Source organism: Excalfactoria chinensis, chromosome 1 (genome assembly GCF_039878825.1).
Source record: "Excalfactoria chinensis isolate bCotChi1 chromosome 1, bCotChi1.hap2, whole genome shotgun sequence".
In the NCBI taxonomy this organism is placed as follows: Eukaryota; Metazoa; Chordata; class Aves; order Galliformes; family Phasianidae; genus Excalfactoria; species Excalfactoria chinensis.
The window spans coordinates 119,381,675-119,453,763 of record NC_092825.1 but is presented as its reverse complement, the minus strand read 5'-3'; the positions used below and the strand labels follow the sequence as shown (position 1 = coordinate 119,453,763).

At 34.9% G+C, this 72,089-nt stretch overlaps 1 protein-coding gene across 3 annotated transcripts; it reads right to left on the bottom strand.

Annotated features, from left to right (window-relative positions):
• Window positions 1–34,285: 34,285 nt before the first annotated feature.
• On the bottom strand, window positions 34,286–51,057 carry PNPLA4 (patatin like domain 4, phospholipase and triacylglycerol lipase). 3 transcript variants are annotated; one of them, XM_072348919.1, is made up of 9 exons: window positions 50,966–51,057; window positions 49,795–50,081; window positions 48,893–49,019; window positions 45,312–45,496; window positions 41,227–41,321; window positions 40,937–41,072; window positions 39,387–39,452; window positions 36,869–37,021; window positions 34,286–35,212 (listed from the first exon to the last, which is right to left on the bottom strand). In XM_072348919.1, the coding sequence occupies exons 2-9, from the start codon at window positions 49,951–49,953 to the stop codon at window positions 35,081–35,083; spliced, it is 1,053 nt and encodes a 350-aa protein (XP_072205020.1). In that variant the 5' UTR covers window positions 49,954–50,081; window positions 50,966–51,057; the 3' UTR covers window positions 34,286–35,080. The 3 variants fall into 3 exon arrangements, with proteins under 3 accessions (XP_072205020.1, XP_072205038.1, XP_072205029.1); XM_072348937.1 differs by having other exon boundaries at window positions 51,032–51,054; XM_072348928.1 differs by lacking the exon at window positions 50,966–51,057 and adding an exon at window positions 50,684–50,956.
• Between the last annotated feature and the right edge of the window lie 21,032 nt (window positions 51,058–72,089).

The window sequence follows — 72,089 nt, the reverse complement described above, 5'->3', positions numbered from 1 at the left end:
TGATATTTTATATTAGCTAGTACTAAGCATTATATCAATCCTATCATTATCTCAGTTTGAATGGTGATCAGCTATAAGTTGATGATTGAAAACATCATATTAAAACAGACTATAAAACTTTCTCATGCAGTAAGATTGAGATATTTTGGTTTTATTCCAAGTAATTCTTTCTGTTTATTTAATATATATACATATATGCATATATATAATTTTTTCCCTTAATTCTTATTGTCATAAGTGATACATAATGGCAAGGGAATAGTCAAAATCAATTTTGCATGTATGAAGATATTTAAGAAAAGAACAGTGCTGCTAGCTTTACACTTGAATTAATTTCTCATGTCCTTGGGATTAATTCATACTTTCAATGCAATTAGAATATATTAATGATTTTCAGTTGTATTTGAGTATGGGTAATGAGTTTCTCAGCTCTTTTAGGAGAGTTAGAGGAACAGATGAACATGCTAACAAAGTATGTAAATTTGTGTTAAAAAAGGAGTTGAATAAGAAACATGTTTCTCTGAGAGAATTTGTTTTCATCCTACTTAAACATAATGTATTTTCCCTTCTATTGTGAGGTTGTTCAGCATATTAAATCTTTCTAAAATTTAAAACTCTTTTCTTTTGTTTTTTTTTCCACATTTACAACTTTTTTTTAAAAAAGGCTACCCTTTTCAAAGACTCACAGAATTACAGGTGTTGTGAGGGACCTCATGAGATCACTGAGCCCAACCCCCCTGCTATACATACATATATGTACCATACAATAGGTCAACCACATAGGCATCCAGCTGGGCCTTGAATACCTTCATAGAAGGAGACTCCATAACCTCTCTGAGTAACCTGTTCTAATGCTCCATCAATCTTACCATAAAGAAGTTCTTCATCATGTTTGTTCTTCCCCATGTTTGTACATAACTTCCTACTTTCAAGTTTTAGGCCATTACTCCTTGTTCCATTGATATGTGCCATCAAGAAGAGACTGGTCTCATCCATTTGAGTCCCACCTCCTTTACATATTTTTTAGGAGAAAGTAAGTGAATGCTATGGCTGATGGGTAAATAGGAGACTGAGACCTATTCAGTTCAGTTCATTTATTACCTCTGCTTATTGGGTAATCAAATATTACCATCTTATCACTTTCTGCTGACTAGAACAAATTTTATGCTTAAAAAATGAAGATGGAAAAGATACTTGTTTATCTGAAAGAAAAATGACTGTAAATACATTCTGAACAAGCAGAACTGAGTCTGCTAAGTTTTTTTTCTTTGCAGTAAAATCTTTGAGCATTTTCAATATATTATCATTATATTCTGAAATATATTTTAACAGACACATCATTACAATTTACATATTAGATTATTACTGAAAAAAAAACTACTAAAATTTGTGTGCAATACATCTAATATATAGATAAATATAAATACACACCTTAATTCCTGTGCAGCTACCACTTGTTCTTTAATAAATCTTCTTCCAAATGACTCACATTCCAAAATATGTTAAAAATCAATTTTTTCATACTGAGTTCCTCCAGTTTAAATACTGAATTCCTTTAATTTTGATACTTCTTTAGGTGATATTTGGCTCAATGTTTATTGTAACCTTGAACAATATATACATAAGGAGTTGGTCTGTTAGAAGTAGTTTCTGTCGACACAAACCACAGAGGATCTGAGAATTCCTTCACCTTTGTACCACACAATACTGATGACAAATTGAAGGAAAATATAATAAATACTATACATCACCATAATCATGTCTCACCTCAAATACATTGCCATCCCACTTCCACATTTAGTCTGAGTCAAAAAGATTTCACAAGATCTATCCAATTTAGAAACTGAGGGCACATTCCAGCCAAACACAGAAGGGAAAATATATATCTTTTTGATGATAGAAATTATTTACTATCATAATAAGTATAGCTGACTTAAAGAAATTTTTCATCTACATTGGAGTAAAACAGATCTTATTTTTAATTTTAAAGAATGGAAAGATCATCTCCAGAATAGAGAAAATGATTTAGGTTCTAGAAGTTGAGTGCAGGCTGGTCATCAGAGCTAAGGACAGTCTTGGAACTAGAAGAAAAAGGTGTGTTCTCTTCTTCAAAGTGCTTTTTAGATGAGCATCTTCAAAAGATCTTCCCTCAGGAGCACTTTGAGAGAGGAATTCAACCAACTCTTTCTAATAATTACCTCTTGTTACATAATGCAAAAAAGCCAAGACCTAGGCTGCAGTTTGGTCTGAAAGAACATAAGTCAACTGACATATTACTTCTTTGCTGTATTCCAAGTTAGCATAGTTTATGTATATTTTTTTTCTTTCATTTCCTCATCTAAATCTTTCAAAGAAATTTGCATCTGTTTATGATTGCCACAGGTAAAGGATAGTTGGATCAGAGTTTTCTTCTGTGCAACTTTTTTTCCAGATGGAAATGTTAGCAACAAGAATTCAGTTGCAACTGCCTTCTTTCCCTCAGATTTTTTTTTGGTTTTTGGTTTTTGGTTTTTGGTTTTTGGTGTGTTTTTTTTTTTTTTTTTTTTTTTTTTTAACAGTTCTCACGTTTCATCTGGCAAAACTCAGGAAGTTAATGTGAACATTTCCTGTTCTTCATTCCATTTTCCTTTAAGAGTCAGACAAAGGCAATATGGATGAAGAAAGTGGCAATGGAACTTAAATTTCCTGTCAAAGTAAACTGATAGGGATCTAATCCAGAACACCAGTATGGATTAACAAAATTAAAGTAAGTAGTAATAAGAAACCTAGCTTTTTTCACTGCCCGTTTCTGACTCAAATTCAGATTCAGATGCCAAAAAGTCATAAAATAACCTTATAAACAATATTCACACCCTCTGTGCGTTCTTATTATGAACATCTGCTTTAATATCCCCAGACATCTGCTGAGAGGGATGTGGGAGTCCTGGTGGACGACAGGTTGGCCATGAGCCAGCAGTGTACCCTTGTAGCCAAAAAGGCCAATGGCATACTGGGGTGATTAAAAAGAGCCTCCCCCTCTACTCTGCCCTGGTGAGGCCTCATCTGAAACACTGTGTCCAGTTTGGGGCTCCCTAGTACAAAAAAGACAGGGATCTCTTAGAAAGAGTCCAGCAGAGAGCCACATAGATGGTGAAGGGCCTGGAGCATCTCTCCTATGAGGAGAGACTTAGGGAACTGTGTCTGTTTAGCCTTGAGAAAAGAAGGCTGAGAGAGGACTTGATCCAGGTTTATAAATACCTGAAGTGTGGGAGCCATAGTGGCGAGGCTGGTTTCTTTTCGGTAGTGCGTGGGGACAGGACTAGGCAAAATGGGCTGAAACTTCAGCATAGGAAGTTCCACACGAATGTGCGCAAGAACTTCTTTACAGTGAGGATGATGGAGCACTGGAACAGGCTGCCCAGGGAGGTGGTGGAGTCTCCTTCTCTGGAAATATTCAAGACCTGTGTGGATGCCTACCTGTGTGACATGATGTAGGGAACCTGCTTTGGCAGGGGGGTTGGACTCGATGATCTCTAGAGGTCCCTTCCAACCCCTACAATTCTGTGATTCTGTGATTCTGTGACACTGGAGTGCTGGCCCTGAAAAAAAACATCTCACAGTAAGAGATTTAACAATGGCATGACAGTACATAAAAATAAATGATTAAAAAATTGTTCATGCTGAATTGACTGCCAAAAATGCATATATGTGCCAAAAGTCTCATTAAATTCAGTTGTTTATCTTCACTTTCTTTTTCTTTTCTTTTCTTTTTGACAAAGATCTATGTGTATCTTAACAGATTTTTTTTCCTTACTAATCAGTCTGTACTTTCCAACTGATATTTTATATTAGCTAGTACTAAGCATTATATCAATCCTATCATTATCTCAGTTTGAATGGTGATCAGCTATAAGTTGATGATTGAAAACATCATATTAAAACAGACTATAAAACTTTCTCATGCAGTAAGATTGAGATATTTTGGTTTTATTCCAAGTAATTCTTTCTGTTTATTTAATATATATACATATATGCATATATATAATTTTTTCCCTTAATTCTTATTGTCATAAGTGATACATAATGGCAAGGGAATAGTCAAAATCAATTTTGCATGTATGAAGATATTTAAGAAAAGAACAGTGCTGCTAGCTTTACACTTGAATTAATTTCTCATGTCCTTGGGATTAATTCATACTTTCAATGCAATTAGAATATATTAATGATTTTCAGTTGTATTTGAGTATGGGTAATGAGTTTCTCAGCTCTTTTAGGAGAGTTAGAGGAACAGATGAACATGCTAACAAAGTATGTAAATTTGTGTTAAAAAAGGAGTTGAATAAGAAACATGTTTCTCTGAGAGAATTTGTTTTCATCCTACTTAAACATAATGTATTTTCCCTTCTATTGTGAGGTTGTTCAGCATATTAAATCTTTCTAAAATTTAAAACTCTTTTCTTTTGTTTTTTTTTCCACATTTACAACTTTTTTTTAAAAAAGGCTACCCTTTTCAAAGACTCACAGAATTACAGGTGTTGTGAGGGACCTCATGAGATCACTGAGCCCAACCCCCCTGCTATACATACATATATGTACCATACAATAGGTCAACCACATAGGCATCCAGCTGGGCCTTGAATACCTTCATAGAAGGAGACTCCATAACCTCTCTGAGTAACCTGTTCTAATGCTCCATCAATCTTACCATAAAGAAGTTCTTCATCATGTTTGTTCTTCCCCATGTTTGTACATAACTTCCTACTTTCAAGTTTTAGGCCATTACTCCTTGTTCCATTGATATGTGCCATCAAGAAGAGACTGGTCTCATCCATTTGAGTCCCACCTCCTTTACATATTTACAAACATCTATCTCCTCCCCCCCCCCCCCCCCCCCCCCCCCCTCCTCAGCCTTCTTTTCCACAGGATGAACAGATCTCATCCTTTCCTCATATGGAAGATGCTCCAGGCTCTTTTATCATCTTTAAGGCCCTCTGCTGGACTCCTTCTAGGATAACCCTGTTTTTTTTGAACTGAGGAGCCCAGAACTGGACTCAGTATTCTAAATGTGGACTCACAGTGGCAGAGGAGAGGGGAAGATAATTCTTGTTTCAGATCAAAATATTTAAGTCAAATAAATATCAGCAATAATTCTTAGGCTGTATAAAAAGGGGCTGAACTCCATGTCCAACCATGTGTTTATGCTTGAAATTATGTTTAATTGGGCCAGCATTCCTACATTTTTTATCAGAAAAACACTGAAAGCTGCAGTAGATATCTAACACAATAAAATATTGATATTGGTAAATAATAATATACTTCACTAGATCCTAACTAATTTGAACTGAGGTCATATAGCACCTGTGACTGGAACTGAGCTATGTAAGAACAAGAAAATACCTAGACAAATTTGAGTGAGACATGTTTTTTTCTCTTGGTTTAGAACAAGAATAACTTTCCACCATGTATTTTCTGAAACAATAAACAGACCAAGACCTGCTGTTGAGCATTTCTATGTGACAACTTCTTCCTTCTACCATCTGATGAAAAATGTATATTGGCAGATTAAAAACAGGAAAAAAAAAAAATACAATAGTTTATTAAATTTTCTTAAATACAAATGCACATTTCCATTGCCAGCTTTTAGTAAAGAATAAAATTATTGCATCAGTAATTTTCATTGACAACTGAGTTTTCAATTGTTACTTGTTAAATACAACTTTAAGAATTTAGATTAATTTCTGGTGTAACACTATTGCACTTTCAGCACTTATGATTCCCATAGTTTAGTGATCATGTTTCCATTCCTGAGAAGAAAGAAACCTTACATTTAAGAACAATTCCAAGTGATTCCACAATGTAAGTTTTTTGGGATTGTGATAAAAACCAAAGTAAAGAAGCAAAGAACAGCAGTTCCCTTCTGAGATCTCTTTTGTGTTAAATTCACATATCACAGTGATGCATTCTAGCTTTTATAGCTCTGACTGAAAGAAAGCTAAAATTGAAAGAGATTGATCCAGTGGAAGAAGACCGCTTCTGTTTATCAGATTTATGTCTCACTTGTGTTACCATCAACTTACTCTTTTTGCACTCTACAGATTCAGTGAAAACAGGAATAAAAACAACAAAAAACAACCTCAGTCTCCACTGTCAATACCTTCTCTTTTACTTTTAAAGTTTCCTCAGTGTCACAAGCATAAGTATTTTAAAATTCTTTCCTAGCACAAATCAAGTGTTCTACAAAGCTCCCAAGACAATCATTTGGCACACTAGGACCTACATGCTATTCCTCCAGAATAATTTTTAACAACCTCATTGCTCCTCAAGAATAAGATTTCAAAAATTGGCAGTAGAAGTAACAGTTATAATATACTTAGTCTATTATATGAGCAGAATAGATTATTTCATGTTTTTTTTCTTCCTGGAACACCATTATCCAGCAGTAAACAGACTCTCAATAGCAGAATAATTAGGGCATCAGAATTTAACAAGGCCTTACTGCCTTGGCCTAGAGACATAAAGCAATTCAGTAAAATACAGATAGACACTTTGATTCCTTTTCAAGCTTTATAGAAGTACCTGTTGAGGTTCAGCATGCATTTGGATGATACCTTCCAGTGTCTTTTCTTGGAGAAGCCTACATGGATTAAAGCAACTATATAAATGTCATTAGACTTCACCTTACACAATGACTCTTTGAAGCATGTGTCATCCCACCAACACATCAGGACCAGGCAGCAGGGTGCATGGGTTAGTCCCAGTACTGGGTTGGGGCAAAGCTGAAGCAAGTCCAAGATCTGAACAAAAACAAACAAATAAACAAACAAACAAGGAAAGTAGGAAGCAAAACCCAGTTCTTCCTTCTTTACATTTTTCTTACATCTAATATTTTGTGAATGTAATTTTATACACTTCAATCTGCTAGTTTAGGAGAGAAGTAAATAATAGCTTTTTACTTCTGTATGTGCTACAGAGTTAAAGCAACTAAGTAGAATTAAGTTAGGACCTCATTTCAATTTCATCAGTAGCACAGTTTTGTAAATCCAAACCTTCATATCCTGATATTTGTTTTAATTTTGACTTAAAGGAACTGCTTTTATACATGGGCATGGAGCACTAAATCAATACACAAAGGAAAGAAACTGTGCAACATTCTAATAATTTATGTACAAATGCTTATTAGAATTTCATTAAAGTCATAAATGAATCAATTGTTTCTGTATGACATATACGGTTGTCATATAAATAGCCCCAACAAATTATTTTACATTTTATATCATACATCTCTGTGCTTTTGTTCTAAGTTCATAATGAAGTAATCCCAGAAATAAATAAATAAATTCTCATCTAAGCACATTGTGTGTGCTGTAATCAATGTGAGATTGTGCAACGGCCACTTATAGATCTGTTTTGAACAGAGAACAGCAATTTTCCAGTCAGATAATATAACACATAATTTTTAATGGAAGAATAACTTCAAATTCTATGAACTGGATTCATCTAAAACCATGATGCATGTTTGAGAAATGGTAGTACTTAATAGCCAGGTCATTATTCCACTGTATATGTATTCGGCCCACTAAAAATTGTCATAAAAAAATAATGAAGTTAGTCTTAGAAAACATAGTTTGTGTTCAGTTCAGTTTTATGTCCTTTTCCAGAAACAATCTAACTACAACTCAGAGGGAAACATTTCTTTCTGTGAATGGAGGAACATCTACAGGAAGGGTAATACTAGATTGGAAAGACCTCTGATTTCTGACACAAGCTTGAACATAAGGAACTGTACTGGCCAGACAGTTCCAGGAACGTCATTCTTAGCATGCTGCTTGCAGGGTAACTTAGCTCCCCTCTTCTACTGCAGTTAGAAATTAGGTATTCCATGTAGTATTCTTCCTTAGTGAAATATCAAATCAGTATTTAAATATAATGTCACACTAGCAACAGTATAGCATATATCTAGTATGTTACTTTCTTATTTAAATTATCATCCTTCTTAGAGGCTTTCTATTTCAACAGGCTGCATCTTCTATCTTATACAAAAAAGAAATCTTGACTTTGAGCTTGATACCCATTTAAAATTAAGGAGCACAGATATGCATTTTTTTCTGAAGTCTAACAAGAAAGGAATGTTAAACCTATTACAATATTCCTGATGATCCTCTTAGCAATTGTGACAAAAGAAATCCTGGTTAAAACTATCATTGCAGAAAATACTAAAATAAATGGAAGAGGACAAGCAAATATCCTACATATATAGAATAATTAGTAGGGTAAGTCCTATCAAATTTACTTATAGTTACCTAGAGAAACAACAGCTATTCTGGAATCATCTGTAAAACTGTGTTGTTGTTTTTTTGTTGTTGTTGTTGTTGTTGTTGTTGTGGATTTTTCTGTGGGTTTCTTTTTTGTGTGCATTTTTTGTCAGTATTCAACGGTAGGACTAGATGATCTTGTAGGTCCTTCCCAACCCTGTGATTCTATGATTCTGTGATTCTTTTGTTTTCATAACTGATGAAGACAGCAACTCTTTAACATGTTTAATTTAAAAATTGTTAACTTCTAACTCTGTTTTCAATTAGTTAGAATTAAGAAATTAAGTGGTAAGCTCAATTCTAAGTGTAACACAGGTTAGTTCACAGTGCTGTCTTTGTAAGATAGATCTTCTTTTAAGGAAGCCCTGCTTTTCTTCTGTTTTTCATCATCATCATCATCCCATCAGTTACACACACATGGAAAAAACATACTTTCAGTGACAGCAAGGGAAAGAGTACAGGGAAATCTACAACAATTATGTTATTAGTGGAGTGTTTTCAATTTCCAGAACTCTGACTACAAAACATAACTTTTCTATTCATAGGTAAAGATTAATATAAAGATTAACAATATCCCACAATGACTTTCACGAAAAACAGTTGTTTCCTGATATATCTTAGAACTGTATCTGAATTAGGAGCAAATGCTGTATGTAGTAAAATAAATTTCCAGGGATTAAACATGTTCTCTCCTCTACTCTCCTTTCTTTTTTTTATTCCTTACTTCCTGGGTATATCTAAGCTATATGCACATACAGATTTAACTATATCTAATGATACAAATATATGTATCTAGCTGGTTATGTATATTTAGCTATAAAATTCACAAGATGGCTTTTAGTACTGGTATATTTTATAATCTCAGGAAAGAAAACATAAAAAATTCCATGGCTGAAAAACTATTAAGCATCTCCAGTTTGCTAATATTATTTCAGTTCAAAAACTAAATACTCTTGTTGCAGCTTATTCTCAACAGCCACCAATCCAGCACAACTCACAAGAAAAAAAAAAAAGAAAAAAAGAAAAAAAAAAAAGAGAGAGAGAGCAGAAGGGAGAGAAAGACAGAGAGAGAATGAGACTACCACGCTTCAGAGGACTTAACTTTCATTACATTAAGGATTTTGTTATGTTGATTTACAAAGGATCTTTACAATTTTCTAAATACTATGGCTATAAAGTTATACAAATAGATTGAAAATATCCACACTGTTTGTGGATCTGGGCAGCCTGGTCTAGTGGTCAGTGACCCTGCTTGTGGCAGGGAGGTTGAAACAAGGTGATTTTTGAGGTTCTTCTCAACCCAGGCCATTCTATGATGCCATTCTGTATAAAGAGATTTCAGTCTGGCAAAGGAAACATTTTCACAGCCTAATTCAGAGAGAAGCCCTACAATTTTATTAACAGCCAAAAAAAAAAAAAAAAAAAAAAAAAAAAAAAAAAAAAAGTCATTCCATACAGTGTAAACTTTATAGGTGAATGGATAAGTTTGCATTCTATATCAACCTAATAATAGAAAATAAGATATCCTGTGCCTCAGAATAGGTAGGAGTTTCAGTTTAGATTTAGAATACCTGTAGAAAATGAGAATAGTAATTGTATTTTTCTCTGTGTCACTTAAAAATGAAAACTGTTCAAGCATGCTGCTTAAGACTTGATTGGACTTTGGGATTAAAGTGTGATAAGAAGGTAACCTTTACTGTAAGAAACCTGCATTTGAATTTAAGACACTGTGTGACCAAGAGTGGCTGATACATAACAATAACTGATAGATTTCCATTATGCCCTTACCTCTGGCGCTGAAATGTTAAAATCCTAGTGACATCTTTAGTGAAACAAAGTAATAAAATCCTTTCAGTGACTGAGTGACTGAGATGGGATTGTAGGGGATTAGATTTATTTTAATAATGATGCGAAGCTTGATCAAGTTTTGAGAGGAAAACTTAGGGAGATATATCTTGTTGTTCTGTGGTAGTGTATTATTTATACAATGAAAGATTTAGCTCTGTGGAATGGCACTTGCTAAGGAGCTCTAAAACTGAAAGCTCTGAAGAAGAAAGAATTTTGCAAAACAACTTGAGATTTTTGAGATTGATATATTTAGGTGGTAAAAATGATGCATTCAGGTAACAGGACTACAATGAAGTATAGCGGGTGAAAATTTTCTTCCAATTGAAGCCACTCACAAGTCATCTGCCTCCTGTCTACTATTTCTTTCTCTACATATTTTCCTTGTGGAAAGCCACCAACATGGCTCAGATACCAAATTAAGGCTTTCAGTGGCTACAGAAAATCCCAGTCTTTACAGCCAGCTTCAAAGACATAGGCAGGAAGATGAGTCTGTTGTAATCAGAACTGAAGACAGAAACCATTTTTTGGGCACAAGCTCTCCATCTCCTTCTCATTGGAAACATGCTCATTTCTCTCTACCTCTCTCTGTTTCTCTGGTCTTCCATCTTCATACACTTAACAAATACACTAATGCTACAATATGATTGAAATGACATAGTAAACAAGTTCAGAATTTTCTGCTTTCAAGTTCACAGTGTTGAAACTTCTAACATATATCAAGAAAAAATAAAAAAGTGTTTTTATATTAGCTTACTATTTCTATGTTGGTTTTTGTTATCCCTATGAACAGCTTCGTACAAGAAAAGTATTAAAATTCACTTCAAATCACTGTTTTTCTTTCATGCTGTTATTGCTGTCTGCTTCCTTTTTCTTTGTGTATGTGATTTTGACCAGGTCATCATCTCTCACAAATATGTATCCATAATAACAGACAGCATAGGTAATACATAAGAGCAGGAAAGAGGAAGAGAGAGAAATGGAGAGGGAAGCAAGAAGAAGTTTATCTTTAGCCAGGCATTTTCTGAATGCTACCAAACTTCTAATGCTACAGCAATGTTCCTTAACTATACAGTGTTTGATGGTGCAATGATAAGGTTTTCAGGATGATCTCTTTAATCCTGGGTAAATCTGGTAAAATCTGTTGTTGTATTTTCTTCTGAACTGTGTACTTTTGCCAACAATTTAAAAGTAAAGTTGCAAAGGTAGTATGCTTCAACTATATATTTATATATATATATATATATATATATATATATATATGTTTATATTTATATTATATATATATTATATTTATATATATTTATTATTTATATATTTTTAAGATATCTATTAACTTATATTTGGTATACAGTTGCTGAGCTGTTTTTTGTTGGTTTTGTTTTTGTTTGTTTGTTTTGTTTTGTTTTTTCCCCAACAATATTCATTGTTTCCAAAACATAAGGATATTTGACGATTAGTAGCACAATCAAGAAGAATTCAAGGTACAAGGGCTTTCAGATGCACTGTTTCACACTATGTCTCTGGAATTTAACAGCATTTCAGCATTAAGATAACCATATACTGTACATCTTTCTGTATGTATGTACATATTTAAGAATACTGGAAGATTTATTTTTGCACTTTTTTTTTTTTTTTTTTTTTTTTTCTTTTTGGCGTTATTTGTTTAAACAATTCTGTGCACTAATTTGTTAGAATACAAAAATGTTCGGGGTTTAAATAAGGAACATTTGTTCCTGAAGGCAAATAAAAAGAGACTTGATGCAAAAACAATAAATCAGACTTAAATTTGACTAAAATAATATATTGTGGCTAGTCCTCTTTTCTAATCTATGTCACACATGAAACTGAGAACTGACATATTACCTAATTCAAGTCCTTCCAAAACACAAGACTTTAAAGCTGTAACTGATCAATTTTCAGTAGACATCAAAGTAATCCAAATTTCAGAAGTACAGTTTGCACCTATGGAACTTTCAAACTTTTTTCTTTTTAGGGTTTCTTTCTTTATTTATGATAAGCAGTTCTTTTACTTTAAGCTATAACGTTTTTTTCTGTACAGACAGGGAGAAATTAAGACAAATTTTCCACTTTCATGAATGCAGTTTATATAAAAATTGAATACCCCTTGGATACTGGCATATGCATAGATCATTGTGAACCTCCTGTTTATTCAGTGGAAGCTACAGAAGATAATAAGATCACAATAGCACTATTTTTCTTGCCAGTGATGATTGCAAGCCTGAATGTTGTGCTTGAAAACATCTGCATGGTCATCTGGAACATGGCTCATCTTTCACTTTGCAGACAACACTGCTGAAATGCACTACCCAACGCCTCACTACACCTCATTGTGACCATATCCAATGTTTGGTCTCCATAAGAATTCAGCATGCATTGATGAATGTCAACAGATGCATTTTTTCCTGCATGGTGTAATTGAATTCAATACCTTTGCTTCATTCACACTTCCATATCAGACGCCATTCCATCAGACTGTCCCTCTGCTGCCATCTGTCACACAACAACAAAATGTAATGGGATATTATGCAGAGGTTCTGTCTCTACTTCTGTACCATCAACATCTCATCTGCCTCTGATGTTGCAGGCCAACATAAAAACATAGGAGGTATTACTTTCAGAGCAACCTCCATATTTAATTGTGACTTGAATAGTTTCAAGATAAAGGGGAAAAAAAAAAAAAAAAGAAAAAAAAAAAAAGAAAAAAAAAAAAAAAAAGGTTGAATCAAAGAATGTGTCAGTCTTTTCATATCAGTTTCAGTTTCACAAAAGTTAGGGTTGGTAAGCCCAGGTAGTTGGCATCAAATTCAATTAACTTAAAAAAAATGAACAGTGTTTCTAGTTACTGAAATTGAGTTTCTATGCACAGTCTAAGAGCCCTTATATTTGATACAAATAACATGCATCTACTTTTGGATAAGCTTCAGAAAAAAAGAATGTAATATAAAAAGAAAATCTTGTGTGAACAAAATAAATATTTATGAGTCTCTCAGAATTTATATTAAGAAAAATGGTATGAATTTCATAGCAAAGACATGAATCCTAATAGTCAAAGATAGTTTGGATTACCACTTCCTCCACTCAAAAAAAACCCTTTATTCTGTTATGCATCATTGACCTTTGCCAGTTGCATATACTGTCATTGGTTTTACTCACTATATAGCATAGAGAATACTAGCACAGCCTGTTGAGAATACCAAAATATGTGTGGGGTAGGAAACAATTGTTGCTATAGTCACATGTAAAGAGTCCACATTGCTGTTAAGAATGTAACAGGCATTGCTGTAGAGTGACTGAAGTGGCCAAATCTTATGTAATACTAAATGGGTTTTTGCAGTGGTTTGAAAATAATAACATTGTTTTGGACATGAAATGTTAGAATACTCAGATTATTATTGTTATTATTTTTAATTTTTAGTAGCATTCCTTCCATGTCAAAAACAAACAAAACAAACAAACAAACAAAAACAGCAGAAAACAAACCCAAATCAACACTATCATCTGGTAATTAAATGATGATAGTATTCTCAAAGGTATACAATTCTTCTAAATATAGGATTTCTGCCAAGAATGTCTCAGAAGTCTTAGCTCTATAGATGTTGTTTGCCAAGCTGATGTGATTATTCTCTCACTGTTTCATTAATTTGATGTGTGAGAAATAAATATTTGCTGTGCAATTAACTGGAGATTATTATGGTCTAATGGAACTCCCTCATACAAACAGATGTTCACCCTTTAGATGCATAGAAAGCACATCAGCACTTGGTAAATAGAATGAGGCTGTGGGGAAAATATTGTGAAAGGCATTTAATTGGTGAACAAAATTGATGCTCATGTAATAGTTTTTGATTCACTTAATTGAAATAGTGAACAACAACAACAAAAAACACACAGACAAAAAAACAACTCAAAAAGAAAAAACAAAAAAAAACAGTAACCATATTTGCAAATATGGTATTTGCCAAAGCTGTTGAAATTGTACTGAAGGTACAAACAGTAAACAAGTGTTTGTTTTTTAATAAAAATATGTATTCCTTTCTTCAGTCTCATATATGTGCCTTACATATACAATACTTTATACAACTAGATACATTTCTCTGTATCATAGAAGATGATGTGAAAAAATACACTGAAAATGATCAGCTGAAAATTAGCTAGGACTCATGATCTCTCTCATTTAAATTCTGCATGTATTCTATATTCATACAATCAACACCACTGGTTCAAGACTTCCTACAGTACAATCCCTTTCTCTGTGGAATTACTGAACACTGCTTGAGAAACCAACCAAGAAGGAAAAACTGCATCCAATTCAAGAAAAAATAAATAATACAGGTAGAACAGATTTTTATCATTATTATTTCAAATAAAATGAGTCAAAAACCTGCATTCCAGGTTCAAAAAGGGTAAAATATGGTTTTTAATACTCCATTTCTCAAACTTTTTTAATGATTCTTTTTTAAAATTTTATTGTTTTGTTTTGTGTGGGTTTTTTTTTTTGTTCGTTTTGGTTTGTTTTTTTTTTTGTTGTTGTTGTTTTTTTTTGTTTTGTTTTGTTTTTTTTAATACCAGCCACTATTATAGAAAGTTCCTTAAGAGTCTGTAGATGCAAGAACAGATTTTTCTTAAGACAGAAAAATAAATTCAAATTGCAGCCAAAAAATGATACAAAAGATAAAAAGCCTCATGCTTCCTGAGATTCACTTGAATTGCTTTTGTATGGAGATTCACTTGTTAGTTCTGTGAGACAATTTAAGATACCAAGTTATGTTAAAACACTAAACTATGTAATGAATAGACTCTGAACTTTGATCTTAAGGGTCCAGTTGGTACACATACTTTAATATCAATTTTGTTATCAGCGTTCTTCAATATTACTATAAAATGAAACTGAAAGTAAATAAATGCATTAGAGAAACATTCTGGCTTTAAAGGTCATCATTCATAAGAAAAACCTCAGAAAAATTTATGATAGCACACTGTAAACTAGAGAAAGGAAAAGTGTATAATTTCATTCTCACTGCTCAAAAAGCAAACTCCTTTTTCATTAATTCTGCAGTGTCCTGAAAGATTAAGCAGATCAAGAAATGCACGTGTGTTAGTTAGATCTACAGACTGCAGAAAGTTTAAGCAAAGGTTTCTGTTCTGTAAACATATGCACAATCACAGAAGGCACAGATTCTTGTGCTTGTAGGAGTCTAGAAAGTTGGGAATATCTATTCTTTATAGAATGCACACATAATAAATGATAGATTAGGTTGGTTCTGTTTATAATTAGAACAATAGGACCACAGAAAATAATTCAGAGGGCTGGAGCACCTCTCCTATGAAAAGTTTGAGGGAGTTGATCTGTTTAGCTCAGGGAAGAGAAGAATATGGGGAAACCTCATTGCAGCCTTCTGGTACTCAAGGGAAGATTACAAGGAAAAAATAAAAATAAAAAATAAAAAATAAAAAATAAAAGGAGATTTAGGTTAGATGTTTGGAAGAAATTTTTAATCAGAAGTTGGTGAGGTGCTGGCACAGCTGTGCAGAGAAGAGAGAAGCTGTGGTGCCTGGAGGCACTCAAGGCCAGGTTGGATGGGGCCCTGGGCAGCTGAGCTGGTGGGGCAGCCCTGTCCATGACAAAGCATTGGAACTAGATGATATTTAAGGTCCCTTCCAACCTAAGCCTTTCTATCATTCTGAGATTCTATGAATAGGGAAGATGTTCAGCACAACAGTCTGCTTTCTACATGCCTTTTCTTGTAAATTCTCACATTACGTGCAATGAGATATTCTTCCAGAAATCTCACCTTAAACTACAGCAGAGAACACAAATATCAAGCTTTTATCCAAAGGTAGTTGTGGGCATACTGTGCTATTTCCCAAATACTTCCAATAGATAATGTCATAGTAAAGGAAGGAAATCTAAACTGAAAATTAGTACTGGATCTCAGCAACAGAGATGTCACAAATTACAAGGCAACTCACTAAGAGTTGCTTTCCTCCTTCCACTTAAAAACACTGGTAGCAATGGAGCAATACTTATGTTTCAATGCCAAGTACTCACAACTCTTTCCTTGGTGCTTTTTTGGTGTTGCACTGGGTTTTTGCATACCCTAGCATTTTCAGTGACACACATGAACTGAGCGTGAGCATTCAGAGCTCCTCAGTGAGCAGCTCCCATGGAGAGTTTCCTTTCCCAGCATTAAGCTTCTCTGATCTCTACCCTAAGCTGAGTTTAGCTACAGGATCACAACTAGGTTTAGAGATGTCAGAAGCACTAAGGAGAAATACCACTGGTAGTTACTCTGTGAGAAGTGACAGAGGAGCAACTTCTTCCATCAAAACTAAATATTGTAGTAAGGGATCTTCCATAGGCAGCAGCAGGCAGCAGTATTTCTACCAGGCTTTTATGGCCCCTTGTGAGAGTGGCAAATTTGTTTTTGACCATGTTTCTGAAATAAGTCAGAAAGAACACTAGATCTGAGCACAGCAAATGTTTCAGTTGTGAGCAAGAAAACTGTTAATTCAATCTTCTGTATGAAGACACACAAAAACCCAAACTTGGTTTAACCTCTGCATTAAACCTAAGTGATAATATTGCAGCTTCTCCAAAATCACAATCTCACTTAGAGGCAATTTGTAGAGCATACAGTATTCTCACAACAACTGTTTCAAATGATGCAGTGTAGGTACAAGAATGTGGAGAATTTAGAGGGAACCTGTGCCTGACCACTTCTTTCTGCAAAGGGTAAAGTGGTGCAAGAATTTGCTCTGGCTTTTGTCACAATATATTACAGTTTATCACCAAAATGTCTTCATTGATAAAAGGTTTTTAAGAGAAAGAAGTGCAGACAACATATTAAGGTTAGAAGATATAACACAGTTCCCTTTATAAAAATATTAGGCCACTCAAGACAACACAAGATTTTGTGGTAGAGACTGTTATGATGAAGCAGCCACAAAACCAATATTTCATCTTAGGGAAAGATAAATATTTGGTATCTTTTTAAGCAAACTTATCCTGCCAACTGTAAAAACAGATACTCTAGTCAAAGGATCAAAGGAATACTTACTCATTTAGGGCCGCACAGTGGTCACATGTTTTCCTTGGTTAGAAAGGTGTTTCTTTTGAGAATTTCAGGGACATGTCTGTTTGCTTTCTCTTTAAAGTTGTTGCCATAGGGAACTATGTACCTCTCATAACTCAACTGCTACTAGTAATAAAACAACAGCCAGGGGCAGGCTGTCAACTGAATAAAGTTGTAATAGACAGTACTATAAACCATTAGGATTGTTGCAGTGTGGATCAAAAGAAATACTGCAATAATAGTAATAATAAAAAGTAGTAAAAATACTCAAAACATAATTGTTTATAATCTATGACATTAGCATTACTCTAAAATAGGTAATGGGCAGTGGGTAAAGGGCAGAACTGAAATTATGATGAGTGGAAATTTTGTCAAAAGGAGGCACTTTTGAAATTATTTACCACCTGTTGACCTAGGAAATCATCCTCATAAAACTTCCCTTGGTCAGTCTGACATCAACCCCTTGCACTGAGAAGAACCTTCTCTTAAGACATATCAAATCTTAACCATTTAACCTTGTCTTTCTAGCTCTCAAATTTCACATATCTATAATGAAAAGTATGACTGCACACTTAACAATATTTGAAAAGTTAAACACTTTTTCCAATTTCATCCCAGCAGAGAAAATGGAAAGATTAAAAAGCTTAATGCATTGTTTTCCCTTAATACACTCCACAGACTTTTGACACAGAGGTGAAGTTGAACTTGCTACATTCTTCAGCAGTTGACTCCAGTAATTTCAAAATGATTTGTCAGTTCTCCATCATCCATAACACATTTTACACTTGCCTCACTTCTCCCTCTATTTCTTTCCTCTTCTCTTCAAACATTTTTGGGATCATAAGCATTACAGTTTAGCTGTAGTGTTAACAATTTTAAGTTAGCAAGTATAAGACCAGGAGATTAACAGTCTCCTCCCATCCCACAAAATGAAAAAATAAATAAATAAAGTCTGTATAACTTCAAATTTAGATGGAAAGTAGACATGATGACAGTAATAGGTCTGTTAGAATACAGACTTAGCTTGGTTTTCCCCAATTACATATACAGAGTTGTTCCAGTGGAGGCTATTCATGAGCTTTGGACACCATTAAAATGAAAACTTCAAGAGATATGAAATGATTTTCTCTTTTACACTTTTGCAAACATTCAAACACAACCATCTCATGCAAAGTACAAAATGAAATTGAAACCTGAAAAAAGAGAAGGGGGAAAATAATAAGTGAAAATATTATATACTTTTATCATTCCTAGTTTCCCCACTCACCCCTTTCATGATAAATTTTTTACCATGAATTTATCAGCCACCTTTCGTTAGTAAACATTGTTACAGAAAATTTGAATAATTCCCAATTTTCCTTTTCAATAACAGGATTTGCAAACAACAGAAGTATCTTTGCCTCAATTTCTGAAAATGTTGATGTTATCAGTGATTGTCTGCTAATGGAAAACATATGTATGCGCATCACAGACAGAGGAGAAAGATCCCACAAGAGAGATAAGTACAGTCAGCACATCACATTTTCCATTCACTGTCACCCTTCAAGGCTTCAGTTTGCCTTCCTTCCAAAATAGAACTCGGTAGACAAATACCAAAAAGCATTAGGTTTAGTTACTTTTCATGCATTTTCTTCTAACCTTAAAAAAATAAGGAAGCAAATTTAAAAGGCTGAGTTTTATCTCTCCAATCACTGCTGGCAAGGCTTTTTCACTGTTTGTTTCACAGTAAAACACATAAAATGCTTTTCTGATTAATGTTAAGACCCAACTATTTTGCAGTTTTACCTCACATCTAAGAATCTGAATTACCTCCTGCTATATCATTTGTTTCCCAGATTGCTACTGGCTTCTCCACAGGGATAGAAGACAGTAATTTAGTTGCTTTATTACTAACACCTGTGGTTTTTTTCCTGAGAATATGCTATGTTCATGAGAAAGCCATAATATTTTCAGGTCCTTATTTTCAAAAGGGTACTTTATGTTAGAAAAAGGTGGAAGACTGCCAGCACTGGAAAATCTTCATAATATTTATTAAAGGAAAAGGAAAAAGATACAGTCTGACTGTGGTAGCACAAACTTTCATGAATCTCACTGCTAATATAATCCAATTATGAGCGAACTTTATTCTCCAACATTAATGATTTCCTTTTTTCTCAATTTTTAATCTCTCTCAAAGGAATTAACAAAAAGTTATTGTTATACTATCCAACTTCTGGATATATGGACAGATATCTGAAGTATTACAGTTCCCCAAGGCCACTCATTTATGTAATTATTTTAAAACCTCATTTTTCATTCTTTTAAGAGTGGAGTCTGGAGCTCTAGCTTCTCAAAAGCTAGTCAGTTTTCTTCCTCTTCATTTCCTTGTGATATCTGGAAAGAGGAAAACAAACAAACAAAAAGAAAACAATTATGTGAATTATAAGGAGTCAAGTTGCTCCAAGTGGGAGGGGTGGAGGAAAGAAAAGTGGATATTTATTCAACTGTTGGAATTAAATTTTTGGATCTTTGTTGGGAGTTGGTTGAGGGAACAGGGAGGACACAATAGCTTCAAGGACATTACGACCTTGTGAGAAAGCTTGGTGAGCAAGAGGGACAAAGGGGCGGGGACTAGGTGGCAAGGGTCCCAAGTTGTCACAGTATCGGGGTATTGTAAAACTGTTTAGTTGAGTGGAAGTTGAGTGGAATCATATAGTGCCATGACTGCAGTTGGGGTATAAAAGGTTGTTTATGTAGTAATAAAGTTGTACTCAGTTGTTAACTCATATTGAGTCATCTCTGAATTCACAATCCCGCTCCCACAGATCTTTATAAAATAGAATATAGTTAATGACAACACTGATATCTAGTTTACAAATAAATCAAAATAAAGTATCTAAATGACATTAGTTTCACCATTATTATTATTATTATTTTTTGTTACTGATCGCAGTGTTGTAAGGAATCAAAACCTTCAGTCTCTTACAGTAAACAATCCCATCAGATAATATCATTTGTGGAGCTGTCAAACAAAACAACAAACAAACAAAAAAAACCCAAAAACTAACAAAAACACACAAACAAAAACCAAACAACCACCAACCAAAGACGCACACAAGAAGCAGCCTTGTACTACTTATTTAAAGAGTTTGAATATATGTGAGTCAGTGATTTTACATTTATCTTTAGGTTTTCTTCCTTTTTTGTCATTCTCTGTTTTATATTTTCTTACTATTCCTTTCCTTCTTTAGTTTTCTACTCCTGCATATGAAATATAGTTTCTGTAGAGATAAAAGTTCATGCTTTCAGTGAGTAAAATATATATTGCAGTAATGAAAGTAAATGGGATTTAAAAGGCAACAGCACCATGCTCTCAAAGTTGAAGTGCTTGTCTTGTTCAACATAAGTCCAACGACACTGACACTGACATAAGAAGAGAACTTCAATGTACAATTTTAGTTTAGACTTACATCCTCCCCCAAAGTTTTGTGAAATTAACAGCTTAGAAACCAAAATCTGTGCAAAAATCTGTGGCCTCATCAGTGAACTGATTTGTCAGTGGGAATAGAAAAACAAAAAGTTTTTTCTTTGCACTAGCTGTGGATTTTAAAGTTTTGATATTAATATATAAAGGATGAAATTGTTCTTCTTCTGGCTACCTAATGAATTCCCTCAATTTAGGAGGGAATAGAGTATTTCCAGGCCAGAGGGCTGCCATCAGTGTGCTTCTCAAACTTCAATGCAGAAGAGAGCAAAGGAAACATGGAGAGAATGGTGAAGATGAAGAGAGAGTCAAGAGATGTTCTAACTCTGTAATAGCTTGATTCATACTGCACACCATGTTGCTTTCTGAATGCAGAATTCTACCTTGTTAAGATGAGGAAGATTTGCAGCTTTTCATTTCTCATGCAAGCTCTGTACAATATCAGGAAAAAATACTTTCATTACAGCATTTTTGAGATTGTTTGAGACCTGGTCATGTGCATTAAGACTCCTCTGAACATATGTGAAGGACTGGCATGAAGTTACAGCTAAATCTCAGAAGCACATACATGATTAGAGAAACTATGCATTTTTTGTATTTGTGTATATCCAGGACCAGAACACTGAGCTTCTGTGTTGGCCTTGTCAGAAGTATGTTGATGTATTAGGTAAGGATGCATGAAGCCTGCCAAAAGACAATATTACTATCTTGCTTGGGTAGTTTGTTAAGCATTTAACTACTATTTGGATCTCTCAATGCAAAATTCAGGAAAAGAAATCCCAGGAAGAATAAGTAATATATACCCTATACTCCCCTCAGTAGATCAAACAAAATATCCAACAGACTTGAGTAGAAAACTTGGCCGCATCTCCTCTGATTATAATGGCAGCTCAGTCTCAAGGTTTTTCCACTTATACAATAAGAATATGGAAGCCTTCAGAATTTGGAAGAACATTTCAATGCAGAGTTAAAACCATCTCTGTATGTGGACACACCCAGAAGAACAGGGAAGTACTAGCAGGTTCCACATGCTAATGCACAGAAGTATCAAATTCCTGATCTCCAACTATTTAGATTAATCCAGAAGTTTAATTAAGCTAGCTTTCCCTGATGACCTGTGTTATAAAAATATTTTGCTTTTTATTTATTAGTAACCCACAATACCGTAGTCTGAGATCATCTGATTTCATACACAACTGGCTCTAAATTCAACTTGCAAACTACAGATTCGCTACTGACATACACTGTTGTCAGTTTCATCCATACACTCTTATTAAGAGGAACTGTGCAAAAAAAATTGCCTCCAAATACCAAAAAGATTAACAACTTTTTCAACACATAGTGGTTACTAAAGAGATGTATGAACATGGAAAATATTCTAGTATAGCTAGTATAGCTGCATTTTATTATTATTATTATTATTATTATTATTATTATTATTGTCTATAAGAATTAGGAACAGCTAAATAATTAAACTAAGCTAGTAGTTTTTCGTCAAATGAGCCTACATACTCTTTCCATGTTTCTCCTGTCATTCATCTCATTTCTCTCCTAATTGTGACTGTGGGTTGCCATTAAAGTATTTGCTTTTAGTGTGAATTTCATTTTTTCTCCTGTTTTGTTCTGGTAACTAGTAGAAAGGATCCTGCAGTGTCTTTAACTTTCTAATAGGCTGAACAATGCATTTCTACGCAGACACACAGCAGGAGTTAACGTATCTTGCACTATTTGGGCAGACTGCAAATTTTCTTCCAGACTTCCAGGAGTTGCTGGAATTAAAGCAGCCCCTGGATGTTTCTCTGTCTGTGTTAGCTCTCTCCCACCTTGTACAACTGATTAGAAAACACAGAGAAATCCTGCGTTCATATGCACTATACAGGCCTGTCCCATCTTACCTGTAGGTCCCCAGTCTTGCCTGCTCTGCTACTCTCAGCATTAGGAAGTTTCCTAAAATGTTTGCAGATTAAATTTTGCTGAATAAGCCTAAATGATAAAGTAGATGCAGGTTACCTTATTTGTTTAAGGTATGCTAAGGAGATGCTTGCTTTAAGCAACTGTATATTGTACAGTAGCTACCTTGGAGTAGTAGCTGAACTACAAGGCATAAGTTTCTTTCATACAGCTATATCCATCTGCATTTTTATAGGCATTCATAAAATGCTTGATTGCTTTTCAAAGATAAGTACTTCCAAATAAGGATTGGTGAAAAGCTATTACACTTTGAAATTGTTTACCTCTGCTTTCATGTTGTTATCCATTTTCACTGCTTCAATAGAAACTGGCACAAAATTTATTTTCTCATCTCTTGGTGATGCTATTATAAACTTTTAAAACAGATTGCGTATTTGTTTTCCATTTAGAAATTATTTAACTGTGCCACTCCTCCAGACTACAACCACAGAGCAGTGAGACAGACACGCAGTTACACTCTTAATTTTCCCATTTAACATAGTGAAAATGACATTGCTAACAGAGCAGCTACAGCCTATTAGATAAATCCATTCATATTTTTCCAGTCCTGTAGAACAATAATTAATCAGCTGGAATATAGGCCTTTTAAATATGTACTGTCTCTATTAATAGTCCTAAAACCAATCATCATTTCAGCAGATAATTAAAAAGATATTTTTAGATAAATTTCTAAGTTTCCTGACATTATAACTCAAGCTGGTAATAAGAAACAACACTGGACTGACAGAAGTCTAAATGTGATTGTTCTTATACGTTGTCATATCTCTTATATTTTAATAGAGTTGATTCTTATTTTCATCTCCATGAGGTGGTCTTAAAAAAGGTTTACATTTCAGTCTTCCAGTCTATATGACAGTTGTGCACTACTTTCTAGAGGAGGAGGTTAGTAGGTCATTGTCCGTTCATTAACTTCTTTTAAGTTTCAGAGTTTAAAATTCCTCCCTGACAGCTATTTAATGTGAGGGAAATATATAAAATATTTAAAGATTCATCTCTCTGCACTGCTAGAGAGTAAATTAACTTTTTTTTTTTTTTCCACGAAGACATTTTAATAGTTTATATTGTATGTCACAAAGTAAAATTTTTAGACTTGATCTTATTTAAGCACTTACTCATTTTCAAATCCTTCAACATGTTTTCTTGGTAAGAAGTTTAACTCAGATAGATACTGTGCAGTAAGTACAAAAGTCTTCTCATCTGTCTTCTTGAAACTGCTTATGCCACATACACATCACTCCTATCCACTCCTTTCAAACATCTTTACCAAATAGCAACAGACTTAAGCATATGCTTATCATTAACTATCAGTACTAGGGAGGAGTCTTATGCCTGTAAATAAGTTAGAGGAGCAGAAGGGAAAGAACTTGAAAAAAAAAAAAAAAAAAAAAAAGGGGAAAAAAAAAAAAAAAAAGGTGGTAACTATGATGTGGTGCTCAGGGATATGATTTAGTAGAGCGTTATTAGAGTTAGGGTACTATGGTGGTTTGGCTGCAGTTGGACTTGATGATCTTCAAGGTCTTTTCCAACCTGGGTAATTCTATGATTCTATGATTCTATATGTTAAAAGCAGAGATGAAAACAGGAATGAAGACATAATCTTTCATAATGAGTGAGAATGATTAGTCTTTGCAGCAGTTAACCACTGAATTTGCAGATGCTCTTCTTAAAGCCTTCAAATCAAAACTGTACATTTCCATGGAAGTAACCCTTAATCAAATCCAGGCGCTGAGATCAGTAGGCAGGAGACAGGGATGAAACCAAGATATAATAAAACCCAGGGGTGATGGTGAGTGATGAAATTTAATAGGAGCTGCAAGGAAGATAGCTGATCTCATAGTCCTATGTGAATTGCAAAGGTATATGTTAGGAAAGTAACCACATTGCCTTCTTTGACCCTTTGTGGGTTTTGGCAGCTAACATTCATGTATGTTGGATTGTGTGGTGATTATTAGACATTCAGTATCACTTCAGCAAAGATAAATAATATTTATTACGAAATATTTTTGCAGTATGTTCTTTTTCTAACTACAAAGACAGAGCAAAGTCATATTCTTGTATCTGGTGCTAGTGGCATAAACAGGGCTTTAAGAGCATCAGAGGGAGGTGTCTGTTGAAAACTTTGCTGTTTACATCATCACTGCCATTAAGAATACTTTGTCCATTTTGTTAAGATGGGCAGCTTTGACTAAACTCACCACACGTAACTGATTCTTGTCCTCTGAGCTGTCTAAAGAAAAATCTCAGAATGGAAAAACAGTCACAATAGAGTTAAGTTTGAAACTACAGTATTAGAAGGTGGTCTGTTGCAATGTCCAGGATGTGCAATGGCAGAAAGGGAAATAAGTGAGTAAAACCACAAGAACCCCCCTCCCCCCCCTAGAAACAAGGTTAAAAACATGTTTTTTGGAGAACTTTAATTTTCAGCCTTGTGCTTGCAGCTGTGGTATTAGCAGTCTCATCTGAGATTTTAAAATCATTCTATTAGCACTCCCCAAAAAAAGTGATGAGGAGTGGCATATTGTTTATGATATCTTACCTTGTTAACATTACTGGTAAGTAGATTTTTTCTGTTGTTTTGTTGTTAGCTTTCTAAAACAAACAAACAAACAAAATCCTTTTATTCCAGAATTCTTCAAAACCAAAGTCATCAAGAAGGGCAATACTAATATTTAATCAAGGAAGGAAGTGCCAAAAATAAAAAATGTATCACACTAACATGCATTTTAAAAAGAAAAAAATAGAGGCTTATCTTCTATGTGTTATGAATCTTTGCTGACATTTTTATGTTTAGGTCAATAAGTCAACAGGATTTTAATGCAAGTAGATCTTTGAATATTTTTTAAATTGTGTTCACTTATGCTAACAAATATAAAAGAAAACAAAAACAAAATATTTGGGACTTTTTTTTTTTTTTTAATTTTAGTATGATATGATGAAAATGCAAGAGATATTTCAAATACTGGTCATTTTTTCTTCTCATACAGTTATTTCATTCATTGATTAAGCTGAGAATGGTTTTTCATGGGTTTTGGAATATTACTATGAATGTGATGATCTTTTTAAAAGATATTTGCTTTATACTTAAATAAAGAAAGTAGCTCAGAAAGGTCCAGTACTCCTATGGGTTAATTACATTTTAAATTGGGTTTCATGATAGATCTCAGAAAACCAAATCCCTTTTAAGTACAACAGATTTATTTCTGAACATACATTTCCTACATGTCTTCTAATCACAAAAATTCTAGTAAATATATAAAGCAGAGGCATTCAACTATTTTAAAACATCATTTTTTTTCTGATATTTTTAAAAGCATTTGTTGTCTGTGTTCTATAATGACTTTCCAGTTTTTTATATCCAGTATAAAAATTTGTATTTGCACATGACAAATGGCTTCATTTCAAAGCATCTCCATAAATATAGAATCATTTGTAATGGAAATCTGGTTTCATCTCTTCAGAGTGAAAATGATTCACTTCACAGAGTTATGAGAAAATAAATTGCTTTATCTGTTTAAATCTTTATTATGGCATTAAAATCAAGCTTTACTTTAATTTATTATTTCTGTTAACTGACTACAAAGGGAGAATAGGGTTAAGTGTTAGAGTTTCAGGGGACCACTTAAAGTTTAAATAACTGACTTTGAAGCAGACTTGTCTCATGATCTATTAGTTAACATTTTGAATAATTTAAGATGGGACAAATGGAGAAAAGGTTTAGTCATGTAAGTTGCTAGAAATTGTGAGATGTCACTGCTAGCTGACCTGTTATGGCTATCAAATATTATTCTGTTATTCACAAAAATTTCCCATTGTTCATCCTTATGGATCCAGAGGATGATGAGAGGACTGGAACACCTTTTTCTTCTAGAAAGGCTGATGGTGGTGGCCTCGTTTAGCCTGGAGAAAAGAAGGCTCCAGAGAAACCTCATTGTGGCTTTTCAAAACATAAAGAGAGCTTACAACAAAGATGAGGATTTTTTACCAGGTCTTCTTGTGGCAGGTCAAGAGGAAACAGTTTTACTCTGAAAGATGATAGACCTAATTGAATATAAGGAAAAACATTTTGTGATAAAGATGATGAACAGGCACTGGCACAGGCTGCTTCGAGAAAGTGTGGATGTCCCATCCCTGGAAGCATGCAAGGCTTGTTCCTGGGTAGCCTGATCTGGAGGGTGGCAGCCCTGCCCACAGCACATGGTTGGAACTAGATATCTTTAAAGTCCCTTCCAACCCTCTGGCAGACGGAATATTTCAATGTATTATCAGCTTAACCTTTAAAATTCTTTCCATTTAGTACCCGAGTTATCTTTTTCATTGCAATCTAATTTTAACTAACAGGTGTTTTTGTTGTTGTTGGATTGTTGTTTGTTTTGTGTTTTGTTGTTGTTGTTGTTTTGTTTTGTTATTTTTAACATCTCAAGGCACAGCAATAGATGTGTTCAGGCACACTCCCAGTCTGCACAACAGATATATACAAGAAATCACGTTCAAAATATCCATCATCTATTGATCCTTCATCATTCTGTGTTAGTTACATATGGTAATTTTATTTTCACACACAGTACGCACATAAAGTTTTACAAAGAATTAAAAATAAAATAAAATAAAATAAAATATAAACAGTAAAGAACCTAGATATGATGTCAAGAATTAATGAAGCTGAAAAACTATGGAAATTTAAGGTTTTGGCATTTACAGAAAATATCAAAAGTAGTGAATATGAATAAACTTGAATATTCTTCTATTTTTCTTAGTACAAAAATACAGTATATTATTGAAAAAGTTTTTATTGCTGCATTCATTTCATTTTTTATTTGTACTTCATTTAATTATAGTTTCATTTCCTTGTTTGCAATTATTCCCGCATGAAACATGTTGCAATCAAATATTTCAATAATGATGTTTTGGACTAAGAAGAAAATTACTAGAACATTAACCTTCCTTTTAATAAATGTGATTATTAATTAATTCTTATTTACAGCTAGCAGTGGGCCAGAGCTCTTGGTTTTGCAATATCCCAAAGATGCCAGTGTGTTCCTTAACTCCACTGTGTGGATGCTGTGTGTCTTTGAATACCCCAAGAAGAATGAGGAGCCAGTTGTGTACTGGAGAAAGGGCCCCAGCTGTGACAACCAGCAGAGCCTTCGGTCAAGTTCAGGATCAGGCAGACCACACATACACATTACCAAGGACATACCCAGGGGATTTTCTATCTTAAAACTGAGCAGTGTTGACAAGAATGACAGCAACTCATATTTCTGTGATGTGATACTAACCCAGAAAACCCATGGAAAATGTGGAAATGGAACCAACCTGACAGTGCATGGTAAGAGGTGTCTGATAGTCAAAGAAACTGTATTAGTGGATGCAAGGTGAATTAAATATCACATCAGTTTTACTGACTTCTGTTCTACCACTCAGTGCTGTGAGAAGAAGGATGGGGAAAAAGCAGTCTACAGTCATGACCTGAGGATCTGACTGTGCAATAAAACATGGATTCAATAATTAATACATATAATATACACGGAATGTTTTGTATATTATAGTAATTTTTGTTAATCTATATATTATATACATTATATATTTAGAATATTAAATACATTTTCTCAGTATTATCCACAAACATTTACTGAAACTTTAATTTGCTCCATACAAAAATAAAAAATCCATGACATTCATTTTTCATCAATTTCCTCAGTCCTTGTGTGCCAACAATACTGTTTTGAAGTATGCAATCTGTGCTTTAACCTCCAGGTTCTGAAAAATTAATAGAAATTAAGCAGCATACATGATTTTGGAAAGTATGTATGAAAGTAGGGATATGTAAGAGCAGGAGATTCTCTCCTTATAATAGTAAAATTATTTTCAGCACCATATAGCTTTTGTCCTACCCTCAATTTATATAAACAATTTCTGCAATTCTGAAGGGGGGACAGTTACCTCAGTGACTGAGGTAAATAATTTTAGAGGAGACAAGTTTTTTGCTTGTAGACTTGCAGCCATATCTGACTAGTGCATGCTAAAGGCTCCAAAGCATCTCTCTGCTACTAGATTTACAATTGCCCAATGCAGTTCTTCAGAGTCTCTAAAGAAAACAGTTGTCAATGAAATCCTTCTGACTTTCACACCATAATCATATGTTTATTTATTAAAAAAACCCAAAGCATATTTTACATCATAACTTAAGTATGTGAAACATAATATTTTTGAATCTATCACCTGTGAAATTTGTTTACTAATCATTTTATAATTAGCTCAGAGCAATATAAAACATTCACCACTGAAGTAGAAAGAAGATAATAGTTCTTTCATGAGAAGTATAACCTTTTAGTCTGGAGAAAAAAACCCACAAAAAACGAGTGAAATGAAATATGATACAGACACTGAACTGGCTAGTTAGTCTTCACTAGTACTTCAGATTAAATCACATCAGAAGAGAAACTATTTCTTAATTTTTCAAATACTTAATTTTCTTCCTTTTCATTTCAGATTTCATATGCAAAGACTGCATAAGATCAGAACCAACCTGGTGGTGCTGGTTTCTTCTTCTTGGATATACTCTCTTTGTCACCACAATTATCATAGCTTTTGGTGTAAGTAATAACAATAGAAATACTACAGACTTAAAGATGGGTGGCATCTTTTAATGGAAAGATGTTATAAGTAAATGAAAGAAAGATGATCATGCAGCTGTGCTAAAGTAAAAAAATCTGCTTCTTTTCTATTAACCAAAGATTTAGAGGTAGAACCCCCCGTATTTGGATATTTGAGAGTATGACTATAAAAGAAAGCTCTGGCAGTGGAGATACTTAGAAGAGTAAAAGCTGCCATTTTCAGACCTTGCTGACCACTGAGAAGCTATTCTTGATGTTGCTGAATAATCAAGAGTTATTATTTTCACCTGGAAGTGAAAGAGAATTAGAAAAAAAATAATCTCTTAAATGATTTGCAGTTCAAAACACATCCTGCTTCCTCCATACTTTTGGGACTCCAGCTCCTAATTTTATGAGCTCCACCAGGCATACAATAATGTCTGCTTATGTTTTATTTTACATGTGTTTCAACCAACCAACCATGCCAAGGCTTTATGCCTACTCCCACCCACTAGTTGGGACAGGTCCCCACCTGACATTTCCTTAGCCAGCAGTGAAGCACACTGACAAATGGAAAATACTTTTGAAGAGAAGAAAATTTTTTTTGAGATGAAATTGTCTAAGCCCAGAGTGATTTCTTATACTTCCCATGATATTTTAGAAATCTCTTCTCTTTCCTAGTTGTGACTCTTTTCCCAAACTCAGAATCAATTTAATCAACTTGTTCTTATGGATCCAAAAGCTAAAAAGATAGTTTTCAAGTAATAGTTCTATTTTGGTCATACTTGGGAATACACTTTATGTGAAGGAAACCATTTGGAAGGAAATAAAGCTGAGCTATGCTATAACATGATGCAAATTAGAATCTCAGTCTCTGAAGGCATGGACAGTACTAAAATGGGCTCCAGTTATAATTACATGGTCCTTAATTACAAATGTGTAAGATGGCAATTTATGAGACCTAAAAAGTTCCTTGTTCATAACCAATAACCTCTCCCAACGAAAAAAAAATATTTTGGAGTCCTTATAAGTTAACTGATGCAGGCTAAATTGAACCAAGAGGCAATAGGTAACTAACAGGTTATCAGATTGTACAGTTAAAAGGGCCATTTAAGTATTACTGAAACTAGAGTTGTAGCAACAGCTCCCACTCTGCTGATTTCATCATCAAAAGATTCATCACCATTGACAAGTTAAGAGACCTTCGGACATTTACGGTATCTTATTGGCCTTCTGAGTCAAGTAAGGTGTGGGTTTTGTATTCCTTAGAAACCAACTGTTAGGTGCTGTTACTTCAAAGCCACATTAAAATAAAAAATGTTCACACAGTTTGGGCAGTAAACAAATAAAATATGCTAAGACACAATAGCAGTAAAGCCTGTCAAAATATACTTTTGCATATGAATATACAAAATCAGCCAAGTGAATCCTTCCTAAAATAAGTCACTGTGAATACAATTAGTGGTAGAAAAATATACAAGGTCTGGCAGGGATGAAGTTAAGTTTCTTCACTGAGAAGGCTCAATGAAGAATTGAGCTCATACAGTGCTATGTTTTGGATTTGTGGTTAAAACAGTATTGATAGCATACCAATATACTGGCTGAACAGCATTTGCATGGCAACAAGTCATTTTCCATTTCTCAGTCTGCTTCCTCAAATTGATGGCTGGGGGTGATCTCGAGTGACTGGATGTGAAAGCAGCCAGGATGACTGGCCACATCTGACCAAAGGGAATATTGCACAACATAATATTGTGTGCATCAAGAAAATCAGATGTAGAGGAAGAACAAAGGGTTTTTGTTGGCTAAAGAGATGACCACTGCTCTCTGACTGGCTTTGCATCAGTCTGCTGGAGGAAGGTGGCGAGTGATTTCCCCTGCTTCATTTAGGACTTTTTGGTTGGTTGTTTTCTTCCTCATTCCTTCACCTATCAAACTGCCTTTACCTCAGCCCAGGGGATTTCTCATTTTCATTCTTCTTGTCCTCTCTCCTGTCCTGCTGAAGAGGGGTTGGTGAGTGAGCAGCTTTGTGAGTGTTTGGCTGCTGGCCAAGGTCAAGGTAGCATAGCAGCTAAAGAGAAAGACACTGACATTTTTGAAGTCAGGGAGTCTATAACTTCTTACAGGTCATTTTTTCACTAAATGACAAATGTGCCGTATCATGAAAATGTGTATAGTGTCAAAATCAGAGTGTGAAATAATGAAAGAGGTGCTAGATCACTCAAAGGCCCCTTGGCTTTTTGACACTTCTAGGCCACTGCTTAAATTTGGTATGTCAGGGTTGGCTGAGCCCTTCTGGTACCTTCTGGAAGGAGCTGCTATCTGAGGAAGAAGTCACACTTGTCTTTTCTTAGCTTAAATTTCTCTTATATTTCTCCTTCTGTCAAACCTTTTTTTTTTTTTTTTTTCTGTGCTTTAAAATCAAGACTACAAGACTAGGGCTTAGCGATGTGCTATTCCCATGAAACCTGCATGACAACTGTACATATTTTATGGGGAAGCCATTAGAGCTGTCAGTTCTGGATTCTCCCCAAAAGAAAAAGTCCATCACATCAACTCTCCAGAAAGAACACTTAAGCTACAGAAGAATACAGGATACATTAAAAAAAAAAAAAAAAAAAAAAACAAAAAAACAACCTCTTTCTCCCTACACAAGCTCCATGTTTAAATAAAGTAAAAGCATATATGCACCTTAGAAGATAGTACCAAGCACTGAAGAAATATTAAATGAAAATGCTGATTTACAGTCAGACTCACACTGTACTTCTTGAATACAGTGAAAATTACCCTTATTCCACTACCTGTAAACATCAGTTCTTCTATCACCATGAATGTGATATGCAACTTTATGAATGATTCAGAATAAATACTCATCATTATCTAACTGAAATTAGGAATATATTCTCTAAAAAATAAGGTACCTAGTGGGGAAAACAACAACAATAACAACAAAAAACACCAAAACATTTTAATAGCTTAACAATATATTTTTTGGAATATTGCAACAGATTCATCAGTGCTGTAAAAAGTTCAAGAATGATTCAAGAAATACAAATAGCAGCACTACCTTGCCAAGTGAATGGATTTGTGATAAGCCATCTAAACCCGTTAATAATGGGTCTAACCAAGAATATGAAGATATGTCACTGGTGAGAACTTTCAGTCACACTGAAAGGAAAGTGATATGAAATCAAGCCTCACAGTTGTAACCATGATATGTGAATGATGTGTACTACATTGGGATACAGAAGAAACATATACACAAGACATTTTGTGAACTTGGAATCTTCTTTCTTCAAGATTTTTTCATCTATTCATGTATATACTTCAAAACTAATGAAATTAGCACTCTATACAGATGCAAATGCAATGATATTTAGTGTGTACAGCTACCATCAAAATACTTTTAAAGCTAAAGGTATTAAAAAAAAAAAAAAAAAAAGGTATTAAATGGCAAGAAAGTTGATCATATATCATAGTATCATACTATTGTGCGAGTTGGAAGGGACCTTAAAGAGCATCGAGTCCAACTCCCGGGATTCGAGCCCTCTAGTGTAGCAGAGCAGCAGTTCTACCACTTGTGCCACAGGGGGGATTCGAACCCAGGCCTCCAGTGTTGCAAGCGGCGGTTCTAAATATGCTGATTTATTTTCTATTTTCCCATTTCAAACTCAAGGACACATTTGGAATTTTTTATCTGGCTTAAAACAGCTTCTTTGCTTCATCAAAGCAAGGGCAAATTCTATATTACAGTATCTGTCTGCTGCTGAGATAAATTAAAAAAAAAAAAAATGGATTTTGTCATAGAGGAATTTCACACAAGGTCCTGACGTACTGCCTGACCTTATTTCCAGCTCCTTAAACTGTCCTCATATTTATACATCCCTGCAACTGCTTTCACTTTTGGCTGTGTAGCCAGCTATGCCACTGATTTAGTGCACATCTGTACACGCCTCTCTCAAAACAATGAAAATTTTGAATGTGTTTTTAATAGTTATAATTTCTGAAGAAAACATAATAATTACTGATGAAGAGCTTGTCTTTGTTATTCTTGTTCTGGAATATCTAACATTATAATGTAAGCTATTTGGATTAAAAATATCTTTAAAAGTTGTTTTGAAGTACTTAGAATGCTTTTAGAGTCCACGTAAATACCGACAATAGAATTAAACTTCATAGAAAGAGCTTACCATAATTTGCATAATAATTAAGTGCTTAGAGGAAGTGGTGGCTTGGAATAGCTATGTACGTGTGACTTGAGAGAAGTTAATACTTTGGCAAACTCAAATAGAGTTTTTTATTTTTTTCCCCCCAGAAATGATTAAATAGTGCAAGCTGAGTGCTGCGTATCAAGTATTTTTTTAACGCTGAAAATCTACACGATGATATGAAAATGTTCATAGGCTAAAATGCCTGAGATTACAACCTTATGCACTAACTATGAAGTAGTTATGAAACAAAGAGTAAGCTGTTTTTTTACTCAAGGGGGTAATAAGTCACAGTTAATATTCAACCCTGTACAATATGATGTAGATGCACTTTGCTAGTGAAGTTCAGCTAAAGCTTTATCAGTACTGTATTTTTCTAAAATATTTGCCCGTTCTGTAAGTAAAAATACTAATTAAAGCAATCTTAAAGACTGGTATTTGACTCTTTTTTTGAAAAATACTTCTTAGATTCATTCATTCTTAGAGACAGGTAAGTCTATTGTTCAGAGGAGACCTCTACAGCTCATTTGATTCAACCTCTGCTCAAGCAGAGCCTCCTAAGAGCAGGATGTCCCGGTCCATACCCAAGCAACTTTTGAAGATCTCCAAAGAGGAAGGCTCCACAACCTCCCTGGGGAACTCTTTATTCATAAGCATTTAGAACTAATCTTAAAAAGTACACTTAAGCATCAAACGCTTTCCTTTTAAGTAGTTGTTGGTTTTAGAATTTAGGCATTAAGACTGAAATTTTTGAACTTGCATTTAAGGAAATCACTGTAAGGTGAGTGGCAAAAGAACTCATATCCAACCACTTTATCAGGTTGCAATAAAACATTTATTTTATGAATAAAGTCTTCTGAGAAACTTATAAATAAGTTCTTCACAAAAGTTTCAAGAAAATAAGTTTATTCAGTTTTAGCAGGAGAAGAAAACACAGTAAAAAGTAACCTCTCTTCTGTACAAGATATTTTTAATGGACAAAACATCACAATTCCGTTACAAACATTTCAAATAGCATTTCTAATTGAGAAAGTGCATTCACTGAGTAGTGCAAAAACTTTAATGTTAAAAATAAATAAATAAATGAACATATCAGAGGTAAAATTGCAATGGTTTTCTTTCTTGTGGCTAGTGCTAAGAGTTCAGATCCTTTAAAATGCTTTAAGAAGTAAATTAGATTAGCAATATTGCAAACACTCGATGAGCATGCACAACTGCGATATTAAGTGAGGAATACAGGATAAAATGTTTCATGGTACAACACTGATTAGTCTCTCAAATAGCATTGGAAAAGTCTTCCAAATTTCTATTATTATGGTAACAGAATACCATTTTACCATTGACAATTTAAAGTCCAGTTAGTTCCAAAGGAAAATGGATCAAAAGTTGAATCTTCTTGAACAAGCCAACTACTAGGCAAGTACAATTCTCAATTAGACAGGTTTATACAGGTCTTCTGAATGGAGCTGATACTTTCTTGGCAGAAGATGATGCAATTCCAAATGGGCTTTTTATTTCAATAAACAGAAACTATGACATCAATCTCAGATTTGGGGCAGAATGCCTATAGCTGTGTTTTGAAAGCTGTCAGGTTTTATTTTTTATGCTTTGCCTATTCAAACCAGTTTTCTTTTAGTAAAAATTGTACAGCATCATCAAATCCATTTTGGTACAGTGATTCCATTTTCTCCTGGTTTGGTGGGAACATAGCTTGATTAAGTCTTACTAGGTTGGCCAAAGACAACTGCAAAAGAGAGAGGTGCGAGAAATTAATTTATTAAAGCAACTTTATCTCAGACTTGACTGTGCTGCTATATGTTCTGTCACCTGTTTAAGTTAGCATATTTAAAAACTAGTAAATCACGTATTCAGGCACACTGCTGAAAACCAAGCCAAACTTGTACAAATGGTCTGTATGCATCAATAAATTCACAGCCTCTAAGACAAGCTGACTGTAAAACTGCCCAGTTTCTGAAATGTTTTTAAGTATAGAAACACAGCAGAAACTGCCTCAGACAGTGGTAGCTGACACAAACTATACTTCCACAAAAAAGGAAATACTTTTACCACTTCCTAATGCAATCAACAGTATTTTAGTCATGTACTTTATTTATTCATATTTTGCTACTGAATGCCAAAATAACCTTTGTTATTTGAAAGCAGTATTCAAATTCTGACACCAATAGAAGGAGGATGTTCAATGACAAAACACTGTTCACATTTCAGTCCACATACAGATATATACAGACAACTGTTCCTTTTACATATGATGATGCTGAAAGAAAATCACTCTTGGTTCACATTTTTGCAGTTCTAAAAGCCAAAGGTATTTCAAAAAGAATAGTTAAAAATATTGCCTGAGATTTTACCTAAGTCTGCATTTGGATGACCCTAGAAGCAATGCAATTTATGCTCAAAATTATTCCACTCATCAACTCATTTTCTTCCTCCAGATGCATTAAACACTGGACATAAGCAATAATCAAGAAATTCAAAGAAAGTTATGCATTTATTTTCAGTAAGATAAATAATCTCATTATTTATGACCATTCACCAGGTACTACAATGCTGTGAAAGACTACAAAGATTTAGAAATTGATCCAAATTAGAACATTAAAGAACACTAATTTCACCCAATTTAAGAAAACGTTAAGCAAGGCTTAAGTGAAACTTCAGAAGTATAGCAACTATCGCTAACAGTTTGGTATTATTTTTCCTTTCTAATAAAGTATATTTGACAACAACGGTAGATCTACTGCTATTCAGTACTTGCTTTCAACATGACAAAGGATGCAATACTGTAGTAAAAGTCTGTGAGAAAAAGCCTGAGCAGACAGAAATGTTAAAAATGAAAAGGTCAGTTAAAAATAAATAAATAAATTGGTCTTGGCCTACATAAACATTTCTATAACATCTAACAAAACTTCTGGAAAAGTGTTACAGTCATAGGTTTTAAAATCTTAAAATAAGCTCAACTGAGCAATGAAGTACCAAGTCATTGGATATCAATTCAAATGTAGAACTTAAATATACATTTTAAACTCAGTTAGAACAGCTGATCTGAGTAAGTACGAACAGATGAGATAGTTTCCCTTGAGTATTTTAGAGAAGTAGAGTAGCTGATATGTATAGCAAGTCTACATTATTTAAACTGAATCACCTGCGACATATTTGCTCTATTTTGTACTAGATACAGGCCTTTCAACCTTTCTGGCAAAATTTTTACTGTATTTTTCTTTCCTTTGCATCTCAAGGCAAGCTTACATTTTGTATGCAAAAAAGAAAATGCAAAAAACATTACATAAAGAAAATTATACAAAAAATTAAACACTTAAAATAAGCATAAACTGCTTGACTAACTTTTCTTCTTCTGAAGTTCATAAATAAACAAGCAACTTACCATTATGTCTTGGTTTGCAAATTTAATATACAGATCCACACGTCCCTTATCTTCTGGACAGATATCTAATCGACCACTGAATGGAGAAATCGTAATAGTTCGTCCAAAAGGTAAGATAGGAAGGCCATTGGTAATGCCACCATCAACCCACTTCTACTGCAAAATAAAATTTTCACAATAGCTTAAGTATAATATGATAACAACTGAATGTTTCATCTTCCCTGTCCCTGCCTACTCTACAACACTCTCATGAAAATCTAAAAGTTTTCTCTCAATAAGCAACTTGAAGTATAACAGGCATCAAAATCTTAAGAACAGACAATGCATATAGCATTCAGTTTAGCATTTAACAATGCTAAAACGTATTTATAAGCTTCCCAGACACTTAACTATTTTTAATCGAGTGAATGAATCTTGTTTAATTGATCTAGTAACAAAATGTCCCAGAGAGTTTAAAAATATATATATTTTTTTTCAATGGATAAAGGCAAAAGGTTAGATCATTACTATTACTTATGAAACATGCTACATAACATATACTTTTACAAGCTTTAATCTTTTGCAAGCTAGGAGCTTGGAAACATTCTTTGAAAGGAAAAATGGCTGCACGAGTTAAAACAAATGTGACTTTACATCTCCTAGAATGTCTTGTTCTCTTGCGCACTGAAAAACTGTTCAACACAAAACAGCAATAGCTGGAAAGTAAAGGATAAAGGTGGGAAGGAGCCGGATGCTTACAGTACTTGAGAGGGAGTAGACATCAAGCCAGGTTGGAAAAGACCTTAAAGATCATCAAGTCCAACCACAGCCTAACCATAGTACCCTAACTCTAACAACCCTCTGCTAAATCATATCCCTGAGCACCACATCCAAACGGCTCTTAAACACATCCAGGGATGGCAATTCAACCACCTCCCGTGGTAGTCTATTCCACTGTTTAAAACAACTCTTTCTGTAAAGAAGTGTTTCCTAACATCCAATCTAAACTTACCTTGGTGCAACTTGAAGCCATTTCCCCTTGTCCTGTCACCTGTCATCAGTGAAAAGAAACCAACCCTGCTCTCACTGTAAGCACCTTTCTGGTACTGGAAGAGAGCAACATTGTCTCCCCTCAGCCTCCTCTTCCCCACACTAAAAAGCCCCAGCTTCCCCAGCCTCTCCTCATAGAGCATATTCTCCAAGCCCTTCACAAGCCTCGTTGCCCTTCTCTGGATCTGCTCCAGTACCTCCATGTCTTTTTTGTACTGAGGTGCCCAAAACTGAACACAGTATTCGAGGTGAGGCCTCACCAACGCCAAGTACAGGGTGTCATAGTTTTGTGGTGCTGCTGTCAATATTCCACATTATAACATCATGTGCAGTATGGATCATCCATACTCCAGTTCCGTAGAATGATAGCATCCCGGGTGCTCAGCTCTCGGAGAAGAACTACATATCCCAGAGGACGCCGCGGCCAGAGATAAGTCACGGGAGGAGGACATATATAATCTCGCTCTCAGGCTGGAACTCTCTCTCTCTCTCGGACTCTCAGGGAGTGAGAAGCATTCCTGCCGTGTTGCCTAGACTTCACAGTAGGCCTCTCGGTTTTCGGGAACTCTCTCTCTCTGTTTTGTTCGATTTATTAGCCTCAATCATTATATTCCGATATCATATTTAGTAAAATAAGTTTTCCTCCTTAGATTGCTGCCACTGTTTTATTTTCCCTTCCTTTCCGGGGCCCCGGGAGGGGAGGGAGGGGAGGCCCTACGGGGCGGCTACCCTGTCACGGATACAGGTAAATCTAGGTAACCCGTGATAGAATATTGGTTGAGAATGTGGGCAACGATCCCGCTACCTCTCGCACAGGGGCAGGATGACTAACCTAGTCCTGCTCACCACTCCATTCCTGATACAAGCCAGGATGCCACTTCTCTTCTTGGACACCTGGGCACACTGCTGGCTCATATTCAGCCAACTGCCCATCAGTAATATTAAATGAATATATATATATAATATATAATATGTAATATATTATATATATATTTATATATATGTGTGTTCAGTGTTCATATGTGTTCAGTGAACTTATCATGTTCTGAACACTACTGCAACACACACATAGGCAGAAGTACTCAAGCAGAATAGGAGATGTCAAGACTTCCCTTATAACTCTCTGTACTACATAGAAAAGCAGAATGACAGTTCTTTAAGTTGCAATGATCATTTTGGCATCGGTAATGCAACTTGTCAGTAGATGCATCTGTTCTAAGAGAGGCTTTTTCTCTTGACAAATGTTTGGCATTATGTTTATGAAATCGCTTCAGACTCAGCATCCTCAATTTTTGAAACAATGTATGAACGAACTCATGGCATCTTTCATGTTACCCTGCAATGTCAGTAGAAACAATAAATATTATAGAGAATAAAGTCCTGCAATTCCTAACTGACATCCTCTGAGATCAGACAATTAAATCATAAATGAAGGGTGTTACTGGAAAATTTATAAAAAATAAAATACTTAAACACAGTGAAACTGTACCTCTCCCTTATACTCGACTGGCTTCATTCCAGCATATACTGGTACAAAACTACTTGCTAGCAGGACCTAAATAAAAGAAAGAAGGAGTGGAGAAGAAGAGTGAAGAAAAGGCAATCAAGTAATTCTGCATCAATGAATATTTTTTTGCCTATATCCAGAACATTAAACATTATAAACAGTCTGAAAATTCACTTATGCACATCTATCATTAGTTCAATATGTTATATTTAATATATTCAGGTATTAACAAATTGCTACTTGTTCTTTTGCTAGCTACACAGCTGTCTAGAGCAGTTCTCAAATTTGTTTTAGACTAGGACACCTCTTCTGCTATGTACAGAATTGCACATTCATACACCTGTCTATCCATTCCTAACAGTATCTATGAATCTGTGCATGTGCATCTCTGCATATGCACATGTACCGAATGATTTACCTGTGTAAGGAATCTGTATATAGCTACATATTTCAGATATGTCAGATGTGTCAAATATTTCAGTACAGGTAAATCTAGCATGAGGGTGAATGAGAAACAGATCTTGGGAACACAAACAGCTTACAGACATGCAAAATGGCAAAATGCCATCAGGTCTAAAAAAGCAAATAATTCACAGAGATTATGGAAAAAATCTCCAAGTTTGTTGCTTGTTCTTTTTTTTTTTTTCTTTTTTTTTTTTTCTTCTCTAGAATTGTATTTATTTTTACAACAAATTAAGCTCCTTTCATTGTTAAACACTTTTTCTCCCAATATAAATTTGAATTAAGGTTTTACCTCACACTTTTTCTTGCCTATTTCTATTCCCAGTGATCTAAAGCACCAAATAATTGCCTGAGCTTAAACACAAAGTTTTGTCTTCTACTTATGAAATTATCTAGCAACAGGCCCTTTTTCTGACAAAACAATTTCTGCTAAAATACAAGCAATTATTAGAAGGAACATTTCTTTTACACGCACATGAATTCCTCCTACCATTTCATAAAGCAGTTTACATTTACAATCTCAATCTAGATTTTTTAAAATGGTATTCAAAAGAGAAGTGATATCCTATAATGGTTAGAATATACTATGTGTGATAGTTAATATGGCAGTATGTCTATTCCCCACATGGTACTGGGGTTTGTTTGTTTATTTTCAAGACAGGAATTCCTTTTGTTCACTTTCTCTTGTGATTGAACTTAAGTGAATATCAGTGAATCAAAAGACACAAAAAGATTTGCAGATTATAAAACTTGAAGATAATTTGTTTTATTCTCACCTACTAAGCAATCAACCATTAAGTGGTAATTAACAGTTATCCTGCTATCTTTTAAAAGGCCTTACCTACAATGTAATACTTCTGAAACGAAAGAGACAGATTAAACATAAATTTTAGCCAAGTCTCCAAAACTTCAGTATCAAATTCTGCCTGTTGCTTATCTACATAGCAGCACTATGTAGATATAAGTGACTACTTGACTAAAATATTTGTTACACATATAATAATAACCCTCTTATGCACTGAAGAAAGTCATGTACTTACATTTAAAGCAGAACTATGCAAAGTCATTACCTTAATGAGGTCCTCCCTTGAGGCAAAATTTGAAAACAAGTAATTTTTCCCATTTCTCACATTAGTAACAGACACATAGAGCCGATTCTCAGCTATCTCATGAGCATTAGAAGGAAGAATAGATTCTATGCCTTCCCTAGAATAAAGAAAGTATTATTCACCATGTAAAAATCTTACAAGCACACTGAGGGTAAAGCACTCCATAGTATGAAAAAAATATATGCTTTACTCTCCATTTTCATTTAGAGTGTCATACAAAAATGATTTAACAGATGCTTTAAGATAGGTACCTAAGTCTTTTCATAAAATCATAACCAGGAGTTACTGCACCAAAGTCCAATTTTCTGACTTCTTCTGCAAATTCATAGGTAAACTGCTGACATTTCTGAAAATTAAAATATTCACCATTAAAGATGCTTTCAGTATATTTTCATTACAGACAGTAAGTTCAACTGTGGTACCTAAAACATACTAACAGCTAAATCTTTAATCAAGAACAACGAACAAGGACAGACTAAGATATTTTTCCATGTGCAAGCAGTTTTCATCAAGATACGTTTAACAGTTGATCCTATCATACAAACTAATAGGTAAGAAAACATATACAACAAGATTCTTAATTAGTTAATAACAAACATATTTAAAAGGAAAAACAAACAACCAAAATAAAACCAAAAAGCCAAACCTCCCAACAATACCATTCCATCAACTGAGAAAAGCTAAAGGCTACTTCTCTAAGTATTACTATTGCTCAATAATCAGTTCTCTGGATCACGTCATTACCAAAAATGATGATTTGTATTCCAAGTATGAAGCCACCTTCTATGTTAAGGACTACTTTTGTACTAAAACCAGACATAAGTATCTTAAGATAGATGTAATCATTAAAAACATCGTAAATTCTCCTTGATAAAAAAATAAAAATTATTAACACACCTTTAATAAATAAAATAATATGTTTACTACAACTGGTGGAAGACAAATGAACAAAAGACAGCTGCAGAAAACCTGGCTATAGATTCTACAGCCAGAAAAGCTCTCTTTCTTAAGCTGAAATGTTTAGTTTTAGTTATTGTGAAAAAATAGCTTGAAGTATGCACCATAACTCCAAACGCAAGTAAAAAGAATATTAAGTGTTTATTTTTTAGCAAGAAAAAAAAAAAAAGATTCCCAAACCTTCTAAATGCAAAAGACTTGCTATTCAGTATCACTTTTCCCTTATTATTCCTATTCCATGCAGACTATATAACTTCAGAGACTTAGGAAAAACCTAAAATTCAATCTTTCCCAACATTTTATAACTGGTACTCAAAAAACATTCTGTACTTACACGTACCTATCTAAACATTTTATTTTTTTTTAACTGCCTACAAATAGTTTGGGGTTCTTGGCTTACTAGCTTATTGAATGAAGAAATATATTGATAGTAACAGAGTAAGTGATTGACATGACTGGAGAAAATAAAGAACAGTGAGTACGTGGAAGAAGAAGCAGGACAAAACCTGGGTGGAAGATCAGGAACAAGTTGGTTGGAGCAGTTCATTTCCCTTAAATCACTTGTACTATCCTACATACAAGTGCAACAGAGCACTTGTCTAAGCAAAATGCAGAGCTTGAGATCTTACACCTACTTTCTAAATGGTCTGCTAGTAAATGTATCAAAAATACTAGTGAAAATTAAGAGTTCCATATCTCTTAAAGCAGTGACAACTTATTCATTACAGGTAGGTAATTTTCACTTCCATCCTAGACAGTATTTCATTCACCATTGCCAGGCCAATTCAAATATATAAGACCAGTTACATGCCCTAGGCTTTCAGTTTATTCCAAGGCTTCTGTAGTCAACCCACAGGAAAGAAGCACGTTCAGACAGTGACTCAAATCCTCAGCACCTCAGCCTCTCTCTAAAGGGACAGAAGAAATCCCCAAACTGCTACAGATTATAGAAGCACCTCATAACTAGGATCGTTAGATCTAAAATGCCTCAATAAAGTAACTGAAGTGACAGGGAGGTAAAAGGGAGTTGGACAACTACAAACCTAAGTGAATGATACAAAACTACTTTCTGTATTATAAATGCTAAGAACAGATCATATTCCTAGACTCTCAATCCTTGCTGTCAAAAGGCATGTCTCCTTGAAGCTATGAATTATTGATAATTTTTAATGTCAGAAGCTTTAAACAATGCATCTAAATTTCAAATAGTGACTGAGAACATATTTAGAAATGGTAACTGCTTCTATTGATTTAAGTAAACTTGACATCTAACATGATCGCACACTTCTGAAAGAAACAGGTACTCATCTGTAATTCTATAAGCCTTCATATATTTGAAAATCCGTCCTTACAATTCTGAAGTCCCATGCTTTTTTCAACACTGACAAAAATCCAAGGTACTACAGAAAGATATTTGCAAGCTGTTATATTTTAACAATAGTCAAGACAAGAAATCTTCAGTATTACATTCTTTTCTAGTTCGTAAAAGTTTGTATTAGAGCTCTGAGAATAGACAACTGATAAAGTACCAGATACAGCTTATTTAACACAGCTATCAGTCCAAAAAAAGAAAAGAAAACCTATCTGGAAATATAAGCCTGACATCAGATACTTCAACAATTACAAATGAAAACACTAATGTAAAAATTATTCTGATATGAACATTTTGTAGAAATTTCAATACAAATAGAATATTAAAATGAAGTACCTTCTACTCACTATACAACACTGTCCTTATTTACAAGCTATAAGAGTTAGGAAATATTTCTGATTAACTCAGAAAGAGTTCACAAATTTACATTTAAGAAATGTAGTAGAATGACTTAAAAGTTATTAAGAAAATTAGAAAGGATAAGAAGTTCAACACATTGTTCAGCTTAAGCTAAAATAATGTTGTCAGGGCAAAACCCAACACAATATAAACTAAATTCCCATAATCAAAAACTCTTCTCATATTTTAACTTAAAAACAATTTTTGTTAAGTTGAATCAGATTAGAAACAAAGGTTTTGCCTAGAAAAAAAATTAAAAACATTTCATTGAGCTTTAAAAAAAAAGAAAAAAAAAGAAAAAAAAAAAGAAAAAAAGCTAGCTCCTGCACTTACCATACAAGATATTAGGGGCAGAGGTAAGTATTACACCAAGCAAAACTTAGCCTTTCTTCACAGCTGGGTGTTCCAGCCCTCTGATATTTGTTGTGGCCCTCTTCTAGATCTTTTCTAACTGGTCTTCATCTCTCTTGTACTGGGGACCCCAGAACTGGATACAATACTCCAGGTGGGGTCTCGGAAGAGCAGGAGGACAAATAATCTCCTTCCTGACCACACGTCTTTTTATGTCAGCCTGAAACACATCTGGTTTTCTGGGCTGCATGCACACATGCTGGCTCATCACAGCTTCTTCATCCACCAGTACTGCACAGTCCTTCTCTGAAAGATGCGCCCCATCAGACCTTTGTCTCTAGCCTAAAAACTGCACCACTTCATCTCAGTGTCAAGTTTGCCAAGTGTGCGCTTAATTCCATTATCGATGACACCGATAAAGATATCAAGTAGAAGTGGTCCCAGTACAGACCCTTGAGGGACAGCACTCATTACTGTTTTCCACTTGGACACTGAACTGTGTAACTCTCTGGCTGCACCTATTCAGTCAATTCTTTATCCATTTAACAGTCCATCCATCAAACATATCCCTGCAATTTAGCGGCAAGAATGCTACGAGAATCTGTATTAAAGGCCTTACAGCAGGCCTAACAACTACGTGACATGTTAGAATAAAAGTTTGTGAGAATTAACTCTCCCCTAGCATATATTGCAGATACTACAATTAAGTCCTAAACTGTACTGAGTCTAAAGCATGTCCTATCTAAAGTTGTCTAATCAAGAAAAAGCAAGGAGCCTGTGAAAATTAGAGCCTGTGTGTGGTGTTCTGGCAATAAGGATAAAGTCATTCACCATTTTCATATCTTTCCACAAAGGACAGTGCTACACATTCGCTTAACAGTCTGCCTCTAGACAAGAAAACGATAATCAACTTTGTAATGTACAACGATTAAGTAAAACACAGATACATTTTGATACACCTGGTTGCATGCAACTCAACATTCAGACACATGAAGTTTGCATTTACATAGCTTAAATACACAGTCCACATAATTTTATACCATAAACTGAGCACTAGCTATTGTATAAATACTTGGGTTTTGTCCATGCATCACAGATTTTGCTAATGAAAACATACAGGAGAACTGCTCCTTTACAAAAAGCAAGGTGAAGATGAAAAATTAAGGATTCCTCTACAATTAAAATTTTTAAACTTAAATATTTTAAAACAATCTTTGAAAATGATTATGTCCTACAGCTACGAGTTTATAAATTTACCTCTATATTTTCTGGTACTGCTAATAAAACAGTGGCAGCCAGGGATCCCGCAGAAGCTCCTGCAAAATCTTTCACAACTTTCAGTAACTTCTTACCATGCCTGTAAAGAGCAGCTGCTGCCCCCAAGTGGTAAATACCCAGAAACCCACACGATGCAAATGACAGATTGACATGTTTCATTTTTGCTGTGGAAATAAAATTTTGCAGTCAGGAAGAGGATCAGTTAATTTTTATCTTACAACTATGACTCTGGGAAAAGAATACATAACATACATATAATATCTATGTTAAAAAAATGGCTACTTTAGAGTAGCAAGCACTTTTGACTAACCAATATATCAAATTATTAGCTGTTTGAGCTTAGCATCTGCAAAACCAAGAGGGATCATTCTAAAATGCTCCTTAGCACAAATTTCTTTTTTCAATCAGAACACAAAAGTATGTTTCTATATACAACATAACTGCACATTTTCATCCATCTCATCAAAGAAATACAGATGTAGTGACTTAAAAGTGTTAACAGTGATGCTGGAACACTAAATATCATCATGCTTCCATTATGCATACAGCCTTGAATCTAACAGAATTCTCTAGGGAAACAATTTTTGCCTTTCATCTCTAGAACTCATTTACTTACTAGCACTAGCATTCAGTAAGAGATAATTCCTATATAAAGTTATTTCTTATTTAGAAAAGAAAAAGGCACAACACATCACCGTTACTTTTAAAAAATATAAAAACTCTGAGGCAAAATAAATACAAAGCAAAAGTTTGCTCACAAAATGCATGAATGCAATCGGAAGGTATTAAGCACGGTAAAAAAGAAAAAAGGAAGCACAGAACTTGGATTGTTAGGTGTGATTTAAAATAAACCAGATATTTATGAAGCCATGTATTCTATTAGCTCTTCTGCTTCTGCAAATGACTACAAAAATGAGAGCAAGATATTCTCCATTATATTACACAGATACACTTAATACTGAATTAAAATATAAAATTATCATATCTGGGTACAGATCAGTAAGAATGGGACTGAATACTCAGGAGTATACCTGATTTCTCTGGTCTGTGGTGGCATAGCTGATGAAACATTTCTTTTGGAATTTACTTAAAGACAATACAGTGACAGTTCTCATGAAGGTTTGCAGACATATAGCAACAGATTTTTATTTAAGTTGCCTCTTCAGCTCAGCAATGAAAGGAGTGGGAAAGCAGCAGCTTTCTAAACCACAGGATGAGGATACATGCTAAACTACTACTTTCCATATACTATGATTAAAATCAGATCATTAATGGGTTCCTCTGCCTAAATGGAAAGATTACTATTTCTGTTACAAAATGAGAGATCTCATGGCATCAGGCCATATCATTTTCTTTTTTAGAAGAAATTCATTCTAATAAACCACACTATCATAAGGTAGTTTATCAACTTATTAACCATGTTTTATCCCCCTTTAAATACAAAACACTTCCACATCCATTAACAAGGATGAATACCACAAAACAAATGCGTACACATACATACAAATGAAACCACAAGAAGAAACCCGTAAGAAAGCAGTTATCCTACAAATATGATTCAGATGAATAAAAATCGTGGTTCTATAAGAAACTATCTGTTTGACTGATGTAGTTAAGCTATGTTGTTTCACCTTGCAAAGTATTCTATAAAAGGAAAAGATGAGATGTATTAGATGAATGTCCTGTAAAATCAGAGAAGGGAAACCAACAAACCCACTTTTGTAGAACGTAAATTGACTCATTTGTTTTGATCCTTACAAATTTTTCATGGCAGTACTCGATTTGCAAGTTAGAATGGCGCATTTGAAGGGCAGTGAGATTCAAAAATTCTTTTCCTTTCACGATTTGGTGAATCACTGCTCTTTGATCAAAAAGAACAGTAGGATTATTACAAGAGATGTGTGGAGGAATGTAATCAAGAGTACAGTATGATTATTCCCTGCAATTTTCAAACAGAGCACCACAAATGCGAACACTATCAATCCAGACACAGACCATTTTTTCATCTGACTGAGTAAACAGCAGAAAACTTGTTGTCTTAGAAGTGGTATGACATGCAAGACTTCAGAATGAATACTCTTTGATTGTTTAATGGAAGTTCTTTATCTCTGAGATATTAACAATTAACTAAAAAATTATCATGTGGATATGCTGTTAAGAATAACATCAAGTGCAACTTAAAAGAAGAACAAATACATTTCAGCATAGCTCTGGACAGCGCATACACTGCAGAAATATACAGGACAAAGCAAATGTAGTAGCTACTGCTGTCCAAAAACATTTCATCTCACGTGACTGACAAACTACAAAACATTTTAACTGGCAAAAGTGATAGGCATACAAGAAATAAAATATAAGAGCAGATAAATACAAAAAACTGGGACACCGGGACTGCTAGAACTCCCAACTTCACAGATAATGCAGAAGCATTCAGGAATAAGTATAACCACAAAAACTGTTTTTTAAAGGATTCTCACGTCTGCAAAAAGAATTAATTGGTGATGAGATAAATATCTGGAAGGGAATCACCTCTATACTCAGTTGCACCTCAATCATTTGTATCTCAAGAAAGACATGTAAGGAGACGTGCTTGTACTGCAGAACTATGTTATGTTACAACATAGCGTTTAGTGATTACTGTTTTCCTAGTTGCCATAAATATGAAATACTTTGTCATACTTTTGTTTCCTGAGCAATCTAATTACATAAACATTCTATGATCTCAGACCCTTAACCAGTTGTAACTACCTCTTTGTCAGCCCGTTTCTAAACAAAAGCTGCAAATGCCCAAAGCAACTGACTAGAAAGCCTTTAGAAACAAAAATTAAATATACATAGAATGGGAATGACTAAGCACCCTGAAGCACACGAGTACTTTGAGTTATTATGTATGACGCACATCAGGACATCTGAAAATTTGTTATTAGGAATGAGAAAGAAAGCAAAGGTATGGAAAGAACTATTCAGCTAAGCAGCATTGCTAAAATAAAGGTCACATTTGTAACTACTGAGGGAGATGATAACCTGAAATTTAGGCAAATTAAAAATCATTACTCACATGTTTAACACTTCTTAATGTATATAAAAGGGGGAAAAAAGTGCTCACTAGTGCCATATGCCATTAATAGCCTTCAGTAAATACTCAATAAATTGTTTTCTGAGCCAAAAATAGGCTCGCAGAAAATGATAGCCCACTCAACAATCTGCACTCTAATTAAGAGTTACAGTGATTGTCAGAAGAATGCAAACCTAAGTTTTGCATACATCCAGTAACAGTGAATAGGTACTATAGAAGTCTGAACAGATGGAAAAAAAAGAAACGTAATAATTTTGAAAATTGATACATTATTTCAGTAGATATTAAGATTCCTTGGTTAATTATACTAGTCTCTGCAACCTATAAAAGTTGTGTATAATTCCCTTAAAATAAGAAATTAAATAAAACACACGATGACAGACTTTCAAGTTCATTATTTAGATCATCTTGACCATTAACACAAGATATCTAGAAAAGATGGGAAAAGCTGGCTTCTTAAGATAATAAAAAAAAAATTCAATACCTTCTAATGTGTGTTGTCTTCCATCATATTCTCCAGAGGGACTATTTCCAGATGTTCTTTTAGTTCCTTCTGCACTAATAGCAACTGCAGCAGCTATTTCTGGTTGGTTTTCATTTATTTTGGAAGCCTACAATATTACAATCAAACTTTACTATTTAGAAGCAAAATAAAGAGTACATATAAAGGGAAGAAGAAATAAAATAATAAAATAAAATAAAGCTTATTTAACCTTATATAGACCTAAATATTCTATTAAAATAGTTATAAACCCTTCTGAAAGGATTTCCCATAACTCCTTAGCCCCTTGAAACTATTTGAAACCACAAAGTTAGACTATTTATAAGCTATGTGCAGCAATTTGGAATGGTCAAATCACTAAGATAAGCCTTAATTTCATGTCCTTTCCCACTAGTTCTGTTTATATCCATAGATATATTTAATAATCAAATTCATGCATTTTTATCTACTCTTCCCAATCTGGTAAGCACAGACTTTTTTCCTGTCTGCAGAACACTGAATTAGTAAAGACAATTTTCCAGAGAACTCTGCTCCTATTCTTCACTAAATGGCTTTCACCAGCCATTAATTCTGTCAGTTATCATTCCATACTGCCTGGATTGTAACTTGAAACAAGTTAAATTTTCACCTCTGCTTATAACTACAGGACACAAACACAAAAAAAATCATACTACAACACTAGTTCTTCTGAAACTTCCTGCTGCCTGCAGCTTCATCTTTACTTATGAAAGGAATCTTCATTTCACAGAGATGCCTCTTATTGGCATCAAAAGATATCTGTGATTAAAAAGACACTCAGGCAAGTAGGTTATTAAGAAAGTGATACCAACACCATATTGATGCTTATCACATATATCTAGAATGCTATGGAAGTAAATACTCACCTGTCGTTTAGCTCTGTCATATGGTGCTCTTGGGGCACAATAGTTTAGAATTCCAGTCCAGAACTCATGTTTTTTTGGAAGAATGGAACTACACAATCTACCTTCTTTCAACTCAAGTAATTGTATTTGTGCAGTACAGAGACTTCTGGCAGTCCACATTTTCTTAAAACCTCTGGATCCAGACGATGGCACCCTCAGAAGATGTTTTACAACAGATTTACTAATTATCAACAGATGAGCTGCTTGGACACCATAAAATTACACTGTAGAATTTTCTTCAAGGTAACCTGTTTAAAAATATGAAGAAGATAAAAATAAAGAAGCAATTGAAAGGTCTTACACCAATGCCCTGATCCTGTAACAAGGCTACCCTCACAGCCCTCACACTTAGCTTTCAAGGGATCACAACCTAAAACACAGATGCCTTACAAGTTCATTTGTAAGACAGAAATGTCTGCAAGAAGAACCCCTTCTGAGTAGATCCTTTTCTCTCTCTCTGCATCTACCTAGCACTGTGCTATCCACCACCACTAACTCAACTGTTCATTTCAAGAGCAGGAAGAGCTAAAATTGCTAAGCCAGAGAACACACAAACATAACCTTCCTTATAATTAACATGAACATGTCATTCGTACAGCCTCAGCTAAAAAATAAAGGACTGTTCCAGTGACTTCAGACCTGTTCTCAAAACAAACAGGGAGTGATGTCAGAGCCCAGTTAAGAATTGCACAGGCTTTCTGGTCGACCTTGTAATTTTCGGGGCTGCATATCAAAAAGGTTACACATACCCAAACCTCAAAGCCTGGTTTACATCCATTAAGACTTTGACCATCCAGGATAAATATATGGACATGGCATGAAAAATAAATCAGCCCACTGCTTTGACTACCTGGGCAACGTGGTGTCAAGAAGCCAAATAACGCTGAAACAGTGAAGTACTATTTTTAAACAGAATAAATGCAGATAGCCAAGCGGCAGCGCACATGACCACAACGCCGACAGCAGTCGCCAAGCCGTTTAAGCTTGCAGACTTGAGACAGAAGGCCGACGTTTTAGCAGGCCAACTCCTTCCCAATTGTAAAGCAAACTCCTCCGTTTTCCTGGTTTCCCGGCCGCCACACGGCAGCAGCGCCCAACCCACAGACCGGCCCCACTCCTCCCCTCTCCCTACCGCCGCCAGCTCCAGCCCGGAGCCCGGAGGCAGCCGGATCCGCACACACAACCGAACCCGACCCACCCCCGCCGCGCAGCCTCCTCCCGCTCCAAATCCCGCGAGATTACCGAGTTCCGCGCGCGGGCGGGCGGGCGGGCGGTAACCATGGCAATGGCTCCGCGCCACCGCCCGTGTGCTGCGTGTGCTGGCGAGAGCGGCGCGGCTCCCTGGCACAGGCAGTTCCACAGATTATGCAGATAATAGGCGTACATTCTTTACACGGATCGTTTTGACCCTCATGCCTCACCAACAGGCGCATATTTGTACTAGCTTTATCTTTTCTAAAGTAGGATATGGTAAAATATAAGTTGATTGGGCGATTTCTACATGGGATCAACACATAGAGTGTATATTTTCTTGTGTGGGGGCTACAGACCCTGTGGTGACATAACCCGCTGTCATATACTTGCCAATGTATAATGAAAATAAATCAGCGGAATTTAGACAGGGAGAAAAAGTATCATTTAAAAAAGTAGATCACAGGAAAATAACATCTTGTGTGATGTATGTTTGCAATAATCAGCAGCTACTCGACATTATCAGGCCATTAGGTATTCAGACAAATGCATGGCCATGAGCCTGGACACTGGGAGATATCAATTTGCACACTGCTCTTCTATATGAGGAAAAGATATATTTGGTATGACACAAGCTTGCAAAACAGCATTTAGAAAACGTCTCTGGAAGTGTATCTTCTTGTTTACTAGAGTCCTTGGAACTGCTTGCTGTGAATCTAAATCAGTCACCTTGGATTATTTTTTGTTTTGTTTTTTTTTTTTTTTTTTCTGTGCAATAGCTAGTGCACATTCTCGACCTATAAATTTAAATTCTGATTCTGTGGAATCCTAATTATCCATCTCATTAGAAAAACATGGACATTCCTAAGTGAAAATGTCCAGCTTTCACCAAAAGACAGATTTATGGTGTTTTCACATGAATGTTGATCTATAGAAGAGTATTTAAAAAGGAGAAAATTCCATGCAATTGATGGAAGTTATGCTAAAATCTTTGTGCATAAAGCATTATTTTATTTTCCTTTTATTAAGAAATTAATTTATTATCCTCAGTAAGTTTGCAGATGACACCAAATTGGGAGGGACTGTTGATCTGCCTGAGGGGAAAAGGGCACTACAGAGGGACCTGGATAGACTGGATTGATGGGCCAAAGTGAACTCTGTGAGTCTCAGTATGGCCAAGTGACAGATCCTGTGTTTTGGTCACAACAACCCCAGGCAACCCAACAGGTTTAGGGAAGAGTGGCTGGAAAGCTGCCTGGTGAAAAGGGACCTTGGTGCGCTGATGGACATTTGGCTGAGTATGAAGCAGCAGTGAGCCCAGGTGGCCAAGAAGACCAATGACATCCTGGTTTGTATCAGGAATGGTGTGGTGAGCAGGACTAGGGAAGTCATCCTGCCCCTGTACTCAGCACTGGTGAGGCCTCACCTCAAGTACTGTGTTCAGTTTGGGGCACCTCAGTACAAAAAGGACATGGAGGTGCCGGAGCAGGTCCAAAGAACGGCAACAAGGCTCGTGAAGGGCTTGGAGAATGTGCCCTATGAGGAGAGGCTGAGTATTTTGGAGCACAGATATGTTTAAGTTACAACTTACTTTAAGGTTCCCTTAGCAGGCTAAACTTCAGCAGAAAAAGAAGCTCTTGAGAATATGTTTTTATATTGTTACATTTTTGGTGAGCATGAGTAAGTCTGTTAGTGGTGTGACTACTGCAATGTGTCTCTGCTAGTAACAACGCGAATGCTTATTTCACAGTTTGAATCCTACATAGAAATGAAAAGAAACAGGAACAGAATCAGTTGAGAGTAAGACTTAATTTAAAAGTCTTATTACTGACAAAGTTGTTCCATGTATTATTCAGAATCATACATATTTAAAAATTATATCTTCTGTTGAATGGCTCTTTTTTAATGAACTCAGCATAGTAAATTTTCCTGGAGAAGGTGAGAGATTCTTCTTTTGGGTGGATGTCATTGAAGAATTTAACACGTTTTGCAACATTAGTTCAGACTGGCCTAGATCCAAATGGTGATACATGGATTGAAAACTTCAAGAAAATGCAATGATTAGCGTATTTTAACATTACTGTGGGCTAAGAGTAAATACATAGATCACTGATGGACAGCCTATGAGTTTTAATGGTAGCTGCCTATAACTAACCATTTCTTCACATCCAGAAACTGTTTGAAAGGACTGTAACTCTCTCTCCCTAGATACTGCACAAGTACATAACCATGGCTCAGATTTGTGAGGAATCTGCAATGTTCGTGTGTGGGAGGGGGGCAGGGGGTGGAGAGAGGAGAAAGAAAAAAGAAAAAGAAAAAAAACATTAGAAAGTCTGTAGACTGTTTTAAGATAAAGGAGATAAAAATGTAGACAAATGAGAAAAGGAAAAAATAAAACACAGGGGTTTCTGTTACCTTGTTCATCTTTGTTAAAAGAGAAGGTGAAAATAGATCCAGCACAATACTGAATAATGATTGGAATCCTTGTTAGGTATACTTCCAAGATAGTTTTTGTGAAAAATGTTTTTAAAATAGTAATTTATGTAAATACTTACAAGAACAGAAAAGAAAAGAGTTGACTATAAATAAGTATGCTGAAAAAGTAAACATCATATGGGACGATCATTTCTCAGAGCAGGGAGTGTGGAAAACAACTTTGTTTACAATAGTAAATATTGCAGCCTTGTGATATTAATTATTGCCTAGTGTTTTCTGACTGTTCTTCTGATTGTAAGATGAGTAATTGCAGTGTCTCTCAGTATTAGAGGCCAAGTCTCTCAACAGTAAATGAGCAGAGAAAAACGTCATTGACAGATGTGCAGACACTGAATATTAGTTTGTACAAATTCTAGAAAGCTAAAACTTGTCATCTTTTAAATCTAAAGCCTTGACTGGCTAAAAAATCTTTTCCATAGAAATCTGAGTAAGTGGGGGGAAGCCCCTGCAGTGCCTCCTTTGAGATGCTTAAAGTCTTTTTTGTGTGTGTGTGTGTGTCATATTCTCTTAAATATAAATCTAACTTAAACAGCTGGAACATTAGTTTCCAGGATTCCAGTGTATAGGCCAGATTTTTCAAGATATACTCCTGCAACTCTCTCCCCTCAGATACAACAGAACAAAAAAATATATGACATGAGACAGTTATTCTATTGAATTGATTTTATACAAGAAAGATACTGAAGGTGTGGTTTCAGCCTTTCTGAACAAAAAAAAAAATAAAAAAATTGTATGTAATATATATATAGCTAGTTTGAAATTGTTAGTTAACTATGCCAAGCCTTAGAAAAAGTTCAGTTCAAGATTGGATTATTTTTATTGAGTTTAGTCACATCCAATATAGCCTAATAACCTCATGCAATACAGCTTCCACTCTTACCAGCTTGTAGTTGATTTGAGTTGCAAGTGGTGCTATAATGAGCATAATTAATTGGACCAAATACAATTATTGTGAAAAGTAACTGATATTCTATTAAGGCATCTTAATAAAATGGTAAGACCTCATTTAAAAGGAGTACATATCACTACTTCTGCATGTTTGTATTTGCTAAAACTTGTTTTTATCTTCATTTCTCTCTGTGCAGAGTTCTGCCTGCAGTTTATCTCTTGAGTGCCACTTAAATTGACTTCACCGAAGCTAAATAGGCAAGGTACACTTCATTTTTATTCTCCTGTCTATGCTTTATCTGGAAGATTCTTTTAATTAAAACTGAGTAACACCAGCTAACAGAAAGACCGAGTGTAAGATTTCCCCTGGGTTGATTCATGCTATCTTGTCCAAAGATAACATGTTCAAGTTACTTTTCAGTATCAAAGAGAAGATAGTTCTTCCTCAATTTTCAAATGCCTCATCTGTCTAGATTAACACTATGTAAATCAAACATTAGATCTGATCTTTCTTCCTACAAGGTTTACTAGGTCAGCCTTTTAGCAACTTTGCATCTTCCAGCTGTCTCTGAAAATTGAGATTTTGCCCTTACATGTTTTCATTTTTATCTAATTTCAAGATTAAAAAGACATTTTCAGTATTGGTTATCATCATGTCACTGATACAAATAGTAAGATAAGAGTTTGCTCATCATTTGTGATATACAACTGACCATTTTAGACTAGAAAATTTGTCACCACTAGCAGATAGCCTGTAGAACTCATCTTTGACTTCCTTTGTCACACAAAGCAGATATTCCAGAGGAGGCTGTTGCAAAGGATTGATAATGATTTCTAAGACCTGTTCATTCTGTTCCTCATCCCTGCCCCCAGTTATTCATTTATGTCTTTATTGCATATAAAACATTGATGTTCCTTTACGGTAAACTATACCTGTTCATATCATCTGTTAAGATGAAGCAGTCCTCTGAATAGCCTCTTCTTTCATACATGTAAGCTGGTTGATTTAGAGCATCGTCAGATAGCTTAATCAACCAGTATGTTTCCTACATTTAGGGACTTATATATTTTATCATTTTACAAGAGATGCAGAGTGTGTAGCACTTACTTTTAACTTCTTAGGATGTTATCTTCAGAAGTCTAATGATTGTTTAATGGTGTCAATCTCAACAGACATTTTTGTAGCGGGCTCATGCATACATGTATATCTGTCTGTAACACATATCAGGGTTAAGAGAAAACAAACAAACAAACAAACAAAAAACCACACACAAAGCAAGATCATTGTAGGAGGTTACTAATTCTCTGGACAATACAAGAGGAAGATAGCTAGATATAAGCTAGAAAATTACCCCTACCCCATCAGCTGTTAAGAATTTCTGTACTTAAAGTCTAAACAGTAGGTGGCACTGCAGTTTGTCTTGTCTTTATAATATAATCAACCTAAATGACATTGACTTTTTCCAGTTCCCATTTCCATAGTTTCTTTGATCTGGTGAAGGAGTTAAGCAGAATTTTGAAATGCAAATATTTTCTTAATAGTAAAGAAGGTAGATTCAGAAGAATGGAGTACCTTACCTATAAAGAGAGGCTGAAAGAGATGGGATTATTCAGTCTAGTGAAGAGAAGGCCCTGGGGAGACCTTATAGTGGCCTTCCAGTATCTAAAAAGGACCTGACTCAAGGAGCGATAGGACAAAGGGCAATAGATTTAAAATAAAATGGATGAGTTTAGATTAGATATAAGGAATAAACTATTCACTAAGAAATGTGAATGCACAGGAAAAAGTAGCTCAGAGAGGGTATGGATGCCACATCCTTGCAATCCTTCAAGGAAAAGTTGGATGAGGCCCACTGCAACCCAGTCTAGAGTAAAGTGTAGCCAGGGATTTGGAACTGGATAATTATTAAGTTCCCAATACAAGCTGTTCAATTATTCTATCATTCCATAACATTGCCAGGTGGTTAATTTGAGGGCAAAGTTAAAAACAACAAAACCAACAAGAAATCTTTATAAAATCAACCAATGTAAAACAAATATTTGTTCCAAATAATCCTGTACATTTTATAGAAGTTGAATAAAAGATAGCAATATTTTCTGAAACTAGCAGTCAGAACAGAGGTAGTGGGCTTTTGTTTTGTTTTGGTTTTGGTTCTTTGTTTGTTTGTTTGTTTCCTAATTTTTATTATAACTGAAGCAGAAGACTGATATAATGGGGAAGATTTTTACTCAGTAGTGTAGAACTGTTGTAGGTCTCTACTTTTCAAGATACAAAGACTTTTTATTTTTCACAGAAAAATATACATGTTGTTTGATATTGTGTTATATTTCATTTATTTCATAGAAGGCCCAGATGTTTTTGTTTGTCTTTTCACATAAGTAGCCATTTTTGTATTTCCCTTTGTAGTTTTTGACATCTTGGGTGGGGTTCATCTACAGAAATTATGCATAGGCTAAAGTCTAGATGTGGATATTTAAGCTAGTTATTCTGATCTGCCACACTGTTCAGGAAGCAGAAATATACATTTTTTGAAAGGAACTCATATCTCACAGTACAGTTTAAAGGATATTAGAATAATAATTCTCTCCAATTGCTTATTTTTTCTTTCTTGACATTGAGGAAGGTCTCAGAAACGTTTTCAGAAATAAATGCCTTTGATTTGTCAAAATGAACCTCTATCCTGGCAACAGTGTACACTCAGCTGCCAAATGCTGTGTCCACCATCATTTGTAATTCTGGGGTGAGATAAATTACTGTCTGGAAATCAGAGAGCAAAACCTGAAGTCATCCATTAAATAGAAAATAGACTCAGAAAAAATGGACACCATAGATGAGAGTGGCACACTGTTGTTAAATCACTCCATCTGTTTATAATTTGTCTCATTTAACTTCCGTAGATGCTATTTAAAGTGTCTACTTTAGCATTCCATATTTTTTCTCATCACAGCCTGCATGCATGCCTGTGCTTGGCTTCAGAGCTGACATGCCCAAATTTCTCACTGCCACTTACTTTGCAAAACCTTCTGTAAGTATTTTTTGTTGTTGTTGTTTTCTCTATTAAATATGACTGACTCGGATTCATTAGAGGATCATTAAAGGTTTGTGTACTGACAGTAACAGCTCATAAACGTTGTTGATGTGCAGTATTCTGATGTTCCTTTCCAACTTACAATTAAATAACCAACTTGTTAGGTATCTTGCATCTTTCACCTTCTCTAATATTTAAAGTCTACCAAATTAAAATGTTATTAAATTTTTTCTTGATTATCTTTTTTTTTTTTTCCCAGTCCCATATAATTCTTGCAAAAAAATAAATAAAATAAAATAAAATAAAATAAAATAAAATAAAATAAAATAAAATAAAATAGTAGATTTATATAATTGGAAATTATTTTTAAATCATTGTACTTTTGATGTGTTCCCTCTATTGCATAACTTGTTTGTGAAGTTTCCAAAAGTCATATTTTTCATCTTCTTTACACATTTTCTTGAAATCGGTCTACTTTTTACCCTTTATTTCATCATTTCATTATTTTCTCTCACCTTCTTTTTATTTCACCTGTTGTGTGAATTGAAGGTGTGCAAAGCAGAGAACTTACATTATATTTCTTTACAAAACTTTCACACAAATCCATATCATTTTGTATGTGGCATTTCTAGAAATAGAGTTGTTTCAAACAGCATTTTTTTCTTTCTGAGACTGATCAAGCTAATTGGCAAACTATATTTATTTATTTATTTGTAATATGCTTTGTATCTGCTTATTAGTCTTTATTGAACTTACTTCCATGCGAGAATGGTAAAGAAATTCTATCTAAATAAGCTGATGGTGTGAATACGATGTGGATTAGTTATACTTCATTAACTCTTTGTAGCTAGTTGTTCAGAATTAAAATGGTTATAATGAAGCTTATTGACATAAACAATGTTTGGACGTTAAAATGTAGCTCTTAAAACATATTAAAGCACTTTCATCTTTGTTTTCAGTTACTGTTAATAAAAAGGTAGAAAGAACAGATAACATTTTGTTTCCTATACTTAGGCAGGAATTTCATCTTTGTTAAAATCCAAAGAGGATTTGAAGGACAGACTCCCTTATTAAGTACCTAAGGGACCACTTAAGCTTGTCTGGGGCCATGTTTCATCTCTGTATGATCATTATCTTCTGTATTCCTACTTTGTAAATGCAAAGCACCATCTTTCCATGCAGACAGTATGCGTTGGGTAAGCACAGCCCTAAAGTGCTCACAAATGGCATTTAGCATCTGAAGCGTTTTATTTTCCATGTAATTAGGGATACTTCAAAAACAAATGATCTAAAGATATTATATAACTGCACCAACATGTAACTTAGATGTCTCCTTCTCTGCCTGAGACAGTACTAGACTGCAAGAAGAAAGTTAATTGCTGATTTACGTGAATGACCTGGAGATCTTGTATCAGTAATTTGTATATAAATACAATGAAAACACATCAGTGGATTTCTTGGCTACGTAATGTTCTTTCCATTGCTGGAGGAACCTAAGAGGTCCAAGGTAGGTCCATGGCACTAAGTCACATGATTTAGTGATAAGACTTGGTAGGTTAGGATGATTGTTGGAACTCAGCTCTGGTGAGGCTGCATCTCAAGTACTATGTTCAGTTTGGGGCTCCTCACTACAAGAAAGACATTATGCTCCTGGAATGCATCCAGAGAAGAACAACAAAACTGGTGAGGGGTCTGGAGCACAAGTCTTATGAGGAGCAGCTCAAGGAGCTGGGATAGCTTAGCCTGGAGAAGAGGAGGCTCAGGGGAGACCTCATTGCACTTTACAGCTTCCTGAAGGGAGGTTGTGATGAGGAGGGGCTTGGCCTCTTCTCCTGGGCAACACATAGGACCTGAGGAAATGGCCACAAGTTGTGCCAGAGGAGGTTTAGATTAGACATAAGAAGGAACTTTTTTCTCAGAGAGTGGTTAGGCTCTGGAATGGCTGCCCAGGGAGGTGGTGGAGTCACCGTCCTGGCAGTGTTCAAGAGGCATCTGGATGAGGAGCTCTGAGATATGGTTTAGTGGTTTCTTGTAGCTATGGTAATGGGAGGACAGTTGGACTAGATGATCTTGTAGATCTCTTCCAACCTTGTGATTCTATGATTCTATGAATTGTTGAACACTGCTAAAGTTGACTGTAGATCTGGCAGATCCACTGAATCTTTCTTGAGAGGTAAATGTGAAAATATTGAGGCTATTCTGATAACATCATCTGCCAGGAAATTAAGATTTTGCCCTGACTAAGCAGATTTTTTGATCAAATGTTATTCAGTGTTTTTTTTTTGTTTTTTTTTTTTGTTTTTTTTTTTTTGTTGTTTTTTGTTGTTTGTTTGTTGTTGTTGTTGTTGTTTTGTTTGTGTGTGTGTGTGTGTGTGTTTTTCTTTAAACTTAAAGATATCCTGAAATGAGTAGAAAGCTTACTAATGTGGCATGTAGTGGTGAATGTGAAGCCCTAAATGAGGCTTGTGTGAAAAATGTGAAAGAACTGTTTGCTTACATCAGTTAATCTATTTTCAGTGCTAATGTTTCTAAGATGAGAATTCCAGACATAAAGATTCCCATTTGGTAATCTTTTTTCCCACATCTAGTATTTTTCTCGATATAGGAATCACATTGTGTAGGCATTTAAATAGCTTAGCTCCAGCAGAAGCTGAGGAAATATGCGAATCCTGAAATATCTAACTTGTGAAAAGCTCACCTGAGGGAAAATCTGTTCCACATGTGGCAGAACTGGCCTTAGAAAGAAGATCATTGTCTAGCTAATGATCTTCCTCTCTGGAGGAAGGCCTTGCTCTTATTGTCGAAATGCCATTCCAGAATTAAGAATTTTTAAATAAGTTTTCATCTGAATGATTTTGCTGCTGTAGCTAGAAACAACTTGTTGAAAAATCCCTGTGTACGTGTATGGCAATCTTGTCTGATTATATTCTCTTGCTGTATAGCCTCAGGAGTCTTGGCACAGACCTCTTGCATAAGCAACCTTATAGTGTTTTCCACTGCAGAGGAGAAAAACTGTCACATCTCACTGAATCCAAGATACTTGTAGCAGCAAACAGCAAAGCAGCCATCAAATGGTGATTTCCTGACTTTCTTTCCCAGGAGTCCAAAACGTGCAAGAAGATCTGCCTAAGATCAAGGAGTCTGCCTGTCTCATTCTCAACTGGCAGGGCTTATCATTACTGGGAAGACAATGAAAGACCAGAATCCTTTTGGACAATAAAATTATTTTAGATAGCATTTATTCATATAGTTTTACAGGTGAAATTTGAACAAAAAAATAATTAATTAAATAAATAACTTTTCCTTACAAACACACTTAAAAACTTAAAAATATCACAGTTCTTTCAATATATTTTGCTAATTTATGACCAGACTTAAATGCTGTAATTGGTCCATGCTGTTCTTTGGCATCAGTGCATAAATGCACAGAGCATTGATGTTGGCGGTGCATAGTATCTGAATGTAGCTCAATGCTGTGATATTTTGCCCTGAATTTGTGACACTCACTCATTACTCTTTTGTTTTCATATTTGATAATAGTCTGTTTTCCAGCCAATTACTTTTATTAAGTTTTTGTTTCAAAATATTTCACCTTTGGAAACAAAATTGAAATGCACTGGTTGGTTTAATAATACCCTTCCAGAAGGGAATATAATTTCAAAAGGAGTATTTTATGCCATTTCTTATTTTTAATGACAAATATATATATATACATACACTTAAATATTCAGTTAATTCATTATTTTGTTAAAATGGAATTTTAAATTCATTATTTTGTAATTTATGAAGCTTTGAATAGATATCTCCTGAACACTTTTGAACTGGAACAATAATACTAAATTGAATGTATAAATCTTTCATCAGAAATATTTAATTCAACCTTTTTTCTTTGTTCCTACTGGACACCATTTCTTTTGGTGGAAGTGTTACTGGCAAAACAAACAAACAAACAAAGTCTCCTTCGTCACAAGTAACTCCTGTTAGTTTTAAAACACTTGATAATCTCTGTGATCATGATCTTTGTCAGAAATACAAGTTGTAGACAAAAATGTTTACTGGAAGAGAAATGACAACTCAGTGTTAGAGACCCTGGTAAAAATCTTAAATATGTAGTCTAGAGAAGGTGACAAAGGAATGCATTTTTTGCTTATTTTGGAAAAGACTTTGGCTTACATGCTTTTGTAGTGTAACCCTGGCAGGTAGCTAAGTAACATGTAGCCACTTGCTCACTCTCCCCATGTAGGATAGGGGAGAGAAGTGGAAAGGTAAAAGTCTTAGAGTTTACGAGCTGAAATAAAAACAGTTTACCGGTTTACTAGTAAAGCAGAAGTTCTGCGCACAAGCAAAACAAAATAAGGAATTCATTCACTGCTCCCCATTTGCAGACAGGTGTTCAGCTCCTTCCAGGGCAGAAGGACTCATCATGCATAATGGTTTCTTGGGAAACTCTGAATGCCCTCGCCTTCCTCCTTAACCCCAGCTTTTATTGCTGAGCATGATGCCCTGTGGTACAGCATAGCTTTTTGATCAGTCTGTGTCAGCTACCCTGGCTTGATCCTGCCTGCTTGTGCACCCCTAGCCTGCTCACAAGCAGGGCAGACTGAGCAGAAAAATCTTTGCCTTTGTGAAAGCACTTCTCTTCAACAACTAAAACCATTAGTGTGCTATCACCACTGTTTTCATCAAAAAACCAAAACACATCATACAAACTTCTAAGAACAAAATTAATTCTATCCCAGAGAAAATCTTGACACGTGCTTATTTTATGAAGAGAATAAGTGAACATACTTCTCCTGAATTTGGAAGATGGGCTCCCTGTGCTTCCCTCTGACAACATGGAAATTCACAGAACCTAAAGAAAGGAGCTGCATTTTTTACTTTCTCTTAATCAGTCAGCATAGCTGGCAAAAAAAAAAAAAAAAAAAAAAAAAAAAAAAAAAAGTACATTTTGTGATATTTTAATGGATACGCAGCCTTCAAATTCATGTTGAATTCTTTTTGAAGCATTCTGTTTCTTTGAATGATATAAAGTTTAGTTTATCTGATAAATAATAGAACTACAACTTTGAAATTATATGCTGGTCAATCTTTGCACTTTTGCACAAATGGGTAAGCTGACAAAACAAACAAACAAACAAACAAACAAACAAACAAAACCCGTGGTTACATTTAATTGAGTTAAATGCTTTCAGGTGTGGTAGCCAACCTTAAAGAATCTGAGAAGAAAAATAGATTCTTATCCTTGCAGTCTCCCTGAAGCAAGAGGTTAGAATCATAGAATCGTAGTATATACCAGGCTAAAAGGGATCCACAAAGATCACTGTGTACAAATCCTAGCTCTACACAGGACTACCTAAATATTAAACCTTATTTCTGAGTGCATTGCCTAAACAGTTTTTGAACTCCAGCTTCCCTCACAAGGAGCTGTAGACCACCATGAGGCCTACCCTCAGTCTCTTCTGTGCTGAATAAACCAAGGAACCTCAGCCACTCCTCACCCTTGAGACTCTTCACCATCTTTGTAGCCCTACTTTGGACACTCTCTAATAGTTCTATGTTCTTATATCATGGTGCCCAAACTTGTATGTAGTACTTGAGGTGAGACTGCACAGCTCAAAGTAGAGTGGGACAATCCCTCCCATCTCCCTGTGGCAGCACTGGGCTTCATGCACCTCAAAGTGTGATTGACACTTTTGACTTCCAAGGCATACTGATGGCTGTTCAACTTTCCATCAACCAGAATCCCCACATCCCCTTCCACAAGGCTGCTTTCCAGTCTCTCAGGTATGAAAGACAGCGCTTGCACTGGATGGGATGTTCACGGACAATTTTATTCTGTATAAACCAACAAATACAATATATTGATAGAAATCAGATGAATCTTTAAATATATATATATATATGTACATATATATATATATATATGTACATATATATATATATATATAGTCTCACTAGTGACAAGTGACAGGATGAGGGGAAACGAAAACGACCTCAAGTTGTGCCAGGGCAAGTTTAGGTTGGATATTAGGAAGAACTTTACAGAAAGGGTAGTTAAGTACCGGAATAGGCTCCCCAGGGAGGTGGTTGAATTGCCATCCCTGGGTGTGTTTAAGAGCCATTTGGGTGTGGTACTCAGTGATATGATTTAGTGGAGGGTTTTTAGAGTTAGGGTACTGGTTAGGCTGCGGTTGGACTTGATGATATTCAAGGTCTTTTCCAACCTGAGTAATTCTATGATTCCATGATAATATATATTCTGAAATATATATAGCTTTCTGGAGAAGCTGTTTGTTTACAAATCCATACTTGTCATGATTCACATTTCCATTCAGACTAACTATTTAAATGAGAGAATAGTTATAACAATTCATGTTAAGATAACACATGACTGGGAGTTTTTGAAGGGCAAACTGTCAGGCAGAAAAGTGTCATCAATCCACCATGTGACCATATAGGCCCTGGGCTATAAAGCCTACAAGTTCATATATTCTTCTTCTTGTGTATTACTTTTTTACTAAAGGCAGTTTAGTACGTTTTGCTTCAGGCATTTACTACAAAAGGATTTTATCATCTTTTAAAGTCTGACTTGCTGAATTTTAAATTAAGATTGACAGATTATGTTTTGACATGTTCTGGGTATTTATACTCTCAAATAAGGTGAATCCAGGAGGAAATAATTCTTATCTTGTAATTATGAGTTGTACAAGAAGAAAAAATTTGCATATGCTTGGCTCGAACTGTGAAGTGCAAATATCTTCAAATCCTACAGTTTTAGCCTATTGTATTTCTCTTTTCTGTACAACTGATCTCTGCCTGCCTAGTTTCTGTGATTTAGAACTGAAGAACTTTGATGATGCTGTAACATTTCAAGACAAAAATCTAAATTTGAAGCAGAGCAGAATTTTGATTCAGTTCTTAACACATATATAAAAGCCACTCTTAAAAAGAACAACCAGCAAAAATTTTATCAGTTATTTCAGTTTTTTATGTCACATTGGTTTGACTGCATTGCAATTCTAAGACTGTAGTAGCTTGGATCTAATAATGTAATAGTTGCTTAATTTAAAAAATGAAACCCAAAAGGTATTTCTACAGGTGTTTTTAAAGGCTCTGTATAACCTCTATTGAAGTTCCAGTTCTCTCTTCCTAAGCATTTTGATTAAAAATATATTAAGTTTCAAGTTAAACCAAGCAAATGACATCAAGGAGCCATATTTCTAACTTTCAACAAAGTAACACAGTCTGCTTCATTGTTCTGGACCAAGAGTCCTACTTGCTATGGTTACTATCTTCCGGATGACAAATCTCAGTGTTGAGTATTTATAAAGCTAGAATGAAATATCTTCTTAAAAATCATAGAATCATAGAATGACTTGGGTTGGAAAGGACCCAAAGGATCAAGTTCCAACATTCCTGCCACAGACAGGGCCACCAACCTCCAGATCTGGTCCAAGTTGTCCAGGGCCCCATCCCTTTTCCCCTTGTCCTGTCACTATCTTCCTGAGTTAAAAGTTGATTCCCCTCCTTTTTGTAATCCTCTTTTAAATGTTGGAAGGCTGCTATGAGATTTCCTTGCAGTCTTCTCTTCTACAGCCTGCACAAGCCCAGCTCCCTCAGACTGTCTTTGTAATCAGCAAGATAACTGACATAAAAGAATGTGTAGAAATAGAAAGAAAAAAGGGGGTAGGAAAGAAGATAAAGCAGGTGGCCTTGGATCAAGGCATAAGTTAAGGAAAGTACTTACATGTGACAATTGCCTTGCCTTTCCTAGAGTTTATACTGTCCTGCAGCGTACATCCTGTGGGAATCTGACACTGTCAGCTGGGTTAAGGAGAACCAAATCTACGTGATAATTTTTTGAGATAGAGCTAAAACCTACTGTAGTTGTTAGATGGTTCAATAATGAAGGACGAGGCCAGATATATGTAAGTGTATGTATATATATTTCTGTGTATCTGGCTATCTTTATATATATATGTATATGTATAACCACTATTGCTGCACTATAACCCCTCATTTCATAAACTCAGATGTCTAAATCCAAAGTTGAGCTAAATAGATATTTTCCTATTGAAATTTTTGTGTCCTAATTTTATGAATGCACTCTAATTTCAGTCACAAAGCCTGAAATATATCAATTGTGCAAGAAAGTAGCATTTGGTCAGCTTCATCAATCACTACTAATTAACCAATTGCAACAGCTATTTGTATAATGGAAGTTCTTAATCAAAGCTCTAGAACTAGAATTCCCTCTTTAGCTCTTCCAAAATGACATTGCACTGCCACTGAAGATAACATCAATTTAAAATTAGCAGAGAATAATTGTACAGAAATATTTTGGAATGTTTCTTATTTATTTTTGTAATCTATGATGAATATAGAAGTTCAGTTGCAGTAGAATTACTATACTCTTTATTTAATTTAGTCAGTATTTACATAGAAACATCTTTGTTTTCAGAGCACTCAACAGAAGAAAGTCATAAATTTAATAGATTTGAACCTCATATTTCAAACTAGTGGATGAAGGGTGAGCAAAAGACCATGCCTACAGTTTGAGTTGGAAGTGCCTTATAGGCCTATATGGAGACAGTGACTGTTCTACAGAAATGGGGAAAATATGAAAATATTGTATCCACTCTTTCCTGCCTGAGCTGTGCCATTTCTGATGTGATTATGCTGTAATTATTTTGTGGAGTTTTTGCTTAGCACTCTTTCAGAGTTTAACAAAGTACGTAACATGGCACTTAACTAACAAACATTACCTACCAACAATCATGAAATCTCCTTTCTTTGTCTCTTTTATTATGTTTCCTTAATGAAGCTACTAGTCTATGAAAAATTGCCAAAAATCCCTCTGTTTATCATGTAATTAGTCTAGACTAATAATCACTTTCATCATGCCAGCACAACTGCTGTTGAGTGACATCAAGACCCCATCTGGGTTTCAGAAGTCCACATCTCTTCCTCAGCCTTTTTAATTGTCAGCTTTATAGCTTGCTATCTCTATCCTACCAAAAATGAATGTTCACAGATTTCTTGTCAAAATACGTATTGAAATGTAGTAACATAAAGTCAGTCATCTGTTTTCATGTTTAACATACACTGGCGTTGTAGTTTGGAAGACACATTATCCTGAGGCAATTCAGTTACCTTTTTCTCTTCTAGTTAAGTGAGAAAAAATTAGAGCAACTCAGGGATCATTTAAGACTGAGGCCAGTAGTGTTTTGATTTAAATTGCGTTAGAAGACCATTGTATTCCTCTCCAGGTTAAAACTCTTGAGACCTAAAAATAAAAGTCAGGACACAAGTTTTCACTAGTCTCTGTGAGGTGTTATTTTGTTGTTTGTGTTTTGTTTTGTTGTTGTTGTTGTTTTCTTCTTCCTGTGTCTTATGAATGTTGCCTTCTCCATCTAAAATACAGAAGAGATAATTTCTGTTTTTCCGTCTGTCTTCCATTTCATAGCTTTTCTATATGTTCGGTCTGTTCTTCAAACAACGCTTTGGAGATAGCACGGTTTTTTAAGGGCTTGTTCTGAGCATGATGAAACGCTCCACTCCAAGAACTAAAGAAAATACTACGGAGGAACAGAGGCTGTCTTACGCCTGCTGGGGGCACTGCGATACAAAGAAAAGGAGCAATGAATGCTGGTGAGATTTTTTTTCGGCCAGTTTGTCCTACAACATTTTATGACAGAATGGCATTTGACTGTCAAGTTAGAACCACTTTTTTCCTCGAAGTATTTTTTCCTGATGTATTTATTTTGAATTCATTAATGATTTTTTATTTCTATTTATTTATTTATTTTTCTCTGGAAGGCACGTTGAAAGATTTTAATTGTGTTCTGAAGGACGTTCTTCACTATTCTCACACATACTGACAAGGAGGACTGAGATAATAGCGTTAAAATGAGAAGTAAAATACAAATAATTTCTGTAATATGGAAAAAGAATTTTCAAATTATCTTCTATCATCATTACAAGCATCTTTATTAATTTGATAATTCTATAGACAGAATCACTGTAATTTTACAGGTATTATTAAATTTACCTTATTTTATAGGGAGCAGAAAAAAGGAGAAGACTGACCAATCATTTTGATATAAAATGTGAAGTGTTATGCACATTTCTGACAGTGCTGTTGTATAAGTTGTCACTCAATATAATTCATTAAATTATATTAATTTAATTTAAAATTGTCTTTAAGATTTTGCAGATATATTATCTGAGTGCAGATCAATCATTGTATCTTCTTTTTCAGAGATAAAATATAAGGTTTTCCATGGGAAAAAAAAAAAAAAAAAAAAAAAGAGTAGTTACAGTAGTGAGCTCATAAAATAACAAAAAATATGCACATATGATGCTGTATAAAATACAAAATATGATGATTAAATGACCTGTTAGAAATTTTATTTACTCATCAACAGCGTATCAACCATACTCTTTGCTCATCATTTACAGATCTTTCACTTTAGAAGCTGACAAAAATACCTGCAGCTGTCAGCAAAAAAAGTTAAGATAATCAGAATTGAGAGCTGTCACTGGGAGGAAAAAGATGATTAAATGGATTCACTAACCACTCAAAGGGAAAAGGCTATCCACGTTCCACAAATATAGTAGTATAGCTATAGTGCTATCTGCATGATTGACAGTAGTTCCATGCAATTTCAGGCTATTTTCACTCCTAAAAAGACATTCTCTGTACTCTTCTCCCATTAGTAGTCAAATTATAATGACTTATAAGGTTTAGTTGCAGTGTGATTTATGATAACGGAGTTATTCTTGCAAAACAGATGCAGTTTTCGTCACAAATTTATTTGCATCCAGTTATGCCCTAGGAAAATGGAAGACTTACTTTGATGGTATGATAATCATAGATTAGAGGCTTAGCTGAAGAGAGGTCATTTTATTTTCAGGACTTATCAGTAAACTGCGTGTAAGTGCTATTGATTTGCTGACTGCTTCTTTGTATTCTTAAAGCAAGGATTTGGCAACATGTTCCCAATATTCTATGCTTTCTCATAAATTCTTTGCATTGCAATAATCCTTTTGTAATTGCATCAGATACATATCTCCTGTTTTTTCAAAACTGAATGACATGCCATTAGAATTTACCAACTGTATTTTTCCTGCATTAATGTTTCTGCACTTTTAATAGCACTTTCTGTAGTACTGTGGAGGAAAAACAAGATCTGTTTTTACTATTCTGTCTTTGACAACAACAGTAAAGTAGTATTGACACTGTATTACTTTTATATGTGGCGTAGCGCTCTCTAGTTTCATGTTATCCCTAAAAAAAGGAAAGCATAGTATCACTAATATATGGACATTTTCTTTTCCAGATTTGCACTTAATCATACAAATTTCATAATTCACTTAAGTTCCAAATTTTTAAGTCAGTTGTAGAGTTTTCTTGCAGAGGGTATAGATACATGTGTTAAGTACATCTTCACTTAGTCATCCATGTTCTGGTAGTAGCCATTTTGAAAGCAAAAGTACATTAGAATGCTTAACAGAGCAACTGGTATATTTTATATATGTAAATGCTACAATGATCATAGTAGTACTCTGACTATATCTGAAGTACCAGTTCCAAAAAGAGAAAACTGAGGATGGATACAATCTTGATAACATTCACCAAACGAAAGATAACCAAACAGAGAGCAGTATGAAACAGCTTAATTCTTAATTAGTTAAAGATTTGCTTACTTCATCTGGACATCACTTCTCATTGTTGTAATAATTCTTATGCTTAGAAGGACACAGATACTGCTAAGTTTCTTAAGATGACAGAGAGAAGAGTCATCACCTCTTGACACATATTTGTTATAGTTTCTCTTTCAGACTAGGGAGTGTTAAAGGTCAGGGCTTTGGCATTCAGGTTGAATCTCAAGAATTTCTACTTTAAATCTTGGCTTAAAATACATTTTCCACATTTACCACAATTTGAATCTATTTATGAGTGTTAAGTGACAATCATTTCTTTGTTCATGGAGATGTTACAAGATGATAATGTAGAATTTTTTGGACGATGGTGGTGGAACAGAAGATTAATAATAATAGTAAAATAATATTTTTATTATGTATTTTTATCTTTATCCTTTTTAAGGCCTCCAGCTCATTTCTTCCCCTTCTGTAACATAAAGCTGACAAAAGCATGCAAAGAACAGTAGGATTAAATGAAGACAGAAAATATGAATCTTGTTAATAACAGTGCTTGCTTATAATTGTAGGTCACTTAGTAGATTTCTGAAACTATCTCACAATGACATTTCTTTAAAAGATATACAGATCAGAAAACAAAACAAAACAAACAAACAAAAAAAAAACAAACAAAAAAGTACACAAGAAACCTATTGGATCAGCCAGTTACAGAGTAATTCCTTTGAGAGGAATCTGAAAGCTCACATTAGAAAATCATATAGTAATGATGGGGTCAGCTACAAAATGTCTAAGCACTTGATGTAGAGCTAAATACGTGCATTTCTTGTCCTCATCTGGGATGTTCCAACATAGTTAACAGATGTAATTTTCCAGTACAAAGTATATTATTATCTCTAGATGTTAATCTATCATGATCTGTACCTAGAACAGTGATCAGAACAGAAGATAAAAATCAACTCAATTTTTAAACCTTGTGTTTACTACTCAGTTATCAAAAAAAATTCTCAATACTGCCATGATTTCAGATCAGTGTATTCAGTCACAGCCCACAGATAGACCTCTTGAATTAAAAAAAAATTCCCTTTTCTCAGTTATACTTGAGGTGTGGATCTCACTGTTGTTATTTCAAACATATTAATTTGTAATTTCTCACTACAAAAACTTCTATGGAGCCCAACATTAGAATGGCAGAACACTGATTTTCTGTAGCATTTGGTACTGTGGCACTTTAAAGTACCTTGACACTAATCCCACAAACTATTTAGATCCTTAGTTCTGCCTTTCTTCTACATGCAGCCTTCATTCCTGAGGTAGGGATTTAATAACTCCTGTTTCTATTTTTTTTTTTTTTTTTTTTTCTGAGAATTCAAAGCAGACAGAGTTGGCAAAGGGACTCTGTTTGCCTTCAAAAAATCAGTATACTGAGTCCCTTGTTACACTGGACTGCATGAGATGATGGCACAAGCCAAGCTACACCACTCTGTCTCCATTTTGTATTACAAAACTGTCTAGTAATCTGGCTGAAAGGAAAGAACATTTTCTAAAAAGAGCATTTAAAATACACAGAACTTTTTGACCAAAAATCTTGATGTTATTTTTGTAATCTGATAACAGAAGTGGTTTTCCATTTGTAATAAAACTTGGAGGATCAACAAATCACAGAATCACAGAACATAGGGGGCTGAAAGAGACTTCTGGGAATCACCCAGTTTCATCTTCTAAAACAGTTTCCTTACAGTAAGTTGAACAGGGAAGTGTTGATGTGGGTTTTGAATATCTCCAGAAAAAGAGACAGCCTCTCTTGGCAGCCTGTTCCTGTAATCTGTTAGCCTCAGAATAAAGAAGTTCCTCCTCATGTTTGCATGGAACTTCCTGTATTCCAGTTTTTCCTCATTGCCTATTATCCTTTTGCTTCCCACCACTGGAAAGAGCCTGGGCCCATCCATTCACCTCCCACACTTCAGGTATTTATAAACAGTTTTCAACAGGCTCAGCAGTCCCAGATTTCTCAACCTTTCGTCACACAGGAAATGCTCCATGCCCCAGGATTCCATGTGCTCTTGACAAAAACAGAAATTCCATCTTCTTCCTAGTCAGTAATCCAGGAAGTAGTTCATGTAAAGGACTCTCTGATACATGGCTGTTACAGGTATCTTGGAGAAAGATGCTATTATTTACTTAGGTGCTCATGAGAGAAGGAAGTATAGATATGCATGTCAAGCCAACCCCTGATATCTGATGTAAGGACCACACCAGAAGGTAACTTCAGATTTCAAGGTATTAGTGATTTCTCTATTCAGCCTCAAGCACAGCAAAAGAAAAATTACCTTGTAAAGTTAACATGTATATTGCAAAAGAATTTCATACTTTGATATGACATGTAGTTCTCCCTCTTTAAAGCATTTCCAGCTATCTCATAGGAAAAAGAATGACATTCTCTCTTTACTGGTACATATGATCCTTTTTTGTCCTTAAGGGCCTACTTCAGGAGCTTAACTAAATTATGATCACAGTTCCAAATCTCCTTCTTAAAACTTAATAAATTGCAAAAAAATAAATAAATAATTAATTAAATAAATAAAATACAATATTTTTCCTGTAAGCAAAGATGTGCAGTACTATCAATTCATGACAGTTTTCACAAGGTAAAGGCTAGTTTACGACAGGCAAATTGTGAGTGTGCTTGGGTGTCTTTGATTTGGTGTTATATATTAAACAGCAATTATTTCCTCAGACAGTGAGGGACAGCCACAGAAGAACGCGGTTAGTTTGTGGTTATGGATTCAGCATAGGATATTCAAAAAACAGGATGTGCAACCGTCACATTGCATGAATGGTGTCATATTTCAAATATAATTTTCCGTAAAACTTTCTCTTCAGGGAGGAGTTAAAGCTCAGTGATGACTAGATGCAGACATTTTGGCAGTCTTCACTCATAGACAGCATTTGTTGAGCCTAAAAATATGTAAATAAGAAAAAATAGTTGTA

Excerpts from the sequence above, each read along its gene's own strand:
- PNPLA4 (XM_072348919.1), bottom strand. The coding sequence starts at position 49,953 with ATGTGGACTGCCAGAAGTCTCTGTACTGCACAAATACAATTACTTGAG. Across the intron at positions 45,497-48,892 it reads AAGACAACACACATTAGAAG|CAAAAATGAAACATGTCAAT; the intron begins GTATTGAATTTT and ends TTATTTCCACAG. Across the intron at positions 35,213-36,868 it reads TTGCAAACCAAGACATAATG|TTGTCTTTGGCCAACCTAGT; the intron begins GTAAGTTGCTTG and ends TCTCTTTTGCAG.